This window comes from Leopardus geoffroyi, chromosome A1 (assembly GCF_018350155.1).
Source record: "Leopardus geoffroyi isolate Oge1 chromosome A1, O.geoffroyi_Oge1_pat1.0, whole genome shotgun sequence".
In the NCBI taxonomy this organism is placed as follows: Eukaryota; Metazoa; Chordata; class Mammalia; order Carnivora; family Felidae; genus Leopardus; species Leopardus geoffroyi.
The window spans coordinates 53,039,396-53,111,484 of record NC_059326.1 but is presented as its reverse complement, the minus strand read 5'-3'; the positions used below and the strand labels follow the sequence as shown (position 1 = coordinate 53,111,484).

The window sequence follows — 72,089 nt, the reverse complement described above, 5'->3', positions numbered from 1 at the left end:
CACTGTCTTTGGGGGTCATTAGACCAGGAGTTGGCAACATACAGCTGGGGTCAAATGTGGCCCTTCATCTGCTCTTTAAACAAAGCCCCCTTGGAACATAGTCATGCCTATTCATTTGTGTCTAATGTGTGCCTGCCTTATGCTACAATGGTAGAGTTGAATAGTTGTAACAGATACCATACAACCTACAAAGCCTTAAATATTTACCATCTGGCCTTTATAGAAAAAGTTTGTCAGTTTATGGAGTAGACTCTACTCAGTGACCTAATGTGCAGAGTGTTTAGGTTCTTATGTCTGCTTTTTATCCTTCTCCTTACTCTCCTTGTTAGCAAGAAGTTGTCTCTTCATTGCTATCAGGGTTCCTACATAGAACAACTTACCTGTTGACTTAAGCTACTATGGAGATTTTATATATATATATATATATATATATATATATATATATATATATGAAGCAAATTAACCATCTTAGACACAGCTTTGACTTTTGTGGCATCTACTTGGCCATGTAGAAATTGTATCTTTATTTCCATACTTTCAAACATATTGGCCACTCCTCATCTCTCTTACCTCCTCGTCTACTGGCTTCCACTTCAAACCTCATGCCCTTATTGAGCCAGGTACTTACAGCTGCACATGCACCTTGCGTATGTATGACCTCCTGCATCAACCATGATTTTCTGTCTTAGAATACCTTATTCCTGTTTCTTGTCCTTGTTAATGCTATTTCACCGTCTTACCTCTGGAAGGTGTTCCCTGACCTCTCACCCCCACCCTAGCTCCCAAGGACACCAGGGCCGTGTGAAATCACCCTCCTCAGGACTTTCTGAACACATGTGATTATCTCAACTGCAGTGGTTTTCATTATGTCTTGCCATTATCTGTACACATTTCTACCTGCCAAAGAAAGTATGGGCTTCTAAAAGAGGACTTACCTGGGGTGTTTCCTGACACACAGTAGAGAATCAATAAATACTTATTGAACTGCTTGAGTCACTACGATAAGAGTATATCCTTTTTATAAATAAATCACAGATTATAGAAAAATCATTAGGTATTGAAAACATTCACTCAAGCAATTTTTTAAAGATATTTTGCAACTTAAAAATCTGTTTAATGTAGTCAACTAAAATATCAGACTAAATGTTACCTACAGCATATTAATATAAAACTACCATATTTTCTCCTCTACTAAAACAGGTCAAATATTAATTTGGTAAAAAGATCTGTAACATGGGAATCTTTTATTCTTTTGGTATGTAATATGTATGTCTAAATTTCATCAACCTGTGAGAATAAAGTAGGGGCATATTTAAATGAGGTCACATTTCCATTAATACAGAAATTATAATGACTTTGGGTCCCCACTTCCCAAAACAGATACTCAAAACATTTCCACATTTCCCCATGTCTCACACTTTCCTCTGAAAACAGTTTTTTCTTCAGTCTTGGGCCCACAGGTACAGGTTGCCTGATATTACTTATCCTCTCCCACCCTCCCGTCCCTATTCTCTTCCTTCCCCACCCCTCCCATCCTACCTCTGTCCCTCCCAGACTCTGAGAACAGGCACAGGGAAACTCAATCCATACTAAGAAAACAAACATTTCTCTGAAGGGAATATAACTTGCAAAGATCCAACACTGTCTCTACTAGAGGCAACTTTCTATTACCACCCAGAGCAGGTTAGCTCTTTGTAGACACTAGTCTCAAATATCTCCATTTCAGAAGAGCTTCTATGCTTTATGTTGAAAATTGAAAAGACTATTTGGATGATTCTCCCAGAACTCAAGGAATAGTCTGCTCCCAAAACAGTGTCAAAGAGTATTAAATATTGCTTTTAAATGATAATTTTCCCAGCTACCTTATTTAAGTTTTTAAACATTTTCAGGAGTCAGTTTTAGCAATGGCACCCCAATTCCACGTGGGGAAGAGTGAAACATTGTGCAACATGTATATTCCCAGGGGTCTGTCTTCTGTTGTATCGTGAATATTCCCTGGACTATTATCAGGAAACATTAGTGGAGGAATATGAACTAATCCCTCGGTAATTTTGACAAAAACTCACTTTGAATTAAACCTTTAATAAACCCATTTACTTCTTCGCATGGAGAAGAAATTTCATATACATGGGAAATTAAAACTTCAAGTACTGTGAAAACGTGCACTGCAATAACAAATTGAAAACAAGAAGTTGTAAGATAGGTTCATTTTCAATGACCAGAGCCCTGAATGCTTTCTGCAGGGAGAGGCAGCTTCTCAGAGTAGATTTTAGGATTCTCTCCAAATAAGTAGATTTCTCCTCCCTAAATCCCTACATATGGTTGAGGATCAAACTCAGTGCTCTGAGGAGGCTTATGATCTGAATACCACCATTTTCTGATAATAAATAATTCCTTATTTAGATCGGAAATATAATAGAACAAAAAGGTTAGAACTGCTGAGCTCTGTAATCGGACACAAAAGAAAACCTCATTCTTCAAATTGTTGCTCACCAGTCTTTTAGATGCAGCTTGGAAGATTTTGTTTGCAAAAAGCTGTTGAGAGGTTATAAGGTCATCCCTAGCTACAAAGCTCCTTAGGGTTTTCAAAGTACTTAACCATTCCCTGAAAGTGCCCTTTCCTTGGGAGTGTTCAAAGCTTCCCTAGAAGATTCTTCAATATTTCTTTTTCTACCATCATTGTTTAGAAGAAATGGATTAGGTGAGTGTCTTTAAACCACATTTTGAATGGACTATGAAGTTAAATGGCCTTAAACAGACACATATAGGCAATTTATAGTGAAAACAGGATGAAAAATTTTAGCTATCATGATTGGGGGGGGATGTCGTTGGGGTGGCAGTATATTATGTCAGCTAAAAAGCAAACATGTCTTCTTGTGAGAGCTGGATTTCAAGGGTTTTATTCTGCATTTTCCACCTATGGCTTGACTCCTGGCCATAGGCCAACCCTACATTTTTGAAGTGTTGCTCTTTAATTCATGGTAGCTTTTATGTTTTAACAGCTACATACACAGAGGAGAGGTTTAAAGCAGTATCAGGACTAGTCAGGCCAAAAGATCCACTGCTATCAAGTAACTTATTAGCAAATACTTACTAAGCACAAACTATGTTCAAGGCAGTTGAGCGTTTTGTGGTCTTATTTCTCCAAATCAAAGTCTAATTTTGTACTTTCCAAGGATTGGTCAAAGAAAGACACATCTCAGATTTGTAGACTTAGAAGCAAATTGGGCCAATTTGATCAGCTCATTTTTTAAGGGTTGAATCAGATCAGCAATTGGTGTGTTTATACTTACAGCTGTAGAGGGTTACAAGCAATGCCACTTCCGTGACATACCTTTGTTCCTCAAATTAGTGCTGTCACATACAATTTAAGGTCCTAGATATCAGAAGTTAAAAGAAAAAATAAAATTGACGAAAGCAGATTTTAAGTGAATCTCTATCTGTAATTTTAGCAATCGGAGAGAAGAAGAAAGAAGTGCTTTTACCTTCCCAGGAAGTCTGGACACAGTTTTATGAACACTTACCTAATTATTTTCAACTTTTCCATCCTTTGGAGCAGATCTTACACTACATGAATAAGTTATGGATGATGCACATGTGTACTCGTGCACACACACTCACACACACGCTTACTTGCTCTGACCACTGGCTGTGGAGACGGGAGAGGGCAGGAAGACAGAGGTCTAGTTGTAGTCTTATCAAACAAGAAATCATCTGTTCTGTCATTTTGTTCGTGAGAAATCTGAAGTGTGCAAAAACAGTTAAGTTATCCAGGGGCAGAACTGAGACCAGACACAGGTATCCTGACTCCCAGTTGACTTTTATTTTTCTCTGTTACTTTTCATTCAAACCAGTTCACACCAAAAGTTGAAGGCAAAACAAAGCAAAGCAAGAATCTATTTCTAACTTTCTCGAATTTGGGATCAACACTTCTAATGGTGCCAGAAATGTCACCATTGAAAATCAGCTCCTGTGGTGAAGACAGGCTCCTGTTATATGCAAATACTGGTAGAAAGTGTCACAGATTATTGGGAGTTAGCTCGTCATTGCAGTGTAGGGCTTCAGTGTGAGAGCTCTGGTCAGAATGTGGTTCACATTCTGGTTCGACTGTTCACCAGCTATTCCAGTATTTCAAAACACACACATCCTGATGACCCTTTGAGAAAAAACCAAGAAGACCCAGATTTGTTCTCCTGTGTTTGAAAATTCTTGGGGGCACCTGGGTGGCTCATTTAAGTGCCCAACTTTTGGTTTTGGCTTAGGTCATGATTTCACAGTTCATGGGTTCAAGCCCCATCTTGGGCTCCACGCTGATAGTGTGGAACCTGCTCAGGATTCTCTCTCTTTCCCTTTCTCTGCCCCTACACCTCTCTCTCTCCCTCTCTCTCAAAATAAATAAATAAATAAATAAACTTTAAAAAAAGGTTAAAATTTAAAAAAAGGAAAATACCTCCACATAAGCAAAATGTATGGCAGCAAGACCCTTTGTTGTTGTTGTTGTTGTAGATGAAGAAAAAAAACCCACAATTTGATCCCCCTTTCCTTCCCACTAGTGACTTTTAGTTATAACTGTATATGTAAAAATTCAGTATTCCTGTTGGTGGAGCTATAGTCAATAGTCTGTCCATTTTTCAATAATCTGTGCCATGTTTCAAGTATGACAAACAGAAACACTATGAAGTGAACCCCAATTTTGCTGGGGTTTATGGAGATGGATCTTACCATGTTGTCCATAACCTAAATAATAGCAACAATAATAAATTAAGTGCCACAAAATCACATGGAGAATATCCACACAGCACAAATTTTACGTGTAATGAAATACCTCCATATTTTTCTTCTTGAAGCCTTTGTTCATTTTTTTTATTCAATACTGTAGTAAGACATACAAGGGCACTTTGAAATATGCTTGAGTTTGTAGCACTCTCTTTCTCTCTCTCAAAACAAACAAACAAACAAACCCCAAACTGTCAGCACCAAATTTGTGAGTTATTGCTTAGAAATCTTGTAAACTTCCTTTCTTGCATGAAACTTTCTCGTGGGAAAAGACAGACGTATAGTAGTTAAATTTGAATCCGAAAGCAACTTTCATAATCTTTTCCTTCTCTTTTATTTTATCTTTGCCACATGGGAGGCAGTGCAGGAACGTGGGGAGCAGGGCTGGTGGGTGTGCTATCTCCTGGCCTCCTAGCTGACTCCCCCCAGGTAGTGAAGAAGATTGTGAAGGAATGGAAACTGTAGGGAGTGGAAAATGGGATGAGAAGTTTGACTTCTGATTAATTAAAAGAGAGAAAATAAAGGGCAGAATATGACTGAGAATCATTAAAATCGGGTAAAAACGTAGTGTAAAAGAATATTTATATTAAAATACATTTTCATGATTTAAAAATAACAATGCTCATCTTAAAATTATTTGTAAAGTACAAAAAAGTGTGAAGGAGAAAATAAAAATCACTGGCAATGTCCCAGTGAGATAAGCACTGTTGACATTTTGTGGTATTTTCTTTCCATCTTTTTTCTTCACTTTTATATACAAAATACATGTGTGTGTCCTTTACTGAAATAAAGTTAGGGTCTTTATATGGTTTTGTGTCTTGCTTTTTTCAGTTCAGTGGTCATGAGCATTTTCCCTATGTCATTAAACATTTCTGGAAAAGATGATTTTTATTTTCTGTGTATATTCTGTTCTGTGGAATTCTATAATTCAACACTTTTCTGCACATATAACTTATCAGTTAAAGGGAGTCTTCCATTTGGAATACCTCTATTAATAAGTGGCATCCAATGCACAAAGTTACTTCACTGAAGTGTTGGTTTTCTGTAGCAGGACTCACGGGGTCCCTATAAAGCCATTCGGAGGGGGAATCGTGGTAGAGATGTGGGTCGCTCCACCAGCTGGGGATGAAAATAACTAAGCCTCCAGAATGGTGATTCAAACCTTCATTCTCTCTGATGGGAGTATAAGCCTTCTTTGCCCCATCTCCAACTTTGGAATCTTTCTTCAGAGCACTCTGGATTATCTATCTACCAGTTCTTGTTCTTTTTGAAACATGATGGGCTATCCCCTACGCCCACATCACAAGTTTACCGGTTTACTTTTTTACCTCATTCACACAAATTCCCCACATCCTACCTCACTCTAGGTGGTTCCCCAAATCCCTAAAATAGTAGGGAATTTTCCTAGAATGAAGATTTTTTAACTTGTCTTGCCACCACACAAAAGCAGGTTCCTCTTGATATTCACAGTGTAAATGTTCACCATATTTAGATATTTTTCTAATGTGTCTTCATTTGTGTGCATCTTAATGTTCTGCCTTAGTTGCATCAGCAAACACAGGGCCTACATACCATACAATAAGTAGATTCGTGTTAGAATTAAAATGCTGGTCTGCACTGGTGTGTGTGCCTGCATAGGAAAAGCTCCCTTTTCATCCCTTTCTTCCTTTTTTTAAATCACATATCCTCCACAGTTATATTTTCAATTGTTATATTTGGACTCCAAGTCATTATATGAAGTCTTCTCCGTGTTAGAACTAAGCAGGGGTGAGGCTGGAGCTAAGGTTAGGCATTAACCTGGAGGCCAAGTGTGGAATAAAATGGAAATGCCTTCCTTGATCCAGTAGACATTTTAGGATACTCAGTGCTCCACTGTACAAGGAGTATTTGTCTGGTCCGTCTAACCATATGACCAAATTACTTTTGATTGATGTTGGTTCAAGTGCCGGATGTATTTATTGAATCCTCTTAATGGACATGTTATTATATACTATGCTTGGTTGCTAGCAAGAAGGGATTGGGAGATAAGTTCTAAGATATGGTCATTATCCTTAAGGGGTTCACAAAATAGAATCATGTAAGATTTACGTGGGAGAATAGTAGGTGTAACATTTGTTAATGAATATCCCTAATATACAGAGAATTCCTGTATATTAAATAAAAAATGGGTAGAAACTATGAAAGGCAATTCTTACAAGGAGAAAAGCAAACAGACAATGAAGAGACCTCCTTCACCGGCAGTCAGATAAATGCAAAACAAAAGTGTGAGATACCATTTTTTGCTCTAACCCTGATCCCAACCCTTTTGTCTTGGCGAATATTAAAAAGGTTGATAATATCCAGTGTTGTCAAGAGTGTGGGGAAGTAGACATTCAAGTATGTGAATGGTAGGAGAATGACTCACTAAATCTTTTGGAAAAATAAACTGGTGGTATCTTCAGTAATCCAGTATGAGAAATAAGCTTTAACTCTACAGTTATACTCTGGGAATCTACAAAGAAATAACAACACAAATACAAAATGACATGGATAAATTTATTTATTGTAATATTGGTTATCATTTTGGAATAAATGGCAATAAGGGAAATGACTAAATAAATTGTGGCACACCAACAAGACGGAATTTTACCCAACTAGTAGAAAACATGAGTGGAATCTGTAGATATGGTTGGGTAAAAAAAAGTTATAGAATAAAGTGTATAATAAATAGAAAAATATGTTCACATATTTTAGTGTACATGCTTATGTGTTCTATAGGAACACTGGAACAGGTGTCAGTGCAGCATGATGGAGGAAGAATGGATGGCACTTGCTATCAATCCTTGCTGGAGGGCAAAAATTTCAGCAATGAGAAGTTTCTGAAATTTTTATTGTGCATAAAGTTGTGCTAGGCACTGGGGAAAATACAGATATATGAGATGTAGTTACTGACCTCCAAATAGAATTTAAACCTAGTTAGGATGAAAACAATTACAAATACAGCAACATGAACAGGACAGAAGAGTATATAATTACATGCTAGGTTATATGGTGTGGGCTGCAGGTGCAATGGAAATTTTGAAAGGTTGATCTGGAGGAATGGAGGTGGGGCAGAGGTAGGGGAGAGTTTAAGGTGAATTAGGTTGTGTCTAGAGAGAGTTTACTGCTTGCATTGTGGGGTTTTTTTCCCTCTTTTTTTCCTCTGCTTTCTTCATTATAGACTTTCACTGCTGTGCATCTGACCTGATTATTTGCCCTTGACTTGATTGTTATTAATACTTGCTTAGTATTTTGGGCCCTGAATAACTTGGACCCCAGTTAATTCTCAAGGGTGCCTTTGAAACTTTCTCCCAGATTATCCCTCAGAATAAGCATTAGATGGCCTTTAGTCAACCACTCAAGCTCAATCAATCTCCATCTTTATTGACATGGGTAAACACAACAAGCACCATAACATTTAGTCTTCATGGCTCATCTCTGGTTGGAAATTCAGGTCAGGACCCTATAGGGCTTGTTTAATTCCTGCCTCCTTGGCTGCTAAAATGAGCAAAGGTGAAACATGCTGGTCAAATTTCGCCATTTTCCTTCCAGTTTGTTATGAATACACAGACCCAGCCTCAATTAAGTATTTTGCTCTGTAGTGGGAGGGGGTCATTTTGTGAGTGAATTTGAATGTCTGCATAGATCAGCATTATTGTTAATCACATCTGCACTTACGTATATTTATATGCACACTCACAAGTGCAAAGATGCACTTCCAAACTTAATTAAAAATAGAAAGCAACCTAAAGTGTGCTAGTATTTCCCCTGACTTCAGCATGATCTACCACTTTGACAAAATTTCATAAATCTCCTGCAATAGAAAATTCTACCGCACAGAACCATTTTATGCAGCAATATAGGTACTTAAAATATTCAACAACTTTCATCATGTTTTGCCTCTTGGTACATGGGATTTTTATGTATTTAATAGTTACATATGTTATATATTTTAAACAGTATTTTTTACTAATAGTCCCCCACAGTACATTTTTCTGAAACTCTAACATCTGTGTTTTGTTCTTGGAGCTCATGATAATAATCTTAAATTGAGCACATCCAACCACAGAGGACGGATTAGTTGGCTATTTTTTTTAAGGTATCTGGATCCAGTGATGTAAGCGTCAAAACTTATCAAGTCTTGGTGACAGAAATGCCTCCCCCCTCACGTTTTGAAGAGCAATTCCGGATCTGGCGTCTGAGCAGCTCCTGCTGTTGCCAGGCCTGTAGCAGGTACACAGAAATTCGGAGGAGAGGAACCGTGGGGAATGTTCATTTGTTATTTATTTATAAACTTGCCGTGCCACATCATGTAAAATTAACACCTTTAATGGGCTCCTCCCTCAGTTGCTTGAAGGACGGGCTTTCACCAGCCAAGGCCACCCACCGGTTTCCGGGCAGTGTTGTTGTGTGTTTGCTTTGGGCTGCTAGCTTTGTGGAATCTACCTGCTGAAGTCATCCTTGTGCTAAACAGGTCACCAAAGGTCTGTCCCATTAGACAGAACATTCAGGAAGCGAAGTCTTTGGGGCTTTTGTGGTTGAAGAGACGAGTGATTACTTTGGAGCGTAAATTCCTTTCTCTATCTGCTTAATGAAGAGATTTACTCCAACATTCATTTATTATAAATTGTGGGGGGGGGGGGGGATGGCTTCTCCCATGTGCCAGCATCCAGAGGGTCCCTTTCCTATAAGAGTTCATAAATAATCAACGTTTACAATGAAAAGGTTTTGTAAGTGTTATCTTTTCCTGTCACAAAAATTCCCTCATGCTTCTAAGGGAGGACCAATATAATTTGCAGGCAATGATTCTGGAAATGAAATGGCTTTATGTATAGAGAGTAGATGTGTTTGGGGATTTTGAAGAAATATCTCACTTTTCACCCACCTACCTCACTGCTCCTGCTTCAGTGCCTAAAATTTCAATCTAATTTTATAGCATCATTCAAATACAAATGATGTCTATGAAGGGGAAACACATTAAGTCATTCAACAAGCATTTGTCAGCTTACTATGTGCTGAGTATTGCATTTGATAGATATACAGGCTCCTGAAGAATTCATGATCTAATGGAAGAAAGAAACAGGGGTGATAGATAATTAGAAGCCAATTTCAAGAATTATAGTTGAGGTGGGTACTGAGTACTAGGGAAATTCAGAGGAAGGAGGAATTAGCATTGCCTGAAGAAATCAGGAAAGCTTTCACAAAGGAAGTGATATTTGAGCTTGAAGAATGGATACGCATTTACCAAGATGAAAAGAAAAAGTAATCCTAGGTAATTTTCAAGGGGACGACGTGGGCACAGATACAACAGTGACTTGTATTTGAAGACCTGCCAGGTGCCAGTTGCCGTGTAAAGTACCAGACGCTGTGTGGCATGCTTTAGATAGATCATCTAGCCCAGTTCTAACACAGAAGACATATTATCACTGTGAAAAAACAGAGGAGGTTAAAGAGCTTGCCCAATTTTGGGATTCAAACAGGTCGATCTATTCCCGAGCTCATGCCCTTCCTTTGACCTTGCAGTGTTCATGGCTGCCTTTCTGCACAGCCATAAGGGAATGTGAACTGTTGGAGAAAGCTGAGATCCAATATGGCTGTGAGGTGAGTGGCAAAGGGCTCAGGCAAGTCAGGTTACGGCCAGATTGTGACGAGCCTTGAATGCTGTAAGAAGTCTGAACTTTATCTTATATCCTGTAGACAATGGGAAATCAGCCATGGAGGTTTGAAGTGGTGTGTGTGTGTGTGTGTGTGTGTGTGTGTGTGTGTGTGTGTATGGCGACCATGTGACTGATGAGCACAGAGGATGATAGTGGGTGGGTGGGATGAGGAGGGCGATCCCTTCTGTGAGGTATAATAACATAGGCCTAAGCGCAGGACTTCCATTAGCTGCAATATAGAAAAGTTGACCACCGTAGTATGGAAGGGTATTTAGAGTTTGGAAGTGCACAAACCTGTGACGTACTAGCTGTGGGACCTCAGGCAAATCATGTAACCTCCCTTCACATAGTCTGAAAGCATGGACTGCATTCAGTCTCTTCATATATAAAAAGAGGTTCATAGTCTCTTCCTCACCACATTGTTGTGAAGACTAAATGGCATAATCCAGGCAACACATTTGTCCAGTGCTTATCCGCAAATTCCTGATTATTGACGTCTCGTACTCTATAAACACCCTCCAAGCAGAGTTACTTTATCAGACTATCTGATGAGTTATCCAGGAAGGTCCTGAGTAACTGGGGTTTGGACACTCACTGAAGTGTGCAGTGGGGTGGCAGGTGGACGGAGGGTAGAGAGAAGCAAGAACAATCTAGAGCAATTTCCCAGAGTGGAAGTAGGGCCTGGATTCTATAGAATGATCCCCAGAGTGGGGTGAGAAAGAGAAAAACAAAGGAATATGGAGGGCAGGGAGTCCTTCCCAAAGTGCCACTTGACATAAGCTTAGTACACAGGTGAATATTTACCTTCTCCTATTGCTACATTTATTCAATGGCAATAATTAAATCTGCCCTTTCCCCCTCCATTTGCTGTCAAGTTTTTCAAGTGGGTCTATTTAAAGATAAATATTAAATAAATAACAGTGCAGGGAGATGTAGATATAGCAAAAATTATGAATATGGCCTGAAGTTGGGGACATGTGGCACTAATGAATGTAGCCTTCTCCAGGGCAGGGATCTACTTTTTCACCAAACTGTGTGCCCTGCTGGTGCCATGGGAGCACTTTGATTGAGTTTTAGCATCAAGCCTTGTGTGCTACTGGCATCTTAGAGATCATCTCTTGCCCTCTCTGCCCTGAAATAGAGGCATTTCCACTAACAATGTGAATTCTAAATTCTTAATATGTACTTGCTGAATTTACATTGAATTCATGAAGGAAGCGTGTAATGCTCTGTGTCATATTCAGCAGGGAATTATAATAAATGATCAGGAGCACAGGTTTAGAGTCAGACAGACATGAGTTCAAGTCCCTATTCTACCATTAATAGCCCCTTAATCGTGGACACTTCATGTGACCACTCTGAGACTCAGATTCCTCATCTGTAAAGTAGGTATCTGATAATAATAGCACTGAGCTCATAAGGTGTTACGAACATGAGATGATACAAATGATGAAAGGCACTTTGCATAAGGCTCGTCAGAAATATTTAATAAACATTTATTATCGCATTAATATCTTGCTAGCTATGATCGGGGAAACTTAGTGGTTCTGTAGGTATAGTGCAGTTTGTGTCTGTTTTGGGAGAATGTGCATGGTTCATCTGTTGCTTTGCACAAGTCCTGCCACATAAATGTTTGAGGAATAAATGGATGAATAAGTCTTGGAAGAAGGGAGCTGATTTGGGGCAATTAGACATTTTGTCATATATGTTTTAATAAGCTTTATCGGAAAGATAGCTTATGCTTGCCAAGGTAAAAGTCAATGGCTAGCCTCTTTTTAAAGGGTGGAACTTTCGGGGCACCTGGGTGGCTCAGTTGGTTAAGCATCCGACTTCAGCTCAGGTCATGATCTCATGGTTCGTGAGTTCGAGCTCCGCGTCGGGCTCTGTGCTGACAGCTCGGGGCCTGGAGCCTGCTTCCGATTCTGTCTCTGTCTCTCTGCCCCTTCCCTACTTGCTCTCTGTCTCTCTCTCAAATATAAAACATAAAAAAATTATTAAAAAAATAAAAAAAAATAAAGGATGGAACTTTGTCCACATGCACATCAGCCAATGTCACCTGTGTTTTTTGCATTTCCAGGGATATGTGATGTGAAACCAGGCCAGGGGCAAGGCTCCTCATAAGGAAAAAGCACTTGGAGCAGTGCAGGACTTGGCAATGACATTGAAGCTCACACTGTGTTATAATCCCAGAATTGGACACATGGAATTATTTTACTCACCTAGGAAATACAATAATTCCCTCTAAATATGCTGCCTTAAGAATAGCCTTGCTCATAAAATTTGAAGTGATTTGTAAACTTTTTTTAATGTTTATTTATTTTTGAGAGAGAGAGACAGAGTGCAAATATGGGAGGGGCAGAGAGAGACAGAGACGCAGAATCCGAAGGCAGCCCTGGGCTCCTGGATCTGGGCCCCAGGCTCCAGCCTCCAGGCTCTGGCGTGTCAGTCAGCACAGAGCCCGAATCAGTGGGGGAGGCTTGAACTCAGGAGCTGTGATATCATGACCCAATCCGAAGTCAGATGCTCAACTGACTGAGCCACCCAGGCCCCCCATAATTTGAAGTGATTTTTTACCAAGATGGCCTAATGTTCTGTTCAGCTTGACTACAATTCAGATAGGCTTCTTTCTGATTTTAGGTCCTCATCCTCCCTTTCCTTAGCACATTTGCTTTAGAAAACTTTCAGTTGTTTATATGTGGAATCTAAAAACAACAGAACAAATGAATAAACAAACCAAAAGTAGAATCAGACCTATAAATACAGAGAACAAACAGATGGTTGCCAGTGAGGAGGCGGCCGAGGGATGGGCAAAAGGGAGGCAGAGGAGTGGGAGATACAGGTTTCCAGTTATGGAATGAATAAGTCAGGGGAATAAAAGGTACAGTGTAGGAAATACTCAGTGGTATTGTAATGTGTCGCATAGTGGTGACAGATGGTAGCTGCACTTGTGGAGAGCATCTCATAATGCACAGATTTGTGGAATCACTGTATTGTTCACCTGTTACTAACGTAACATTGTGTGTCCACTATGCTCAAAGAAAAAAAAAGTATTACCAAAAACTTGTAAATTCTTTCTATGTCCCTTTGAGATGTAAATCTTCTACAACCCAGAAAAGTTTCTCAAGGACTGAGGCCTAGCCCTCTGAAATGTAATCATCGAAGGAGATAGCACCCCTGTTTCCCAGTCTCTGTAGGAAGATAGATGCATCCCTTCAACAAGGGCCGATTAGCAAATACAGATAGCCTAACCACATTGACCAAGCTCCCCACTAAAAGTTCTCCAGTACTTTTCCATTAGTCCACCTTGGGGTTAAAAGTATCTTCCTTTATCTTCAATCTTTTATTTGAATAGAGTTGAGTTCAATCTCTTTTCCCTATTGCAATAGTATTGGCCTCTATTGCAATAGTATCGAATAAAGTTATCCTTGCCATTTATAACAAATGTCTGGTACAATTTTTCTTTTACAGTTCTCTGAGTTAAAAAGGGGGAGGTGAAGACTCACTCTGTGAATTTACTGGCTATCACTAAGTGGGCATTATACCTATTGCAATTAGATAGGTGTCCTAATGACCAAAGCTACTGCTGAAGTTCATGATCAACTGTGAATAGAATGTGGATTGCTTGGCTTTAACATGCACTGAAGATGGTGGTGTTAGGGCTCAGGCTGAAGCCCAAGCACCATGACTTAATTTCCCCAAGTGAGGGCTTGACGGATATGTTGATTTTTTAAAAAGCATTCTGCTCTAAGAGAGTTAAGTAATTGAGACTCAGAAGGTCTGAGGTGGAACTGAAGGCAGGAAATGGTGGGTAATTTCACCATGTTGAGCTCAGAGAATTCTGGAAATTAGTCAGATCATTGATTTAAACAATTTGTTTTTATCATTTTTTCAGATCCGACTTCTGGCTGAAATAACAAGTTCTTTTTATTGAGTTATAATTAACGTATTAGTTTTAGGAGCACAGCATAATGATTTGGTACATGTATACATTGAGAGATGCTTACCACGTTAAGTTTAGTTAACATCCAGCACCTGACATAGTTACAACTTTTTTTTAGCAACTTTCAAATATACAATACAGTATTATTAACTATAGTCACCATAGTATACATTATATCCCCAGGATTTATTTATCTTAACAGTGGAAGTTTGTACCTTTTGACCACCTTCACCCATTTCAGCCACCTTTACCCCCTGGATGTCTGACAGCCACTAATCTGTTCCCTGAAATAGCTTAAATTTTGAAGGTCACATCACTCCTTTCCCTAGAACCTCTGATTATTTTCCTCTGGCTTAAGGATATCATACAGCCTTCTTAAAATGGTATCATGGTCTTGTCTTGATCTCTCCATTCTTACGTCTTACTGCCCCCTTTCTCATGTCTCGTGATTCAACCATTTTGACCTGTTTCAAATTCTCTGGACAGACCATGTCTCTGCCCCCAAGACTGCATTTGCTATAATCTCTGTCATAAAGGCCCCTCCACCTCTCTTCACCTGGCTAATCTAGCTCATCCTCTTGGAAACCTCCCCTTACCTCATTGAACAGGGATAGGGGCTGCTTCTTGGTACCCTCAGACTGTCCTGTTTATATCTCTGTGACATGAGGCCTATAAAACATATAATTATTGCCTTTTTATTCATCTCTATGCTCTACTAAGGCAGGGACTCTGCCTTGCACATTCTCTGTATCCTCAGGAGACTTGCCTGACCCAGGAGAAATATAGACAATGTTTTCCGGGGTCACTGTCAAGAACTCAGGCTGAGTTTACAAACTGAAGAGAAAGACGGGTCTGCATTTAGTGCTAGCACATAATATACAAAGGTAATATCCAATGCGAGCAGCAGAAACAATAAGAGTAACAATCTCCACAGGGCTTCTTGACTTTAGTTAGGTTTCAGGAAGTCTCCTCTTACTCCAATAAATCCGAAAAGTACTAGTGTCAAAGTTTTCGAGGTCCAGGTGAGGGGCAGATTTTTGGTTGACCATGGGGATTCGTAGAGCACCTCGAAAATGACCCTAGAGGAATAGTCTGGGACCAGGCAGGTTAGTCAGTGTGATGGGTACGTGATGAAGAGGCCCGTTTTATCAGAGCAGGGAGATCTATTTTTAGACCTTGGTGCTTTACATGGCTAGTCTCTGAGCCAATCTGGGCCTTCATGCCCATGCAGGCCATGCCTGCTGGCCTGGGTCCTAGTGAGGGAGTTCAGCTGCCTGCTGCACACTTTCCTTTGCTCTTCTGTTTCCTTGCCTGTCAAAACCAGCACCCCTACTTCTATAGCACTTGGCCATCCAACTGCTGATCTTCAGTCATTACACTGAAGAAAAGCTGCTCTGTACACCGCGGGTTGGCCATTCCTGTGAGAAAGAACATCCCAACCTGAGGCGCCGTGGTCAGTTCTCTGCTGTGGTGTTCAGTCCTGCGGGTCTGGTCGAAATGCTTCATGGCCCTGGGCAAGGCGAGCAAGGGAATGCTTTGTGACAGCTCGGAAGTGATGCTTGGACTGGCCCTTGCAGTATTTCACCTTGTTATGGCACTTTCTCAGTTAAGGCTCATGACGGCTCTTTGGTGTCTTCAATGTGATGACTGGTAGTTAAGAGAAAGGTGAATGAGTCAGCACTTCTATAAAATAAGATTTCACCTGTGAATACTGAGTTAAAAAGAAAAGAAAAAGGATTGATGCCCTAAGTTTTAAATGTTATTTTGGATCAAACTCTAACTGCGCTTGATGAAAATGCACCTGAGGAGTGCACACCTGTCCGCATCTGTACTAGAGTAGACAGTAATCCCAACTAGAGCTGTTGAGGATTAGGGACCTTGATGGGCTGTCAGTCTCCTCAGTCAAGGCCTGATGCTTAAATGGAGAAAATGTACAGGGTGCTTGGTATGATGTGGCGATCGCCTGCTTCTGCAGCCATACTGGTCAGTGTTCCCTCCTTTAACTGGTCTGCTTAGCTGTTAAGTCCCCCTCTATGTCCTGTCCCCAGGGCTCCCTCCTATATGCTCCCACAGGACCCTGTGAGTGTCTCTAGCCCAGCACAGAGGACACCACATGGTAATTGTATATTTACAGCCCTCTCTTTTCACAGGATTGTGAAATCCCTTGACAGCAGGGGTTGTATCTCATTAATCTTGGAAACTTCCAAACCTAGCACAATCCCTGTTTCAAGATTAGCACTGAGCGAATCCATTTTTAAAAGATTAATGAATAGGAGATATTATTATTTTTAGTTCAACAGTAGATCTACATATATTAAGGCTTTAATAATATTTTCGATATCTAAAGATCAAATATTCACAAATTAAAATACAATTTTCATCATAAAAAGTTTTTAAAAAGCACAAAGCTTTCGTAAAACAGAAAAGAAAGAAAATATTCCTATTCCCAGTTTTCTTTTTCTTTTAGCAGTATTTTAAACACTTTACCAGAAGAACTTCAGGACATTTTGTCAATTTTTTTTTCTAAATTTGTTTTCCTAAAAATTCCCACTGGGACTGGAAATGCATTAAATGTAGAATAGATTTGGGGAGAACTGTTATGTATGTGATTTTTTTAGTTTTCCCATTAGACATATGATTTCTCACACCAGTTATACAAGCTTTTTTTTTTCTTTTAAGATGTTTGGGAGTTTTCTTCACTGAGATTATTTTCAAGGTATATTGTTTTCCATAGTTTTGAATTCATATTAAAAATATAGTGTTGGCAAGGAGAAAAGGGAACCCCTGTGCATTATTGGTGGTAACTTAAATTGGTGCAGTCACTATGGAAAACAGTATGAAGATTCCTCAAAAAATTAAAAATAGAACTACCATATGATCCAGCAATTTCACTTTTGGGTATTTACTCAGAAGAATTTAAGTTGGGCTTTTGAAGAGATACCTCTATTCCCATGTTCACTGCAGCATTATTCACAGTAGGCAAGATATGGAAATGACCTCAATGTCTATTGATAGATGAATGGATAAAGAAAATGTGTTATATATGTACAATGAATTATTATTTGGCATTAGAAAAAGAAGGAAATTCTGCCATATGTAATAACATGGATGAACCTTGAGGACATTATGTTAAGTGAAATATGCCAGTAACAGGACTAATACTGTGTGATTCCACATATATGTGATTCCACATACATGAAGTCAAATTCATAGAAGCAGAGGGCAGAATAATTATTTCCATGGACTGGGGAAGGGAGAAATGGGGAATTTCTATTCAATGGTTGTACAGTTTCATTTATGCAAGATGAACAAATTCTAGCAATCTGCTATACAACATTGTGGCTATGATTAACAATACTTTAATGTACACTTAAAAATTTAAGAACACAAATCTCATACTCAACAGTGAACCAACCAACCAACCAAAAAGAAAGCCAAGATTAGGGGAGTTACTGGAATGTACTTAGTACTTGTCTTATTCTGAATAACTTCCTAACATACAAGTGAGTCTATAATATGCAAAATTTTTCTAGGTTCAGTTTTCACATCTGTAAAACAAACATACAAATAAGTGAGCAAACAAACAAAAAGGATAGTAAGACTAAATACTAAAAACAAAAACAAAACCCCTCGCCTCAAAGTTCAGCACTGTAGGGTCACCTGGGTGGCTCAGTTGGTTAAGTATCCAACTTTGGTTCAGGTCATGATCTCATGGTTTGTGGGTTCGAGCCCCACGTCTGGCTCTGTGCTGAGAGCTCAGATTCTGGAGACTGCTTCAGATTCTGTGTCTCCCTCTCTCTGCCACTCCAACATACACACTCGCTCTCTCTCTCTCAAAAATAAATAAAAATTAAAAAAAAAAAAGTCCAGCACTGTGTCCCCAGCAAGCCAGTATTGAAGTACAAAGTCTTGCACTTCCCCACCTCCTCCCCAATCTCCAGTGTACTTGTGTAAGGGTCAGAACTCCATACAAGAATGGAAAAACTGAGAATCCACACCACATTGGGCTCCTGTTCCTCCTTCACTATTCTGTTTAGTAGAAATTGGAGACCAATATCAGTTGGCAAGTTTCTTTTATCTTGCTTCTGTCTTATTGTCCTAGGGAGAAAAGAAGGGATCTGCAATTGAAAGGAGGTCTTAGGCAGAAAGAATAATTGATCCTTGCCTCTTACTTACAGGGCTGTGAAACAATAATGTTTAATGGATAAAGAGTGAGAAGAATATTGGTATCTCAACTTTGGTCGTCTACTCGTGTTTTTTCCCTAAAGCCTTCCATGGTGTATAGATCTTATTTTTTTTTTTAAAGACTCAATTCACTTCAGTAAACAGATTCAATTTCTCCTACAAGTGCAGGCATTGCTGTGAAATCTCATTTTCTTAAAGACCATAAGTAGTAACTCATACATGTTTTAATGATTAAACTGCTGACCCTCACCTAAATTGTCAGTCTGCAGAAACATGAACAAATAAATAAGTTTTAAGTCACTTAAATTTTGTTATGGTTTGTTATGCAGCAATAGCTAGCTGATACATTCTCCTTATTTTCTTAAAAAAAATTTTTTTTTAATATTTATTTATTTCTTTTTGAGAGACAGAGAGAGACAGAGAGAGACAGAGCAGACAAGTGGAGGAGGGGCAGAGAGAGAGAGAGGGAGACACAGAATCCGAAGCAGGCTCCAGGATCTGAGCTGTCAGCACAGAGCCTGACACAGGGTTGAACTCACAAACCGTGAGATCATGACCTGAGCCGAAGTCAGATGCTCAACCGACAGAGCCACCCAGGTGCCCCTCAGTCTCCTAATTTTCAATAAGCACCCATAGTCCATGAGAAGAAGATAGTACATAAAAAATGTGGTCATTTAATAAATTTTTGTTGGATAAGTGAATTATATGTGTTAAATAAGTGAATGAATGTATGAATGCAAGAAACAATACAGTCATACTTTTTTCTTAGCCAAATTTCAGGTTTTCAAAAGTCCATTTTGGTGCCTTGAGTGTTGGTTTTCTCTCCATTGCTCCGTCACTTGGCATACACCTTTCTAATAGCAGCAATTGCACTGCATTGCCCTTATGTGTGTGTGTTTCATTAGATTACAGGCAACTTGAGGGCCAGGGCTATTTACTAGTCATCTCTGTATCCCTGGTGCTCATTTACTCAATGTACTCAAAAGGTGAGTCTTTTGGTTTTAAAAGTGTATATGAGGTTTTGGCCTCTGGAAACTGGGTGGCAGCACTATTGATATCAGTGATTTTAAGCCATGGCTGAAAACTAAAATAATTTGAAAAGCTTTAACCTCATCAGAGTCCAGCCTCACTTCGGGACCTTTTACAATCTGTAGGAAGTAGTACTAAGCAATGCTAATGTGCAGCCAGCGTTGAGAACTTCTGAGTCCAAACGTCCTCAAAGTTTATTAGTATTCCAGTACTGGGAAATGACCTTCTCCTGCAACAAGAGGAACCTATTAAGAAATAATTCAGAATTACTAAATATTCTAATTTTCAAAGTTAAAACGGGTGATAATTGAAGTGCTACATATTATGCTATATTAGGAACACGTGAATTGTGTACATAAAAGGGTAATTCACATCAAAATCTTATTATTTTAATTTTTCCTTTATTTTTTTTCACCAACGCTCTAACATATTCCTTGAAGTTTTTTTTTCACGTTTTGATAAACACCAATTCCATTTTTCCATTTTATATTCAGCTAAGAGTTTTAAAATATTTTAATGTTTACGCTTTGGTTTGATTTGGAACATTTTGAAATGGCTCATTTAAAAAAGTTTTTGTTCAACAATAGCTCATCTAGAACAAGTCGCTCAAGATTACCTCCTGCATGAATATTTATATCTTAAGGTCTCAATTTGACAACATTAAGCTCTGTATTCTTATTTCTTAAACAACCAAAACATATTTATAGATTGATTTTAATGCAATTTTTTTCCCCATTTGAATACACTATGATTAAAAGTTCACAGCCTTGGTTACATTATATAATTTGAGAAATAACCAACAATGTCCCTAGTGATTAAATATTCAAGTTTGCAATTATTTTGTAACTTTTGTTCTGCTCTTCGCTCACTCTAAAAATTATCATAAAATTTTGAAAGATGTCCTCAGTGTAGAATATGTCCATAAAATATTAAATATTCAATTTTCCTCTATCATGGCTTGAAAAATTCATAATTACATGATGATCCACATAATAACTCATTCTGAAAAGTCATATATGGCACTCCCTCTGTGACTGAGTTAATAATTTACTGCTGTGTGGGATTTTCACTCTGCACTGTTAGTCTTGGGAACATTTATTAAGCAAATGTTCATTTGCAAAGATCAGGATGTGAATGAAGAGGGTAAGAATTTAATGAGGAGTGACAGACAGGTGAACTGATTCCATATAGAACTTTAGTACAAGGGAAAGCAGAGAGCTTTATCTTTCGTTGCCTCGATAGACACCTGAAATGAAATATAGAAGACAGAAGGCAGGAGAAAAAAAATGATGCTCTCCTGCAGGGGCCAACAAGGGGATAAATCAAGGAAAGCGAGGAATCCAACTCAGGCCATTTGAAATGATGCCATCGAATGTGACGCTTTGAGCTTACATAGCATAGGGGATGCCGACTTTTTGTTTTAAAGTCACCAAATGCTGCCAAAGAGAATATTTCATCTCTTCTCTGTTTTCCTTTGCTATTGCAAATTTTCGTTGACAATAGCTTGAGTGACCAAAGCATGCAATTGAATAAGCTGGCAGAGTAAGAAGCTTCTCGAGGACTGGTTATCTTAGGGCTTAGAATTGCTTACAGACTTTGGGAAAACCATGCTACTTAAATAACGGCCCACAATTTTTATGTAATACCTAGTAATAAACCTTATAAATGAATAATCCATATTTTCTTAATTGGGTCAGTTCTGCAGAGATGTAAGCCACATCAATGAAACAAGCAGTTGGTGTTTGATTTATTGAATAATCATATCATGTGGTAACTGTGACTTCACCTTTCCATGTTGTCTTGGACGGATCTTAGAATATTCATGGAAGTGATGGGTCACCAGGACAGGTCATCAAATGGGACTAAGAAGGAAAAGGAGTATAGAACCCATGCATAGGTAACTTCTGTGCCATTTTCATTTCTTTTTGGAATATGGTGAGGGTTAAGTAAATACATTAACAAATAAAACTAAAATAAATTTATAATAAAAAATAAGAGGCCATAATACAAACTAATGATTTAAATATATTGAAGATTTATCCATTTAGCTGATTGGAGATAGATTTAATTGGTTCCCCCCCGCCCCCCCTTAAAAGCAAAGGCTACATTTGATATATTTGGCCATGTTGAACTTTGCCTGAGCCAGGTGGTCCTGAAAAATAGCAGAAGTTAAGATACACACGAATATGAGTAGGCCCCAGTTCAAGTCCTGACTTTGCCATTGAGTGGCTGTGTGACATTAGACACATCACAACTCTGAGTCTGTATCCTCAAATGTGAAGAACATGCATTATAGAGTAGATAGTCTTTTCAAAATTCTTATACCTCTAAAATACCATAGTTAGAGAATGATGCTGGCATTTTCATATAGACCGATAACATCCATTCTAAAATACTTTTTCCTCTGTGCCATCCCGATAATTGTTTTCAGAGGCAGATCTTGATATGGTCTAATCATAGATCTTGATATATCTAATGTTTTATTTTAATTCTTTTTATCCATAGGAAGAGGCTATGGATTCTTGAATTTAAGCATTTATTCTAAGGGTAAGCCGGAAATATATGTGCTAAAATATACCCTTGTACTTCCATCTTATTACCTGGAGATGTTTGCTATTTTGACCAATAATAAATACAGGATTTCCCTCCTGGGCAGTTTCCTGGGGCTTCAAATTTATGTAAGACCTTAGGTGCAATGCCCGAGCATTATCATTTCAAATACGCTACGCAGGTACTTTAAAGGGACTTGTCTTCAATATTTTCCTCTTTGTGGAGATATGAATAGAAGCTGGCCTTAATTAGCAATCAGTGAGAAACCAGTGAAATATATATTTTTTTAAGATGCAAAGGAAGGTTTGGCGTCTGGTTTTAACTCAGGTCCAGCTTTTTAAGGAAATTTCTTCCCACTTTATAAACAGAGAACCATAATTTTTGCAATGGTATGTTTTAGAGGCATTTTGAATAGGACGGGGAGCCTGTGTTCTCTTTTACATGCCATCGGAGGTTTAAATATATCAATTGCTACATTTTGTGTGTTTTTGTGTAAGGGAAATATATTTAATAATGTTTATTTAGAACTCAAAATTAGTCTAGTCTTTTTAATCTCCTGGCTTTGTCCTCATCCTTGATCTCAATCTTCACTTTCGAATACTATGAAATCTAAATTCCAGCTGTCCTTGCTGAACCTCAAACTGTACCAATGGTCAATTTACTCTTGTTTGCTACAACAAAGTCACACCCCAGGAAAGGCTCAATTTTTGAGACTGATAGGGACCGGAAAAGGATTTATCACCAAGTTCTTTGAATAACAATGAGTCAATTTCCTCATCAAAAATATTAGTTACCAAGGTCTAAATGGGGTCACTTTCAAATGCCAGGAAGAAATACAGTACTCAATGGTCTACCCTAAGTAATTCTTGTAACTATAAATTTCAAGATGAAGCAGGCAGAATTTTAATCCTAGCACTGAAAAAACTCGAACTTATTTCATCTCTCCTTAAGAATAATGGGCAAAACAATATCAACAGTAACAGTGGATATTGGAGAAATAGTCTCTCAGTCACCAAATACAATGAGTTTATCATTAATATGTGTTCCTGCATGGTAACACCAAAAGCATGCATACATGTATATAAAATGTATAGCCTCATATATTCATCATTAAATGTTGGCAACAATACAAAGTATAAGATTTTGTAACTGCCAAGAAAATATTTTGTAAGATATGTAAACTGGAGGCTCCACCGAGTTGCTCAAAAATTATTTGGTTAAAGGGTAAATACACCTTGTACATCATAATGAAAGTCTTATAGGTAGGGGTGGAGATTAACACTTCAGGCTGTCTACAGAATATTAATAAAATTCAATATATTTTCTAAAAGGTATAATTTATATTTTGTGGAAATGAGACCCTTTTCTAATAAAATTCTTCTGTCCTTCATTCTGTTCATATAATTTTGCTATAAATCATCCTGTAGGAATTTTCCCCCTAAATATTCATCTCAGGGAGAACCTATTTAAATAAGCCCTCTTAGCAAGATCTTTCAGAATTAAAATTATACCACAAGCGATACTTCATCCAATATGTTTCCTCCTATAAAATTTTCTTATTCCTGAAATAATATTTTTGTTGAATTACATTATGTTAAAACTGTTGATTTGAGGTGACTTCAACAGTAAAGAAACGCTGTGTTAAAAGACCAACAAATTATCTCAGCCTTTTTAATTGCACCGTCTCTGAGTCTCTATCACTGCAGCTCCTTTCTGCTCCCCATCTACATATATAGTGAGAAAAACCTAAGGGCATTATTCTCAGCTTCACCACAAAGAAAGAATAAGAAAGAAGAAAAATTGCTGCTGGATATACTAGGTTTCCTTGGTTTCTGGTAAACTAGAACATTATGCTCTTTCATAGTCATCTGAAGCTAATTTTACTCTACTGTCTGGTAGTCATTAGAATAAATTCTCCTCTTTTATTCCTGATAGGAATATAATAAGTAATTTGATTTCTGAGGATGTGAGGTATAATATGAAGAGTAGATGGTCATGTCAGTCATTCACAAACACACACACATTCGTGCACACACAATACATTAATGTCAGGTCCTATGCAAAGTCTCATACTTGGGGGTGTCCCTTGAGGGTATTACAGGAAGGCTCCAGGGATCAGACAACCTGCAGGGCTCAGAGAAGGGTTTTGATGGGGTAATTAGCAAGTTTCTTGCTTCTATAAAGTATCAGGTGCTTGACAAGTGAATATTCACATGCTTTACTTCATCTATTCCTTTTATCGGCTCAACGAGGTAGGTGGAACAGTTTTTGTCACCTGCATTTTCCATATGGAAACTGAGGTTTAGTTAGGTTAAGTGACTTCCCAAGATTACGCCGCTCACGGTATTATTTTTGGATGCAGAGCGCAGGATTCCACTATTGTGTTTCTGTCAACTCACCTTTGAATCCTCCTGGGCTCTCCAGGGGCCCTCGTATCATCTCAACCCTAAGCATCAAGCAGGAGATGAAATGGGGCTCCGGTTAAATGTTTGCATTCATTGTTTGTTGTTGGATATATATGAGAAGCAGTAGCGGGCACAGCGTCCACAGTCCTTGCAAACATTGGGCACCTCGATAAACGCTCTGTGTGGGACAAGTGGCATCACAGGCTATAGTATAAATATGTTTAGGAACAGAGCTCACTGTCCTTATAAGCTGTGACTTGCAAACCCATTTAGCTTCTTAGAGAAGAGGGGGAGCTGAAGAGTAGCTGCAGGCCTTCAGTACAATCCATACTTATTTATTAAGTGCCATACTAATTACAAAAATAGTATTTACTGGAGGTGTACTATGAGCTGGATTCTGTTCTAAATATTTGTATACGAATCAACTCAATACACACAGAAGTGCTATTGCTATTATTACTATTACTGATTATATCTATTATTATCTTCCCTACTTAAGAGGTAAGGAAAATAAAGCACAGAGAGGTTAATTATTTGCTCAAAGTTATACAACGAGGTGATGGAAACAAGATCTGAACCCAGCCAGAACTTGGGCTATGCTGTGCTGCCTCTCTGTATCTTAGAAGCTACGCTCAGCAATGAAGATAGAAAAATCACCAAGGTTTTGTTTCCTAGTGAATCCAGAATCTATATGGGAGAGACAGACATGAAGTGCTTTCCATGTGACAGTTGCCACAGGAGGGGTTCAGGCAAGGTTCAGCTCATACCCAAAATCTAGTGCTCCATTTCTGAGTGCTCTCAGGCATGTGGTCCTGGGAATAGGGAGGTTCCCAGAGAACTACTACTGAGAAAGTAGGCAGGGGCCAGGTCAGAAGAGCTTTGTAGAAGTGTAGTTTGGACTTCATCACAGAGACCATCGGGAACCACAGAAGGGTTTTAAGTAGGGGAGTCATATGAAATTTTTGTTTTAGTAAGAGACCCTAGAATCATTAGAAAGGATGGATTCAAGGTAGTGGTAGAGATGTGCAGCAGTCAGACTAATGATTGCAACGTGCTATGAGAAATGATGGGGCATCCTAAACCAGGGAAATGGAGGTGAGAATCGAATGGAGAGAGAGCTCTACACCTAAATGCTTGCTGTTCCCAGGCTTAATCTTACTAATATCATCGGTTTCTTTTACTATTTCCTTTCCTTTAGTATTTTGCCCAGGTTATTTATCTGCCTTGGAAGAGAATGTTACAGAAAGGCAGGACATCAATTTGGATACATTCTGCTCTAGATAACAAAAATCCAAATGAAAATGGCTTATCTCAACATAAAAGTTTTGAGCTAGGGTACTTCCCAGTTTGGTTAATTTAGGAGCTCAATGACAATAGCAAGGAATCATTTTATCCCATTTACCTGTGCTACGTTTCTCAGTATCACCTGTATGCCCTATGGCTAGGTGTCCTCATGGTCTCAAAATGGCTGCCACAGTCCCAGGAATCAAAATCAGCAGACAGATTAGGGAGGAGTTCAACTTCCCCTGACACATATAACTGCCTAATAGAAAACAAAGGTTCTTGCGGCAAGGAAGAAAGAAGGAGGCACTAGAGAGACAACTAACAGTGCTCTCCCAGAATACAAAGAGAAAAAACATAATATTCATCTTGTTGCATTAAAAGAATAGGATTATGCAGCAAGGATCAGCCTCGTGTGTCAAGTCATCTGAACAAATTATCTGAATTTCTTTCTCTGCTCTTTAAGTGTGTCATTAGATAGGTTTAGCAAGTCTGATCATAGTTTCACGTAAATGAGGTTCGGACTGGAAAAGGAAGTAGGGGAAAATTGTCTGGTCGTTTTTGGCCCCAGGAGATTATGCCCTGATTTCCCTTCTTGGGTTGGTTTGGGGAAGCAACAGCAGTGTTGTCGTGTGTGAGGAGGTCACACTGGCGTTAAATAGCTGACGAGAAGCAGTGAGCAAGTGATGCCCGTGTTGCACTGCCCGTTTGGGATTCTGGAAGGAGTCGGCAGAGAGCCCTGTGGAGGGAGAGGGAGTGGTCAGACAGAACGAAGATCTAGCTAGCTCTTTTGCGGCTTTCTCCGTTGCTTTTCTGCAGTTCCGTGCATTGTAGAAGTTGAGTCGACACATAGCCTGTCTTGGGGACAGCACTACAGAGGTCTCTGCGTGAGACAAGACACTGGATAGTAGACAAGGTGGAGACCCAGAGTTTCCAGGAGCCAAAGGAATAAATCACATGTTCATGAGCTGCAGGATTCCCAGCCAACAGGTTGGGATTCAAGACATAGCAGAGATGTGTAGGTGCCAGCCAAGGACTAGCTAGCCTCCACCCTCCTCTAATGTCATGAAGCCACATTCCCCTTCCCTTTTATTTATGGAGGCTGCATTTGGTAGAGAAGAGTATCTGACAGTCTGAACCGAGATGAAGTGTCTATAAACCCTGCAACCCTGCCACGTGGTTTACGGCACGGAGCAGATCCCTGGGACAGTTAGGCTTTTCATAAACCTGGTTTTTCTTCTTCCCTAAAGTCTTGGTTCCTCTAATATAGTATGGCATCCGAAATACAAACATGTTTACAACAAATCTGCTTGGGAAAAGGAGGAGAAAAACATTTAACAAACCCGTAGGATGCCTGCTCTTTTCTATAAGAATATTTTGTTTATTCCTATTTGTAAGAAGAAATATTTATTACTAATGGAGCGCATTTACTAAAGGAAACATTTGTGTTAAGAAAGTCTTTGCTAGGAAGGATTTACTGAGATAAGGTTTAATTCTTTAATTGCCATTAATTTGTATCTAATTAAAATAGGGACTAAAAACTACCGTGAGTATAAGTGAAGGAAATCAAGGTGGTGAAAGATCTGGAAACCCTGGGGGGTTCCACCGTAGAATATTAGGCAGTAGCAAAAAGAAAAAAAACTGACAACAATAATAAAACTGCCTGCTATGTGTGTGTTGATAAAATCAGCAAATCAACATAAATTTGCTTTATAATTCTAAAGTGTTATGGAGAGCTAAGCTCTTTCTATCTTATCTTACTATAGGTAGCTCCAGGGCACGTGGCCAACCCAATGGGTCAAACTGTAAGGGAGCAGGCTGCATCATCATACATAAAATTGTGGGCTTCCTAACAGTGGAATGTGCTACTCTGAGAACAGAAGCTGAAAGTATTCAAGGAGGGGACGGATCTGTCTTGCAGGGTGAAACTAGGTGTGTGTGTCATGACTGTTTAAAGCCCCCAAGTCTCTCCTGCTCCAAGAAACCATTTCTTAACTTTCTCAGTAAAGAATTTGTTCAGTGTGGGTCTTTTCTGTCTGAAATTAAAGATGCTAAACGATTTACTCCAGGGCGTGTATCTGGTAATTGGTGGGTTTTATGCCTGTGAGGACAGCTGGATGGAGTTGCCTGCCGTTCAGGGTATGGGCCTTGGGCCAGTGGCTGCAGCCCCACCTGGAGCCACACGGGAAGGGCGGAACCCTGACCCGAGTCGGAGATTCCAGGGCCAAGCCCTGTGCGCGTGGAAGTGGGAGAAGCAGCGAGCGAGCGGCTTAGGGGACTCCCACAACCGAACTCCCGGACGATGAGAGCTCAGACCTGGGGGACGTGAGCAGCTTCAGTTCAGACTCCTGCCCACAGTCCTATCAGGACGAGTCACCCAAACCTCAGAGTGAAGCCAGTGGGTTGATTTGCAGTTAAAATGAGTGGTGCCCATGGTAAGGAGAAATAATACAAATGAAAGATAAGAGATTTATTTTATTATTATTTTATTATTTTTTTATTTATTATTTTGTTATTAAAGATAAAAGATTAATTTTTCCTATTGAAAGTAAGGGAGGAGATTTCCCTCCTCCCCTTTTTTCTCAGAGCATTTTCCTTAGAAAACTTGTAATTGGACATACTTTCTCATCTGTTTAAAATATATGAGAATCCTTTTTGAAACCTGGGTAGGACTTTTGTCAGCTTTCTGAACAGGGAATGTCTTTCTTAAGGACTAAGGAGTCCTCTATTTAAAATGTAAGCATCAAGGAAGACAGCACCCCTAACCCCCAGCGTCTGTGCGTAATGTCCACAGTCGCCTTGTTCCAAGTTCCAAAACTACTTCCTGTCAGAGATACGAGAAGTTTCTTTTTTCTCTAGATAAAGCCACTTAGCCAACACGGATGGTCACCCCAACTACCAGGTGAAGTTAGGATGAACTACTTGTGACAAGCGGCCACTGTCAAGTCCTCTGACTTGAGGGACTAGTTACTATTTATTTTGAGAACATGTATGTAATGGGTTGTGTCTGCTTGGCCACATAAGGGGCTCAGTTTGTTTTCTGTTTCTGCAGTCTTTCAGCGGATTGCCTGTGATGCTCATCACATTGTGACTTAATGCTTATTCAGTAATAAAAGTGTTTTTTTTTCTTTCCTACCTTTGTGGAAAGATTTTCTGTGTTGGAAAAAAATTTTTGTCTTTTAGTTACATTTTCCCAACACCATTCTGATAAATTATTAAGTATCTTACCTATTCATCCTGTATTTCTATACTGCCATAATCTCTCACTCCTTCTCTTCCTCCCTTCCTTCTCTGTCTTCTCCGTCCTTCCACCCCCTTCCCTCCCCAACTGTTATTCATCTTTTCTTATTGTCTTCTTCTTTTTCTTTCCCAATTGGCATGTAAGCCTATTCTTCCCCAGTTTAATTATTCTGTATAGATGGGATAGTACCTTTATGAGAGGATATGTATCAGATTTTTTTTTTTTTTTTGAAGTGACAAGGTAGACTCAAACAATTAAAACATTGGTTTTAATCCAAAATATGCTTTTCTTTGCAGGGAGAAAGTTTGAGGACTGGGTCCCCTGAGGTTTAACCTTGAGAATTCAGAAGAAAGGTAGTTACCTGATATCACAAAAGAAGATATTTATTTGAGGAAACTGGTAACCATAAAAAGTAGGAACTTCTAATTTGGAGAGTCGTTAGGTTGGAAATTTTAAAATTCCCTTAGTGTGGTTTAGTATAGTACAGTATGATGGTATATTATTATAGTATAGTATAGTAGATTACATTATATTATAATCAGTCCTATACATGTGTGTGCATCTATCTATCTATCTATCTATCTATCTATCATCAGAAGCTATTTTATTTGTCCTTTTTGGAATGGCAAAAACGTTCATTTGAATCCTGTGACAAATTCCATGTGCTAGCAAACAAGGGAAATGCAAATTATTGCCATTGTTCATTTCTAAGATATTATTCTTTGGTTATAAGCCTACCCAAAGAGCATATTAGCAAAACAGTCTATTCAAAAGTACACATTAAATGAAAACACAGAACCTCTATAACGATTTAAGCAAGTGATATTATGATTCTGTTTTACTGATACTATGTAGGAATTGGTGCCTACTGTGATTCCCTAAATCTTTGGTGGGAGGAAGATCCTGGGAGGAACTATTTAGCTTAGCCTAAAAATCTGCACATCATTTATGTCCCTGAACTTTTTAATAAGCTATAGCAGCAGTATTTCCTGATTGAATACTCTCCCTTGTCAGTATCAATAAATACTTAACCTTTTGAAGCCAAAATGTGCAACTGAAGTAAACAATGAAATATCTCTAAATTCTCTCAGAAGGTTTAGACCCTGACACTGTTTGCACAATACCGTGACTTAATTTCTGAAGGTTACCTTTGTCACCCCTGATATTTTGACCCTGTCCTTGCCAGAGAGCCGTGAAGCAACTTCTAGCTTACAAATAAATACAAATAGAATCTCACATTTTGCATAACCACAGATAGAATTCCACGTTGGACAGCACTATTTAGTACTGTCTTAGGTCTACCAAAGATTCTATTTTTACCACAAATTCAAAGCTATCCGGTGTTACTTTTCTTAATTAAGCTGGGCTGCTCTCACAATTCAAAAAGCTTCATTTTTTTTTCCTGCTTAAATTAAACTCCCTGTGCAATGCAGTGACCAAAACAAATAATCTATGACCTACAAACAAGACACTTGCGTTCCCTGAAGAATTACGTTCTTGTTTCCTCTAGGTTATACATCTTTGAACCTCTCTTTGCTGTAACGACCTTCTGGTGCTCATTAGCATGCTGATTACCATTAACACAGCTATAATGCAGCAATTTTCTTGGTGTATGTCGAGGAGAAATGCTCATCTGAATGCAGTCAGGGGACAAAATTAACTGCATAAATCTACAGCGCAAACTGGATCTCGTCCAACTTTGCATGCGTCGTCTTTTCTCTCCTGGCTGTGACATCATCAACCAGATTCCCACTGATGGCTTAATAAGTATCTCAGGGCTTCATATTTAATTTCCTTTCATCTCCGTATATTACATTTCAACTTAATTTCAAGAGTGCCTGACCACCTTATTACCATGTCTCATAATATATATTTACCTTAATCTTTTAGCTATGCCTCTTAATGGCTCTTTATGAGATTCATATCTACTTTACTTTTTATATCTTTTTTTAACATTCATATCTTTTTAAAAATATAGGCTAATATGGTAGGATTTCAGTACACACACACACACACACACATTGACACATTTATGGAACTCAACAAGATTGAGGTATGTAAGCAATTTGTATTTTAGGAGGGAAGCATAAGTATTACTCTTGTGCAAGATAGAAGTATATGAATAGTCATCAAAGGTAGTGAACTTTTAAAGGAGAGAACAAAAGATGTATGAGATCTGGGGGTTTTTTCTTGCCACTTTCACATTCACCCAATGGTTCGTTAACAACACTGGTCACCAAGTGTGAATTGAGGATTTCTAACTCTCAGTTTGCAGGTTATGAAGCTGACAGGAAAGCTCATGTGACCCTTAGAAATTTTTTTCTGGATTGTTCTTCAAGGGCCGTATCTTAAATATTATAACCATTGAACAAATGGCATGAAGAAGATTATGATATTGTGTTTCCTTAATGGTTACACGACTAGCATGATAACAAATGTGTCAGATCAAAATCACTATTAAAATAAAGTAAGATTTGATGCGATTACAAAAGAAATCAGTGTGATTTATCACTCTAAACAGGGAAGAGAAAGTTATACGTTTTACAATCAAGAATGGTGTAAAGTTCAAAATAATATTCTTTACAAACCATAAACTGTGGCAATTTTTATCTTTAAAACACGAGATAAATTCTACTGTGTGCTTTTCCAGTTTAAGAAAGCAGACTGAGAACCATTCGTTTGCTGCCTTGGGGTGATTAAACTCACGATGAGTATCCTCCTTGTAGTTTCCCTAGGACTTCCCAGCATGGAGGGAACCGATGAAAGCGTAGGGCAAGGAGAAATAGACTGGTGCCACTTCTCATAATGCACTCCGATCCACTCTTTATCAGCGATATGAACAAAGTGTTGTGGGCGCTCACGGAAGGGGAGATTAATTCTGACCTTCCCTGGAGGAATAGAGTTGAGGGACATGACTCAGGGAGTGTGGGATGGTGTTGAGGAAAAAGGAAATATTTGAATTGAGTTTTGAAGATGGGGTAGAATTTCATTATGCTACAAATGGTAGGGAGAAGAGAGCCTTCTCCTCTCACCGTGACTGTTACAACGATAGGAGTAGAGTTGCTGAATGTCAAAGTAGGAAAGGACTTTAAGGATCCATTCTCTGCTGCTCACCCCCCACAACTTACAGGTGAGGGTTAGCACTACCACTCCCTGCTTGTGAGATAGGGAATAGGCCAGTATGTGTGTAAATATATCACTAATGCAATGGATGATAACAAACTTTCTAATATTCCCAGTTTTCATTTCATATACAAATAAAAAATGGTAGGGGTGCCTGGGTGGCTCAGTCAGTTAAGCCTCCGACTTTGGCTCAGGTCATGATCTCCCAGTTCGTGGGTTCAAGCCCCACGTCGGGCTCTGTGCTGACAGCCCAGAGCCTGGTGCCTGCTTCCATTTCTGTGTTTTCCTCTTTCTCTGCTCCTCCCCTGCTCACTCTGTATCTCTCTCAAAAATAAATAAACATTTAAAAAAATTAAAAAAAAAAAAACCAGGAACCTCGGGGCACCTATGTGGCTCAGTCAGTTAAGTGTCTGACTCATGATATCAGTTCAAGTCATGAGTTCGAGACCCATGTTGGCTATGCTGGCACCGTAGAGCCTGCTTGGGATTCTCTGTCTCTGTCTCTCTTGGCCCTCCCCCCCCCCCAAAATAAATAAATAAACTTAAACACCCAGGAACCTCAAAAGATAAATGTAGCTTCCCAGCATTTCTGACTGATTCCCAAGTCACCTCTCATCTTCTTTAGCAAAATAGTTCAACAAATGCCCACAGTATCCTGTATGCAATCCAGAACACCCCAGTAAATTCTTTGCCACCAAGATAGTGGTACAGATTTGCTCTGTGGTAATCAGAAATACTGTGCCTCAAACTAAAACTCTGTGAATGGGTATATGTCTAGATTGTGAAATTTCAGCAGTCAATGCTTATCTTTCTACGTATAACCATTCAATTATTCAGTCATTCATTCAACATCCAACATCCGTCCATTGGATTTCTGTCTACTATATTCCAGTCACTCTGCTTGGTATTGGAGTTATAAAAGCATGCCACAAACAGTTCACATTGAGAGGCACTGTAGAATTACAGGAAAAAATAAGTCAGGATTTAAATGCTGGCTCTGATATTCAACAGCATATTTGTCTGCTTGGGTTGCCATAACAAAAGCTATAGACTGGGTGCCTTAAACAACAGAAATTTACATTTTCACAGTTCTGGAGGCTGGAGGTCTGGGATCAGAGATTGAAGTGCTGATGTGTTTGGTCCTGGTGACAGCTCTCTTCCTGCCTCACAGACGGCTGCCTTCTTTCGGTGATCTCACATAAAGGAGCCAGAGCAAGCTCTCTGGTGTCTCTTCTAAAAAGGGCACTAATCCCATCGTGAGGACCCCACCCTCATGACCTCACTTAAACCTAATCACCTCCCAAAGGCCCCATCTTCAAATACCACCACACTAGGGGGTAGGGCTTTGACATACAGATTTGGCGGTTGGGGGAAACAATTCAGTCCATATCAGCAGCTGTGCCACTTTGATCAAAGTCCATAACCTTTCTGAGAGCCTACCTGCTCCATTAGACAGTAAAGATAATACCTCACGCATTTTAGATGACTTGATAATAGCATAAGGCAGTGTACGGGAAAGCCCCTATTATAGACGGAACCTGATGATCAGTAGGGACTGAATACATATTAGCTTCATTGCTCTTTTCTCCCTTCTCCTGTCCTGCTAAAGACTCCTGATGGTTGGAGTAGATTAGAAGAAAAAAAAATGGGGCCAAGAGAAATAAAATGGCAAGTCAATATCACAATGCTTTCTGATTCATTCCATATTAGCAATATGATAAAAAGTAATGTAGCTGCTCATGGAAGAGAGAAATAATTCTGTTTCTGCTCTCTGGAGATAGTGAAGGACACAAGAGAGGGCTGTGAAGTACGTAGTATCCAGAAGAGAGGAGAAGTTTGGATTAGGTCTCGGATGGAGTAGAATTACCCTAGGGTAAGAAGGCGGGAAAGACATTCCAGCCTGAGCAAAGGCATGAGTGCAGGACCACACACGGTTCGGGCAGGGAATTTGGTGTGACAGGGCCGCCAGCGCCTATCTAAGGAATTGTGGCACGCTTTGAGGGGACTTGCTCTTTTCCTTCAAAAGATCCTCTATCATTTCATCTTCTCATGTCGCCAGTATATCATCTACAGGCAAGAAAAACCTATTCCATATATCACTGAGTACAAATTGGGAAACCCACAGCATCCTGGGTTTGGAGTTGCAGATATAAATGGCTTCACAGGGACTTCCAAATGCAAGGAGGCCCTTGAAGCAAGTCTTAGCCTCCTGTGAGGCTCCACTGAGCCTCTGAGCAGCTGCTAGTATACGTCCTTGAAAGGATGTCTTATTAAGGAAAATCCTTTTGCATACAGTCCCAAATGCTGAAACTTTCCTTTTCCAGATTAAAAAAAAAAAAAAAAAGAAAAAAATCCTTCATTTCACAAATAAGGACCAAAGTTAATAGAGTCTCTTACATTAACACTCAGGATATCAGATTTTTCTTCTTAAAATAAAACAAAATAGAACCCTCCCTCCTTTTTTTTTTTTTTTTTAACCATAATGGAAGTGCATTTCACTTTAAAAACTCCAGACTAAAGATGAACAAAGAACAAAATAAGTCATCTGCGTTCCTATTACCTAAACATGGTTAATGTTTAAATTCTAAAGAGAATACACTCTTTAATCTTTATTTTATGCAGATAATATTTTACTTTTCTAGGTCTCTTATAATCTGTTTTTATCAGGTTTTATTGGAAATTAAGTGTTTCTCCAATATAATTGTGATGGTTACTTAGTATGTAAGGTTGAGCTATAATTTGATTTAACCAATTTCATCTTCTTGTTCATTTAGCTTGCTTTTTAAAAAAAAATTCTGTGATATATTCCGATAGTTTTGAATGTTGCGTTAACACTCTTTAAAGATAGAGTCCTGGAATACTTCAATTTACAGGTATATACATTTTAATTTTTTTTTTCAACGTTTATTTATTTTTGGGACAGAGAGAGACAGAGCATGAATGGGGGAGGGGCAGAGAGAGAGGGAGACACAGAATCGGAAACAGGCTCCAGGCTCTGAGCTGTCAGCCCAGAGCCCGACGCGGGGCTCGAACTCACGGACCGCGAGATCGTGACCTGGCTGAAGTCGGACGCTTAACCGACTGCGCCACCCAGGCGCCCCGGTATATACATTTTAAAGGCAGTTGATAAGTGATAACCACAAAGGATGTACCAATATAAAATTTTACCAAACTCTTTATGAGAATTTCTAGGTCCCTATATTTTTGCTAATGCTGGACAGTAGTATTTATTACTTACCTATTTGATATCTTTCTTTTTAAGAGTAAGGTTTAATAGGGAGGGATTACTTGAAATAGGGCGAGACAGGTAAAGGGGATTAAGAGTACACTTACCATGATGAGAGCTGAGTAACGTACAGAATTGTTGAGTCACTATATTGTATATCTGACACTAACATAGCACTATATGTTAATTACACTGGAATTAAAGTTCAAAAATTAACAAATTAAATATATTTTTTAAATTTAAAAATAGGGAGGATTACTTGAGCTTTAGAAAAGGGAGAACTGGGTAGAACGGAAGTCAAGAGAAAGATTTTGAGAGTCCCAGGAGACATTTGCCTAGTTTCTGTTTTTGCCTGGAGTTGGCCCTGAGTTGCAAGATGTGTGCTCTGCACTTAATCCAAAAAGTCATGATATACTTTAAATATTTAGAGTTCTCAAGCAACAAAACAAAACCCCCCAAACTTTGGAAACTTTCTCCATTGTTCTATTTCTCTGCAAATATACCCTTTCTTTCTCATCGTGGTTGCCTCTCCTATTGAAGCAATTAAGGACAAGTAACAGTGCTCGGGCTTTGGCATCTCTGCAAGGGGTGTCGGGACCCTCTGCAGAGACCGCTATGAAGGGGGCCACAGAGATGCCTCCTCTGCAAGCGGTATTGCCTGTTGGGGTTGGCAATGTTAAGTTTTTGTTTATTTGATGACTCAAAGAAACTGGAGTTTTCACGGGGAAGATTATTGACATGGTCATGAAAACAAAAGCAGGAAAAGAATCCTGTTTTAAAAGCAATGTTTTCAGGAAGTATCACCTTACTCACTCATGGGTTACTAAGTCATAAACCTGGAGCTGAGGATACAGAAAAGGTTTCTGGCTTGAGGTTGCCCTAAGTTGTAAATAGTTAAGAGGACTGTGTATGGCCTAGTGCAGTATGGGGAAAGGACTGGTTACAGGTAGCATAAGGTAGTTAGGGTGCTGGCTGGAGACAGAGACCTGAGTTAAAGTCCACTTCCATTGCCCACTAGCTGTGTAACTTTGGCAACTGGTATCGTCTTCCTGTATCTCAGTATCTTATCTATAAAATAGGGATAATAAAAGCCTCCACAAAGGGTGTGGAGGTCAAATGACACGCCTGTACAGTACTTAGCAAATGTCTAGATCATAATAAGTGGGGCGCCTGGGTGGCTCAGTTGGTTGAGTGTCAACTCTTGATTTCAGCTCAGATCATGATCCCAGGGTTGTGGGATAGAGACCCAGGGTTTGGGTCCATGCTCTCTCTCTCTCTCTTTCTCTGCCTCTTCCCCCTCCTCTTTCTTCTCTAAGATAAAAATTTTAAAAAGGTAGGTGGTCACCAAATAGTAGATAGTTGTAGCTAAGAGTCTGATAGCCTAACACACATGCTAACGATGTGTGAAATGAAGAGGCTACATTGTGTTTGCTCTTACTTTATAATTTTTAAATGTCCACAAGTAAGGAGAACAAGGAGAGCAGTAGATGCACACAAAACTCGTAAGTCTTCACACCGAGAAAAAGATACAACGCAAGTCATTGTTCTGCTAGCACACTGAGGTTTTTTTTAGCCCATTGCAACCAGAAAATTGATCTTGGCTGGGGCAGAACATACCAGCAGTATTTTTTTTTTTTAAGGACAGGTCTCAGTTCCTATAGGCTCCTTGGATTGAGATGAGAGACAGCTGATCTCTTTTTCTAGGGAACAGGTAGAGTGATATCAACCAAACAATAAATTTACAAATAGGCTTTATCTATTGGTATCTTGGGAAAGTGAGAATTCTGGCCAAATGACAAATCAGATCCTAGAAAATGAATCCAGACAAAAAGACTATTTAAGAGGAGACTGGAGACAACTGACGAGCAATTCAATGATATTTATCTCTAGATTAATGAGTCAAAGTTGTTGAAGATGGTGTTATAAATGGCTAGACACCAAAGTGTCTTGATTATCCTTTTTATTCTCCCCCAGTGTCTAACAAACTTCATACATATAGGTGCTCAAGAGCTACTCATTTCTAATTAATTCAAATGCATTAGGTTTTATTTTGTTACCATGCCTTTAATGCGATATGCTAATACTTCAGTATAGAAAGAGTGGAGTATTATGTATGTACCAACCAGTTTAATGTTTAATTCCAGGAATGGGGAGTTGCTTTGATCAATAATCCATTCTCCAAAGACGGTGGCTAACATTTTATCAGGTGGGCCACACTCGGGAGACGGCTACCTTAAAGTGTGTAGAAAATGACCCATATTCCAACTGACACTTGGGGTGGTATTAATTAACATAGTGAATGTCAAGAATGAGTTGCTCTAAGTGAAATTAATGGCTTGTTATTTACTATGTTTAACGTCAGAAATGGGTTCTCACCATGAAGTAGGAAAAACATGCAAAATGGCTAAAATATTTACAAGATATCCTTCCCCTGCTCTGTTCCTCTTGCATGAACATGGATTAAGAATCCAACAAAAGGGGCGCCTGGGTGGCTCAGTCGGTTAAGAGCCCGACTTCAGCTCAGGTCATGATCTCTCAGTGTGTCGGTTCGAGCCCCACATCGGGCTCTGTGATGACAGCTCGGAGCCTGGAGCCTGCTTCGGATTCTGTGTCTCCCTCTCTCTCTGCCATTCTGCTGCTCTCTCTCTTTCTCAAATATAAATAAACATTAAAAAGTTTTAAAAAAGAAAAAAAAACAATGACTGTAGCCAAGATCTTCAGGTACAAGATATGATTCCCCAAGTGGCCCTGAGGTGCTGGGTTAGGACTGCTGCTCACCTGATACCAACCATAAGAGTAATGGGCACCTGCTTCAAGAACACGGTCACACCTCATGATTGCCTGAAGGCATACCGAGGTCACAGAACAGATTGCCTGAGGTACACTGAGGCTTACTTGCTAATCAATGCTTATTTAACATATGTCTGTATGTGCAGCAGAATTGGGCTTGGGGTGGGTTTCCTCAGTAAAGCTATGTGTGCTGGTGCAGCCATGGAATCCTCACCCACCTCAGATTTCTTTGAGGGCTCCTATTGCCTACCAAAAGCATCTAAGAGCTATGCATGACCAAACCAGTTTAAGTAAAATTCACAGTGCTCTTGCTTGCTTTGTCCAGTGGTCTTTTTATTACTTCCTCTGATTTTTGGAGGAGATTTTACTTTTCAGGAATGTTTAGAGCAGATCATACAAATCACTCCACTATTCCCAATCAACATGGCTATTAGATTTAATGTTTCAAAAATTCTGATATTGTACTCTCTTTCTTTCCTCTGAGTATACTGGGCCCAGTGACATTTGCTTATAATGGATGTGGAATTTATTGCCTTCAATTTTCCCCAAAGGAAATGTTGGTGGAGGGGGAGAAATGGCTTTCCCTCTCTGTACAAATGCTATGGTGCAGAGATAGAACTTGTTATGTGGTCCGACGTGGGAGGAAGGCCAAGGAAGGGACAGAGGGATGAGCATAGTGTTGGTCATGGGAGAATCTGGAGGGGATAAGATGTAAACTTTCTTCTAATAATAATAATTTTTTTATGGAGATGATTTACTGAAGGCTCAGCATGCGTAAGGCAATGTGCTAAACTTCCAGCACAGATTCTGATACAGTTATTTAAAATCTCTATGAGGTGGTTATTACTATCATCCTCATTTTACAGAAGAGACAACAGACTGAGATGTTAAGAAACCTGTTCATAAGTGATGGTGACATAAATCACACCCAGGTCTTTCAGTTTCTAAAACTTGTAACTCTGCTACTTAGTTGACTGAAAACACTCCTCCAGCTCTCCAGATTTTCCATTTTTCTATGCATTCAAGAATAGAGATTTCTACTTACTTTGAGACAATTCTATACACTTTTACACATACATTTTTATTTATTTTATATTCTTCCAGTAATTTAATTACTGAATCCTATACTTGCTTCTGCTGATATTTGCAAAGTTTCGGTGACCTGGGAAAGGAAAGGAAGCAAGTTTCCCATTTTGGCGGGGGGGGGGGGGGGGGGGGGGGGGGGGCGGGTACCGTCATTATAACACCTTAACACAATTTTGAGTATTTGGGATGAGCTCCTACTTGGAGAAATGGTAAGAGCAGGTTATGTAGATCATTCTTCCATCCCCAAAGTGGATGAAAGTATTTCCTTTTCTTTCTTTTTTTCAAAAGGAAAATGGGAAGTTCATGCCTATGATAAAAATACAGGCATCACTCGCTTTTCAAAACTTCCCTTTATACAACTTTGCTTTTTGAAAAAAACTTCCTTAGTACCTGTGTTCGCTAATCATGAGAAACCTAAAGAGGATTTTTGCTTTTTTTTTTTACAAAAAAAGACACAAAAACAAAAAAAAAATTAAAAAGCATTCAGTGTTTGTTTTCCAGCGAGCTGTCATCGAGGCAGTGCCCTCCCCAGGCAGCAGAAAGCAGACCTGCTGAGCTCCTTCCTTGGGAACTACACTCTGTATCTCAGCATCTCAGAATCAAGAGCTCTGAGCTGTGTCTGTGAGCATCTGTGCTTTTTCTCAATTTATTATGTGGATCTGCTAGCAAGATGTGTCTTAAGGTATCAGGAAAGTCTAAGAGAGGTTATTTTTGGGGTATGAGGATGCTCAAAAACTTTTCTGAATAAAGGCAATTGCTTCTTTGCTTTATGACATTTTGGCTTACCAAAGGTTTCATAGGAACGCTTTACTTTCAGATACTGGGGGGAAACCTATATGAGAAAACACAGACAAGCATAAAGAAAAAGAAACAATAATAATACTATCACTCAGATAACACCATGATTAAATTTCTGAAGTATATACCTTTTGGATTGTTTTCCCCAATACATATATGGTAGCAAAATAGAATCACATTATACAACCTGTCTCTTATTAACATTTAATAAACATCTTTCCAGGTCACTAAATCTCAACATGTGAAATATATAGTATTAATTTAAGAATTATAATGGGTTTCAACATCATTATCTCCCCCCTCCCCCAACGGGAACTCTTAAAATCTTTTTACTCTAACTGTACTGGGAGGATATGTGTGGCATTGTTACCCAAGAGAAAATAAAAGCTGTTTATCAAATGCATCTGTACTATTCTCCCAATTTCAACAGGAACCACAGTATTTTCAACAAAAATATTGATACAACTTGAAAATCGACTTCTCCGTGATCATCCTAGACAGCATAACTGAGGCTATTTGATGCTGCTATTGTGTAAATTTTGTTACATTTTATTCTGGGAATGGGGTCAATATGGTCGTAGATCGAAGCCTGGGCACTTTGGCAGCAGTGAAATCAATGCTGTTCTGCATTTCCTTTATCAATATGCTCTGAAGGATCACACTTAGACCCAACTCTGCATTCATGTTGGTCAACATTTCTCCAAAAAGTGGCTATTAACTCTTTGATATCTGATAGGAATAACCAGCAGCATGTCCCTCCTTCAAAGAGAGAATTATAAACTATCAACAAAAAAATTATTATTTTATTTCTTAGATCTCTAGGATACTCTATCCTTTTTCCCCTGTTTGTGAACCTGATGGTTATGATTGTAAATCTTAAGAAATCAATATGCAAATATATTACACTACAGTCTTTCAAACGACACTACTGATGATACTCAAATAAGGCAGGTAATTTACAAGTAAAAAAAATCAGAAACTAACCTCAAATCAAACAAGAATACCAAAAAGAATTCAAGGTTTTTATTCACCAACTTAAAAGGAAGGCGACGGCACTTAGTTGATCTTGCTTTTTGCTTGTGTTCAGTCTCTCAGGCCCTCCTCAATTTTCTGAACCAAGAGCCACTAGAGGGAAATAGGAAGTTGAAACATATTAATATGTCAAAGTGTGGAAGGTGAGTCTCAGCATTCCCATGTGGATGTGTTTTGATTTCATGTCGATTTGCTTATTTTCTCTCTTACGTGGAGCTTCAGAGGCTAAACCTGAAAGTGCAGAGATCCTGACTGAAATGCTAAATTACTCCTTCAGTGGCTATGATTTAACATAGTCGAGTACTCCAGCCTTTAAAGTATCCATGGTGGAGGACAGTTTATTTATCTGTTTGTTTTTAATTCTCAAACTATCACAGACTGACATTTTGCTAAAATACAAAATCATGTTCTTGGTTGTCATGGTGATGCCAAATTGTTATAAAAGTTTTTATGCTTTTATTCTCAATTTCTGTACATGTAACAAACAGTACCTGTAACAGTACTGGTCTAGTGGATTGAGCATTAGTGTGAAAGTTTAGAGACTGGTACTAATCTCTCCTTGGAGGCCAAAAAGAAGTTCAAATGACCCAGTTAGATTATCTAACTTTGCTAGGACTTTGTTGTTTTCAGGCCTTAAGATTTTCAGGATTGTTTTAGGATCATAAGAGATGTTAGTTTGCTCTCTATATATTTTTTATTTCAGGGGCTAAATGGTTTTGATTAAAAATGTTTCAAGCTCTGTACATAACCTGATGGGAGAATTTGTTTCCAGCTCATTTGATAACTGGGGGGCAACTGCCGTGTATCTGTTTTCAACATTTCCTATAGAAATTCATTTCTTAACTGAGCTGCTGAGAAGAGTCATTAATAAAACTAAGAATACACACATACTCATGCACACAACACACACACACACACACACACACACACACACACACATACACACAAATAATATAGTCATCATAAATGTGTATGACCATTGGAGAGGATTGGAGTAAGAAACCTGAATGGACATGAGATTGATTTTGTCTTCTTTTAAATTCTTGTAGCTTTTTCAAAGAAAGGTGAATTTTCTCACAGAGGAAATGACTTGAGGATCCTAATTATGCAGATCTATTTGTCTTCCCTATTCTGAGGCATGGACCATTGGGAAGGAGAGGTATGGTTTAGGTGAAATGGGATTATTATAGCTTGCAGTGGGATGTTTTATCAAATTTGGGGAAACCTCTCGAGCATCCAAAAACTTTTTGAACCCATTTCTAAGACAAGGTTATAAATCCGTGAAGTGTTTATTAATATGTTGCTCCTGGGATGTTAGACTTCCGTGTACCATCACATTTCCTCTTCCCAACTTTCATGGCACCCTGTAAACAGGCAGGAAGTTTGCCTATGCTGAGTCAGAAGTAAAAAGGTGAGGAGACCCCATCCAAAGGCATCAGCAGCCAAACAGATGTGGTAAGAATGATGTTTCTGATGTTACAAGCACCTGCCTACTGACTCCCAGAGTCAGGAAAACTGTACCCAGAGAGTTCCTCTGGAAATGAGTCAAGTGATCCATGATGGGAGAAGCTGATTTACTCATCTAAATTTAGGCAGGAGGCACTGAAACTACCCCCACTCATCAAGGTTTATGCAAGGCCATTATAATATTTTCACATTATCTCTCCCTTTATTAATTCATCCAGCAGTCTATTTGCTTTTTTTGGCCCAATGTAGCCCATTGAGCAGACATCTTAATTGAGCTGTTCATAATGACGCCCAGATCTTTTTCGAAAAAGGTGCCAGCTAATTCAGAGCCCATCAGACCCATTAGTGTGTGGGAACTTTAAACTGTCTTTTTCAATATGCATTACTTTGCAATGAACTATTTGGGAGTGCATTGGCCATGCATAAACCAATCAATTTCTCTTTTCCTTTCTTTGGGAGTACCACAGAATGACCCAGTGTTTCAGTGAGCCTTAAAAGTAATGTTGTGATCTCACAGTTAAACCAACTGGCCAAATTTCAAATCTTCTTTCTTCTAGGATTTCCATTTTTGAAGTTTGTTTGACTATGAAAACCGTAAGGTTTTTATTTCAAGCCAAAGCTATATTTGAAGTCTTTTTCCTTTTTTACCTTAAAAATATCTACCTGAAAAAAAGCCTCAGAAGATTTCTATCAATCTCCAAAGAATGAAGGATGTTAGAATGAATACAAATCCCATGTAGAGGAGATATATTTTAATATTCAACCAGGATAATGGATTCCATAATAGAAACCACATCAAATATTCTGTATATATTTGAATATAGCAAAGCACTCTTTTGTTTAAAATGTATGATTTGAAATTTATTGAGATGAATTGGAATTAAAAAAAATTTCAGGGGCTCCTGGGTGGATTAGTTGGTTAAGCACCTGACTTCAGCTCAGGTCATGATCTCGTAGTCTGTGAGTTCAAGCCCCACATCCGGCTCTGTGCTGACAGCTCAGAGCCTGGGGCCTGCTTTGGATTCTGTGTCTCCCTTTGTCTCTACTCCTCCCCCCACTCATGCTCTATCTCTTTTTGTCTCTCAAAAAGAAATAAACGTTAATTTTTTTTTTAATTCTTCACCAATAATCTTGAGAATTTAAGACCAGAAGCAATCTTTAGGGTCCATCCTGCCAAGAAATGTAATTAACTTAAGTTTTCTAAGGAGATGGGCATCTAAAACATTATAGAAGAGGGAGAATTATGTTCTGTGATATGATGACTCTTTTTGCTCCAATCTGTATCTTTACTAATATGAAGTGAAAACCAATCATAAAATTTGGTTCTCTGGAATGTGGAATATTTAGATTAATTATAAGGTGAACCTACCAATTAAGCCTATTATTGTTTTAACCTTGGCTTGAGAATATTTTAAAGCTACATAGAAAATAATTCAAGAGTTTTCAAAATCATAATGTGGTTATCATAGAGATAAAGTTTTACTCTATGTGGAGAAATGGAATTTGGCTGTGACTCTGTTGACCCTCATACTACCACCCACCAACCCCTATGTCTCAATGCCAGCTGGGTTTTGTGCTTTCCCTCATTTTCACAAAATTATATATAATAAGGAAATGAAATACTGATTAGGGGATGCTGTTGAATTAGTTAATTCTGATTGACCTAGGACCTCAATATAATATGGTAGTAGCAATTATATACATCACTATCCATAATGATATAAAACAGCAAATTGTATTTTGAGAGTAACTTTTTCCAGGCGATAGATCAAGTTCAATAGAAATCACTTGATTCTTTATAAAAGTAATTTAGACTTGAAAGTGGCAAAAGAAAGCCACTAATATTGCATGTGCCAATGACATATAATGCCGGAAGTCCAAATGTAATTCATCAAATTCAGACACTCCTCTATAATCTCCAGGGACTTGTGATTGCCGAAGGTAATCAAGAGAAGAGTTGCTTATTGGCAAAAATTTCTCTTGGAGGATAAAAGCCAGATGTCATGCTCAATTGGCTATTTAATAAAAGAGTTTGGTGGGGTGCCTGGGTGGCTCAGTTGGTTAAGCATCTGACTCTTAATTTTGGCTCAGGGCATGATCTCATGGTTTGTGAGTCGAGGCCTGAGTTGGGCTCTGCTCTGATAGCGTGGAGTCTGCTTGGGATTCTCTTGCTCCCTCTCTCTGACCCTCCCCCATTCATGTGCTCATACTCTCTCTCAAAGTAAATAAATAAACTTAAAAACTTAAAAAATAAATAAATGACTTTAGTGATAATGATATCAGTTTTACACGTTGTCACCATTTTTAAAGTCAAATTTGGTGTACAACTTATGCACTCACATTTTCTGATGTTATCAATTACCTACAGATCCCTGGATCCTCTCAAACTCCCTAGCGAATGACCGACATTCACTGGCATCAGTGTTATTGCAAAAGAACTAGAAACAAAGACAAAGATATATAATGACTTTTCAATGATTAATTTATTTAAATAAATATCTATGATATAATCTACATAATATCGATGCATTGAGAACTCACAAAATTATATGTGAAAGGGAAAAACACTTTTTTGTGATGACATATTGGTACAATTTTACCCAACTTAAAATTGTAGAATTAAAAAATAGAGTAGGTGGAGAATTTTTTTTCTCTTCTACTTTCTTTTCTTTATATTGTATCTATAGGAGATGTTGGATATTAGCTGATCCTGTTATAGGAATCATTTCACAATATATGTAAATCAAACCATCACGCTGTATGCCTTAAATGTATGTTGTGGTATAGGTCAATTATTTTTCAATAAAACTGGGGGGAAATTCCTTCTGATCACTTTAGAAATCAATAATGACCTCGTAACGGTAATAACTCTTTTGAGTGTCTGACAAAAAAAGCAGCATATTTTCTGGAAAAGGAATAGTTATAGGAAATTTAATATTCATGATGATGAATGGGAGAAAACTGAAAAGCTGCTTATTGTAATTACTGTAGCAGCACAAGAGATGGCTGGACGATCAGAGCAATGGAAAGAGCAGTCTTGATGCAAATGCTGTGTAAAAAAGGAAAGGCACTTTCGTAAAGGACACCCAAAGTTTGGGTTGTAAAAACCAATGGGAACAGTCAACAAAAGAACTAAGTCCATTAATGCATGGTGCAGAAAGGCCTCCAGCCATACAGGAATGCAAAGAGTAGCATCATATTTGCACAAGGACATCGATTCTTTGGAGGTGTGTATACTCCTAAAGGCAGTCTTTTTTTGTATCATAAAAAAGAAGCCCAAAGCAGCACATAGCCATAGTTTTGAATTGAGTCTGGGATTGATTCTTTACCATTGTCTTTGAAATCAACCTGCTAAATGACTGAGTGCATACAAATGATCACAAGAAATCTTGTAGTCTCGATCTTTACAGATATTCAACCAACTTGATGCCTCTTACTGTGTTATGTAGAGTAATGGAGGAGCATTGAATTGACTTAAACAAAGTGCCCCTCAGACAGAACAAGACCATCATGACAAATTATTTATTGGAAAAAAAGTGCTGGAAAGAAGAGGCCTATCTTGGGCTTGAGTCCCGATAGGTGGTAAACAGATGGTTTATGAGACTGTGCCATTTGTGCCATTTTATAAATACTCAAATAAAAATGTCTTAGGAATGTTTTAAAAGAAGTAGAATCTTAGAATCCATCATTTCAATCATGAACACACATAGGTGTTCAACACTTTTACGACAAACCAGAAATATAGGCAGACTATTTTAATGTTTCATGTTCTTAGCAGTCAAGTCATTTGGGGAATAAAAAAAATTAACATCTCATTAATGACTCTTGCAAAAATGTGAGTTATTAATAAATTTTTATTGGGGAAAAAAAAGCATCAATGCAAAGAACAGTCATGCTATAGAAAATGTCTGATGCCTGTTCAGGGTTAGGCATCTTCAGTCCAAGAATCTTTTTTTTTTTTAAGTTTATTTATATTTGAGAGAGAGAGAGAGAGAGAATGTGTGACTGGGACAGGGGCAGAGGGAGTCAGAGATAGGATCTGAAGCAGACTCCTGGCTATAAGCTGTCAGCCTAGAGCCTGATGGGGAGCTTGAACTCACAAGCTGTGAGATCATGACCTGAGCCAATGTCGGAAGCTTAACTGACTGAGCCACCCAGGTGCCTCTTCAGTCTAAGGATCTTAATCGTTAAGAATATCTGAGTTGTCCCTGGAGTATGCCCTCACTCACCTAGCTCAGCACAAATGTCTATGGAACAAACTACAACAACATGTATTTCATTCATATACAGAGCAGAAAGAAAGTAGCTGGCATAAGCCAATAAAATCAAAATCATAGAAAGGAAAAATAAGGATTAAGGAGAGTAAGTTTGATGCATGGTAAAGTAAGAAAGATTAAGAACTAAAGGAATGTCATAAGGAAAAAAATCTTCAAATTTAAAAAGGCATATTTTAATCTCCACAATATAGTTAGGATGTGCTTATTAGGAAAGAAGGCAAAACGGATCAGTGTAATGGGGGAAATATTTCAATATTGTCCTATGTGTGAGTGTGTATGTATGTGTGCACACATGTATTTAAATATTTTTAATCAACTTGATCGAGTATAATTTACATGTAAGAAAATGCACGTATGTTAAGTAAAGAGTTCAATGAGTTTTGAAAATATATATCCCTATGTCATCCCCATACAGTCCAGATATAGAACTTTTTTTTTTACCTTAGGACTTGTTCCCTCCTTACAGGCAGCATCTGGAGAAAACTGCTTTGAGAAAAGGAACAAGAAAGCATAAACTCTTCAGATAGAGTTTTGTAAGTTTTAATAGAAGCTATTGGTTGAGGAAGGAATTTTAGGCTCAAAAGCTTGAGCATTGGAATATGAGAGCAGAAGTTTCGTTTAGCCAAACAATAGATTTGGGAAGAATGCTGGATGAGTTTTCTGTAAGTTCATGTTACTCTTGCTAAAAATTTCTTTTGTCTGTGGAGATGGAGGCAAGTCAGAAAAGCAAAGATTTAGCCTGTTTGCTTCCATCTTGTGGAGCACTAGGGTGGTGGAAAGAGCGATGTGGTGGTTTTCAGCACACCGGGTTAGTTTCTCCAATCTCTAGCAGTGCTGAGTGAGGGAATCCAAATGCTTCTCTGACTCCAAAAGAGGAACGAGTGCCTGAGAGAAGGACTGTGGACTGGAAGCAGAGAACGCAAGGGGCGCTGGAGGCTGATGGGAACTCGGGCATCAGCAGGGGGTGCTGAAACAAGGGTGATGTCAGCTGAAAACCAGGAGTCTGTCTCCTACTTCTTTCCCTGTAGCCCAGCTGTGATGTTTCCCAGAACATAAATGGAGCCTGGGGAAATCTTGAAATGTCAGAAAACACCAATTTAGCGGTGTTTGACCAAAATTAAGTACTCTGTTACCTGGGGGAATGAGGTTCAAAGCAGAGATTAGACTGAGTTTTAGAAAGTAACAATCTCTTTTTATGGACGTCTACCTTCTGAAAAATTTGTATCTACTACATGAGCAGAATAAATAAATCCAATACCATATTGGAAACTAAAATTAGTAATGAATGGATATAGCTCAACTATATTGAGTAACTGCATCTGCATGGCACTTGAGAGTTGACAAGTGGTTTCATGTACTTAATCTCATTTGGTCCACTCAATAGCCTGCAAAGTAAGCAAGCCAAAGACCCTTCCTTTACGTGAAAATAGAGACAGCTATAAAATATCATCCCTGGAATATTCATTGATTCAATTTATCCAAGAAATCACTGAAATGCCACAACTTACAACCTACTTTACTTGCCATCTTCCCCGGAGTGCATTTCCAAGAGGCCGTGAGGGGTATGGGACAGGGTCATAAGAACATGATCAGGAGTGACAATGACCCTTGGTAGGCCCACAGAGTGACTGTGCTCACAAACAGAAGTAGGCGCGGAGGGTGAGAAGGGTATCAGAGTGAGTTCTTGAAAACTGTTATGTTCACATTGCAGAAAGGAAAGAGAGCTCAAGTTAGTGCCATCCTAATCCCTGCTGGCGGTAATTAAGGTAGTGTGGAGAAGGAGGAATGGCTGACAGATGTAATAACCTTACTTATCTGACTCAAGAGCCTACAGAGGTGTCAGTAGCCCTGGCGGTGAGGAAGAGCCTGGGCCAGGTAAGAAAAGAGTTTGGAGAAATGAAACCAGTTCTAGAGACTGATTCTTGCAAATGGGGTGGCATTCTTGAGCCTGGTCCGGAGTTGGGTTAAGTCCAGACGTGAATACCTGGACAAGGCACGTGCCATCAAGGAGCAGCTGGTACCAAAGGCTGCCAGGTGGCTGCTGTGTCCGCTCAGCATCAGCTCAGTTCCTGGCCGGGATACGAGATTCATCCATGCAGCTCAGGGAATAGAACAGAGTTCCAGTTCCAGCTGCAACTGGAGGATTGGAGGGAAATTAAGGCAGAAATCCAGTCTGCAGTCTAGGCCAAGGGTGAGGGAAGCAGGGAAGGAATAACAGAGATGAGGTTTAGGTCAGCAGGACCCCTACCTTGCCATTGTGGGCTGAAGACTGGCGCTGACCTTCTGATCAGATCAGGATGACTGTGGAACTCAAGGGACTCTATCCTGCAGATGGAGGTCATTGGCAATGCCAGCAGAAGGGTCTAGAGAAGACAGGATTGAACATGATGGCACGGGTACAGCTAGAATTTGAGCTAGTCTGCCAAGGAAAGCCCAGCCTAACAGGATATACTAGTCATCCATCGGACATACTGCTGAGACATGAGAGCTAATTACAAAACAATGCTTTGACTGGTAAGCTATTCATTAAAAAACTAAAATAATTTTAACCAGCCAACTGGTTTTGATAGTAATTTGTAACTTTAGCAAAAGTTCAGCATATAAAACTTTTTTCCAGATACATAGCAGGAAATGTACAATTTTCTAAGCTAGACTCAGGAATGACATAAACAGCAAAATCATTTCTGCTTACTTCTATCATATATAGAAGAAAGTGATCTGTTGGAGTGTTGATCTGACCAGCCTTGTCTCATAGAGAACTAGCCAGGTGAGTCCCATGATTTTGATTTCTCTACTAAGACCTTATATCGTGTAGTCAATTTTAGTAGGGCTCTAAGAGAAGCATCCAGGAGCACCTCTTTTCTTTTCTTTTCTTTTCTTTTCTTTTCTTTTCTTTTCTTTTCTTTTCTTTTCTTTTCTTCTTTCTTTTCTTTTCTTTCTTTCCTTTCCTTTCCTTTCCTTTCCTTTCCTTTCCTTTCCTTTCCTTTCTTTCCTTTTCTTTTTTCTTTTCTCTTCTCTTCCCTGTTCTTTTCTCTTTTCTTTCTTTTCCTTCCCTCTTCTTACTCTTTAATTGAGGGTTTTCACTATCCATGTGTGCAACAAAAAATATTAATTTTGGAGAAATGGGAGGAAGATATTACACACTTATAATACCTACAGCATATATCAGTCACTAAACAGCTTTAGGAACACCCAATGCCCCAGATGATGGATCTTTAATTTCACTTATTCCACTTTTTAGAGCTTTTTTGAACCAGATATTCTTTAAAATGCCTTTGTTCCCTCCCATGTAGCAGAGATAATAAAGATAATAAGAGAAGAATGAACACCCGTGGGATGTGTGCTGTGTGCTAGATACCCCTTGAGGTGCCTTACAAGGATTATCTTCTTCTGTCTTCACAGCAGGTGAAGGTTAAAGCAGGTACTGTTATTGCCCCCATTTTACTGGAATCTAGAGAAACATGTATCCATTGAATTTTAGATTTGAAAGACAAACATATTAATAAACATGTAGCCCTGTTTTCCCATTAGCTCTCAGGCCACACGAGTGGTTCACATGAGTAAGACACAGAAGCCCAGTTCAGTTAAGTCAGTTGCCCAAGGGAATATTTCTGTTATATGACAGACCGGGGATAAATGTACGTTACTTCACGTTCATTTATGTTCCAACCACACCATAGATTCTCTTAGTTATAGTTAAAAAAGAAAAGTAGTACTTAAGAAATACAAATACATTTTAAGAATGAAGTCAGTTATGACCACCAGGATTAAGTAAATAAAAATCTGTTGAAGCTGCAATATATGCATGTGTATGTGGGTTTTGTGTGTGTGTGTGTGCACGCGCATGTGTGTGTGTATGCACATCCATATGTATGTATATATGCCTTTAACAAAACCTCAGCAAAGAAAATAGAAGAATGCATAGAGATCCCAAATCCTTGCAAGCTTGCCAGACTTCCTGAGGACCAAGTTTGTGTCAATGGTTTGGAGCCACTTTGATCTCAGCTCCTACAGAAGATCCGAAGAAGGTACTTATTAAAATTTCATAGGTCATAATTAATGATCCCACTCATAAAATTGCTTCTAATAACTCTGGCTCCAGATAGACAGTTTACCTGCAGGGAAAATTTTCTTTGCAGCAACACACGGAAGATCATAAATTGGCCTGGCTCAGTAATTTAGTGGGTCTTAGAGAGCTCAAACCTCCCTCTTTCTAAATCGATGATTTCAAACTAAGTTTACTGCCACCAGAAATTGAAAGCTTGTTATATACCTGCTTTCTAAATCTACTACCGGGGCCCGAGGTCTTGAAAATTCAAGGAAACTTTCAATTTCCACCTCCTGTTGCTGTTTTCCCACGTCTACACCCTCCTGCCTGTGCGTCCGGAGTCTAGGCTATAAGATATACAAGGTGAGCGGGAGAGAAATCTGCTGTGCAGGAAAAACTGCACCCTTTTTGGACAGAGAGGACCTTCCTTCCACCCACTGTGTTGTCGTCTGTAGTTCTCCAGCTCTTTCTTTTCACCCACCTCTACTATTCCACCTCAAAAAGCCCCCACTCTTCCCCAACAACAGTTCTTTAGTTGCCAACGTGCCGTTGAGCTAAGAAAAGCATTTCATCACCATGCTGGCTTCCTCCCACCTCTGAGTGTTCTTTGGTCTCTTCTCTACGGTTGGAGGAAAACGACGTACATAGATAACGTGTTGGTTTGACTATGCTCTTCAAACACCTATCAACTTTAATATGTGATCTTGGAATGCATAGAGGTAATTCTATTCTGGATTAAAAAAAAAGTCACATTTTAAATTTAAAAAGTAAGGCTCACTTGTCCATTTGACCTTTCTGATTGTCTGCACCACTTCTCTTACATTAGGGATTGTTGACTGAACCTAATATTTTATCTGAAATAGTTTTAAATCCTTCATAGAAAAGTTTTTTCATGGCAGTGCAATAAAATCCATTAGTTGGCAAAAAAAAGGGACTCATTAAATTTTCTTTAAATAATAGACCAGTGGGGTCCCTGGGGGGCTCAGTCAGTTAAGCATTTGACTTCAGCTCAGGTCATGATCTCGCGGTTTGTGAGTTCGAGCTCCATGTAGGCCTGGAGCCTGCTTCGGATTTTGTGTCTTCCTCTCTCTCTGTCCCTCCCATGCTCATGCTCTGTCTCTGTCTATAAATAATAAATAAACGTTAAAAATAAATAAATAATATACCAGTGACACACCTTACCAAAAATGTTGACTTGCTTTCCCAAACCTCATGGAAATAGGCTAAAGGGAGAGAGGGGGAAGGATGCTAAGTACAAGAGTGATTCTTTTTTAGTTTATTTGTTTTGAGAGAGAGAAAGCATGAGCAGGGGAGGGGCAGAGAGAGAGGGACAGAGAGAGAATCCCAAGCAGGCTCTTCACTGTTAGCACAGAGTCTGACATGGGGCTTGAACCCATGAACTGTGAGATCATGACCTGAGCTGAAAGCAAGAGTTGGATGCTCAACTGACTGAGCCACCCAGGTAACCCAAGAATGAAAATATAATTCATACATGGTTATTTAAACTTAACCAGTGTTGTCAATAGTGTATTTTTGCTTTGCCTTGGGCTAGATGGAAATGGTAAAATTATCTCCAATCCAATCAGCTGGCACCTGCCTTTCGTGGGCGTGAATAATGCCATGCTTAAAACTTGATACGACAACCCATCTTGTGTGGACTTTGAACCATCACCACTTGGAAATTATATCTCAAGGAACCAGAATCAAATATGACACATCGACCTGATGTGGGAAAGGGTCAATAGCCCATTAGTGGTTCCCTAGAGAATGTGTGTTATAAGTGACCTTCTGTTTCTGCTGCCACTCTTACCCAACTGCATCAAAGCTGCTTGGGGAAGAGACAAACTAATCACTTGCATATACTAAATTTGCTGCAGGCAATTGTGTGATAAATTGTCCAATTTCACTAGGCAAGGTAGCTTGTAAAAAGAAAGAAAATTCAGTCTCACAGTGTATAAAGTCATTGCATGGTCAGGTCTTCAACTGTAATGCAGGACTAAATGTATCTACGTTTGTGGCAACCTCTCCAACTTGCTGGGGGTGTGGTGTATGGAAGGTATAACTATTATTATAATTTCTCCGTACTATTTAGAAAACAGCTGCCAGAAGAGTCTCCCTTGTCAGAAAGACTTGAATATTTTTTTTTAATTTTTTTTCAACGTTTATTTATTTTTGGGACAGAGAGAGACAGAGCATGAACGGGGGAGGGGCAGAGAGAGAGGGAGACACAGAATTGGAAACAGGCTCCAGGCTCTGAGCCATCAGCCCAGAGCCTGATGTGGGGCTCGAACTCACGGACCACGAGATCGTGACCTGGCTGAAGTCGGACGCTTAACCGACTGCGCCACCCAGGCGCCCCAAGACTTGAATATTTTTAACTAATATGTCATCTCATTGATTTGGGGGTTGCACTTTTATAATTGTGTTCTTTGAAGAAACTGAAGCATGGAGTATGAACCCTAAGATGAAGGTCAATTTGGGATACACTGTGTGACGAATCAACCTCACAGCTTCAGAAACATCTTTCATCACCAGCTTTAAAAATATGAATAGTAATTTGGGTGTTAAAAATGATGATATAATAAATTCTACTGGTTGATCTAAGGGTTAAGTAATTGAAGCAAATTCTAGTGGTGTTTCAGCTTACACAGGCAAACAAGACATAGACTTAAAAGCATATTTAAGTTTAATTTTGGTTGCTAATTTTGTGCCAGTGTTTCTAGGCAACAATGCTAGGGATATCAACTTCTGTTGGTCAATTCTGAATAGATAGGGAGCAGGCTATTAAGTGGGATTAGAACATGGAATCATCAGAGGTGCCTGGGTGGCTCAGTTGGTTAAGCATTGGACTTCGGCTCATGTCATGATCTCATGGTTCATGAGTTCAAGCCCTGTGTCGGGCTCTGTGCTGACAGCTTGGAACCTGGGGCCTACTTCAGATTCTGTGTCTTCCTCTCTCTCTGCCCCTCCCCAGCTCATGCTCTGTCTCTCAAAAATAAATAAACATTAAAAAAAAAAAAAAAGAAAATGGATTGATCATACTTCTTATCATCCCTGTTTGATCTTGGTCCTATTTCATCAACTGTTAGTTCTTTTCATGTCTGGAGTACCTCAGCTATTCTTTGCTGAATGGTATACCTCCCCAAACCAGTTATATAGCACATACACAGGTGCTACTCCAAAAAGGGATGTTAAGTTCATTGGGAACTGGGTTAAATGCAGTGAAATGGATCGTTTCTACAGGACTTCTCAGAGCTTTGATATACTAATGTGCATTGCAGCTAACCAAGAGGGATAGATAGTATGCAGCATTTATTAAAATTATATGTCCAAATATTTCTTTTGTCCCAGGTACATTTCATGGGAGTGGTGTTTCCATGGAGCATAACTTGGCCAAACATTTAATTTGTCCAATTTCAAATACACGCTGTCCTGAAAAATATCAGCCATACCTAGCACAGGGAACTGACTATAAAAATATAAATATAATTTGGATGGCAGCAGTACACAAAAGTAAAACTTTAGGGCGAACTGCCACCATGGGGTGGTTTTGGAAAAGTCCCAGACAAGTGTAGAGAAATTCAAGAGAGGGAAAAGGCATGCCTACCTCCCTTTGCCCTTCCCTCCCACAGATTGCTTGGTCGGCTTTCAGGGATAACATGATTTTAAGAAATGCCCCCACAACTGTGAAAATTGGGGGGAAGCATGACAGTCTTGTAACAAAGCAGTTCTCAGGAGTTGCGAGCTGCCATAGAGGGGAAACTCACCAGGGAAGCAATGTCATTGCGTGGGCATCCAGTTGAGAAGGCACTTTACCCTGCAGGAGAGAGCATTAGTAGCCCTGGAAAGACCTCTTCTCTCTGGGGAATGCTTAACAAGACTTCCTCTTGTTCTAGGACCAGATATATCCATGGCCAATCAGAATTCTCGTGAATATGGTTTATCTGGGTATAGAAAAAAATGCATATGAACTGTAGTTCCTTATAATTTTTAGGCTAACGTAAGTAACTTAAAAAGCTACATAATCAAAATGCTCAATAGAACAATAGAACCTATGTTGTTATTTACTTATCCATCTATTATTTTCCTTATTTTTTGAACTTTCTGTAACATTATCAGCCATCTTATAATTCTTGGCTCTTTTTGTCCGTGTTTTCTGTTTCTCACCTTCCCTTTATCTCCCTGCCCCTGCTTCGAGCCCTTAACACACAGCACTGGTGTGTTTGTAACAAAAGTCCCTAATATCTTCCCATTAACAAGAATATAAATAGATTCCCAACTAAAATAAAAAAGCACAACATTTTAAAGTGCAAGCTGATTCAAAGGGTAAGGGAAGAATTCATTGAGGCATTTTCTGCTTCTTCAGGGAATAAAGACCCCATATTCTAGGGCTTACAAGCACTTACTTGGAAAGAAATGTTTCAATGGTCAATTTCCTGAAAAATGAAGCTGATACGTATTCACAACAAAGAAACATACATAAAACAGTGTCTGCAAAAATTTCTTTCCCAAATTAAGTAAATTCCATTTCAGAACATGATCATATCGATGGGCAAGTAATTCTTCAAAGTTGTGCTTACTTGCATTGAAGTAGAAATGTCTATATTTCTGAATCTGATAACTAAATCAAATTATAGTGTTGTTTTATTTTTGCTTAGAAGCTGAACATAAACCTCTTTTCTCCAAAACTTTTTTTGTTTGCTGTTCAATACAGCGATGGATAAGTCCTTCAGTTGCAATGAGCCTTGAGAGAATGAGGTAGGAACTAGTTTTCGGTTTTATGGGTCAAGGAGTAGAACTTTTAGATCTTCTTTGGCCCCAGTTTGGGATTCTATCTATCAATATATACTGCCACTTCCAAATAGCTAATGCTTTTAAAGCCAAAAGCATTCTGTATATTCATCATTTCTCACCAAATATGAGAACTGCCAGAGAAATGCCTAGCTTTTAAAATTCCATAGCAGAATTAAATAAGCTCAAGCCTAAGCAGAAAATAAGAATACCGAAGCTAGAAGAAGAAAAATGAACATAGATTCGTTTGTTTCTGCTGACAAGCCTACTTCTAGTCTTCTCTCGAGGCTACAGTATTCCTACAAAGTTGTGTGCTTCCGGCCATTGCGCTGGAATCCCAGCTTTGATCCCTGGACTGTGACGGAGCCGAGCACATCTGCCCGGTCTGAACAATGGGAAAAATACCAGCTCTTCTCTCTGAACCCCTGAGGTGGTCCACAGGCTGTCATGAGGAGTACTCAGTAGGCCAAAGCCTCTTCTCCCTGCCATCACTCCTCGGCAGAGGGGAATAAGCCAAGTCTTGAGGACACTTGCCCCAGGTTGCAGAATCGACAGTAGCCTTGGGTCCTTGGCTAACGGCAGTGTTCAGGGTTCTTCCACGCTGCTGTGTCTCCAAACTCTGCAAGTGGGACTAACCTTGCTGCTTTGATGAATACAGTTTTAGCTGCCTCTGTCCAAAATAAGTCACCAAGCGTTCTTAAAGTGTTCTATGAAGAAATCAGACTGAAGCTGCTTAGGTGATGAAAAAGTGCCTCTCGCCTGGGTGGCTCAGTTGGTTAAATATCCGACTTCGGCTGGGGTCATGATCTTGCGGTCAGCGAGTTCGAGCCCCACTTAGGGCTTTGTGCTGAAGTTCAGAGCCTGGAGCCTGCTTCGGATTCTGTCTCCCTCTCTCTCTCTCTGCTCCACCCCTCTCTGTCTCCCAAGAATAAATAAATATTAAGAAAAAATTTTTAAGTGCCTCTTGTCTCGTAGCAATGGCACGATAGAGTGGCAACAGTGCCCAAGCCTTAAGAAAAAACCTGCACGGTGGGAAAGTTACAATGCATGGAGGAGTGGCTAAGGGTTGCAAAGGTCTCAGGAAGGTGCAACTATGTTTTGGCAACAACAGTTCATTTCGACTTCCTTAAGCAGTGCAGATTTTGACATCCAAGTCTTAAATTTCAGAGACTACTAAGCAAATTCCAGATGCCTGCTTGTTAAGCTTGAGAAATCAGTGTAAAGGAAAGAAACTAGTCAAGACTACAGAATTCCTTCCAAAGAATGAACTTTTTAGGTAAAATTAAAACATTCGTTAACAAGTTGGCAATTTTATACAATGTCTATTTGGTAGCATCCTGCTAATGCTCTCTGTGTCCAGAGCTCCTTAAAGGGAAAATGAGCAAGGTTTTATTAGATCCACTATATAAGTAGTTTCTATTGCCTTTTCACTTAGACAATTTTACTATTATCATTATTATTATGAGATGTTAACTTATTTTAACACAATTGCTTCCTACCATCCAGTGAGGAAGCTTTGGAGTCATGATCCTTTGGAGGATGAACAAGGTGAAACCTGATGAGCTCCGATGACTGTTCCTGAGAATCAAAATTGAGTCCTTGACCGAGCCGGGATAAACCACAGGTCCTTACTCACATGAAGTATTTATACTTTTTAAAGATTTTAAATAAAATTTTTCTTGCTTCTCTCCACAATATTCATTAGTTCTAATCATATTATGGTCCCAATGTAGCTATTTTAAAGTGAAATTAAAAGGCAGCCTAGCTTTGGAGGGTAAGAGTTATTGAAAGAGGTGTCTGGAGAGCCATTTAAAATTTTCAAGTGAAAAAAAAAAGAGTGTATGTGTGAGAGCTGTTCTTTTCCTGTTAAAAATTAAGAAATCAAATATAGAAATAGTCTAATTTACATTAATGATCTGCAATCCATGAAACAATTTTTAACCATTTTAAAGTGAAAGGCTGGTGATTATGTGGGTGAGTGGATGGCGATAATAACCATAAATCTTTGAAAGCTGTGGATGTGCTAGGTAATAGTATATAAAAATGAGGTTGGCTAGGCTCCTGGCCTGAGAACTTACATAAGGAAGGCCTAAGCAATCATTCTGAGCCCTTAAGAGGGTGGAACTTATATTTCTACTTGTCCTTACCCTTGAAGGGTTGGTCTTTTCCTTCCTTCCATCCCCAAAACCCCTGTGCACTTTGTGTTAAAATATAGTTAGGTCCCTGAATGAGCACTGGCCTTCTGAACCTCCCTCCCAGGGAGAGCAGGGCCAAAGGTGGTTCAGGCAATGGGGACGCTGGATGTGTATGATCAAACCCGTGGGAGCTGCTGATAACCTGGGTGAACTCCAACAGAGAATTTGCCCTTCGTGTTGCAGGGGACTGGGAGTTTCTTTCTCGCCGGCTGAGCCACAAAAGTATGGTGGACACTGGCCACTAAACTTCCGTTCTCCTTCCTGCTGGGCCTAGTCTCTTGTAGAGACATAAACAGTATTGCTGCTGGGGGCATAGGGACTGAGAATAGAGGCTGGAGGAATGGGAGATGGTGGGGGGAGAGGGAGATGTGTCTGAACCAACCAGTGGACAGAACAACCCCAGATCGTACACAGAGGGAAGACCAAGGTCCCCCAAATGATTTTGCTGAGAAGAAGCAGAGCCAGTCATGAAATATGCAAATCTCCCAGGGAAAAAAATGTCTTGAATCACAGACCTGGTTGAAAATGGAGTCTATTTGCCCTGTTCCCCAGTTCCAGATCCCATATCATCACTGGCAAAGAATACCTCATGGCAATCCACACAGAAAGCATGATCAGAAGCCAACTGATTTTAGACGTACTCAGTGATACGTTCAAATATGCCCCGAACAAGCTCTCCAGGATTGCCCCTTCTATTGCCGGATTTAGAACTCGGAAGTTCAGTGGAAAGTATGCTTCATCGTGTTTCTTACCAATTTTAATATCTCAATATAACCACAAGTCTATTAAGATAAATAGTTAATGGTCACTATGTGAGAATGCCATACTTTAAGAGATGTCTGTGGCATGGATTGGGTTTTGCAGGATGGCTCAATACTATAGAAAGACTTTCAACTTTCAACACTTATTTTTAAAGATAAGAATGAATTTTTTACAAAGTCTGCAGAGGATTGGCTCTAGCCAGGCCATTATGTGTTATACATATTAGAGAAGGGGGCATGGCATGTACTCAGAGAGTTTTAGAGGAAATTAGAATGCTACAAATGATCCCCTTTCTTGAACCCTGAAAAATTCCACTTTGATTTAGCACTGGTGAAATTGTTAATAGAAACTTCTTTGCACATTGTATATAAACAGCACAGCCTGGCCTGTATCAACTTTATGCTCCAATAAACAAGACAATAATGACAAATTATCAAAGCAGGCCTCAGATGTGACCCTCAATTGGGAGAGCAGCAATTTAATGAAGACAAAAGCTAGGTGAAAGCTGCTAATATCATTTACTGATAAACAGATTTTCTCGAGAGGCTCCTAGCTGAATCCCCCGAGGACCCATAAACCTGCATAATTCCATTTAAAATATTGTGCAATTCACTAAATTAGTCTTTGAACATCCTTACTATCCAATTACGAAGCCCCAGCATGGACAGAATAATGAAATTTTTCAAACTGTGGAATGCATGTGGTCTTAACAAACTTATGACAAACACCAAAATTAGCTTTCAATTTTGAGGCCAATGTAGCTCCCTTTAATACCTCAAGTCAGAGCGGCAACAATAAAACACTATTGCGGGGCTAAGCAGAACAGAAGAAAAATAAATCTTGACTTACTCAGAATTCTGAACACGGTCTACCTTCAGGAAAAAAAAAAAATCATAAGAAGTTGAATGATGTTTTGCATTTGCAAGCTATTTGGTCGCTTAAAATCTAGTAAAAGCTTTACTGAATAAAGGGTACAAAATACCTCCTGGACAGTTCTATCTTCCAGGCAGGCAGAAAAGGCGAGAGTTTGAGGAAGTGAAATTTATTTCTGTTCAAGCATTGCAAGCTGCATTATTAAAGTCATTTGTCATGGTTTGAATATTTCTGCCTGATTCACCATTAAATTGGCCTTCTAATTACCAACTTTGTCATGAAAAGTGGTCTGGCTGTTTCATTCACCAGAAAACTTCAATTCTTTACTCATCACTTGCTTCATGTGTATAAAAAGAAAGAAAGAAAAAAAAAAAAAGAAAATAGCACACCGTATATTTTTATCCTTAAATCTTAGAAGAAATGATGTCAACACAATTATGCTTAAATTATCAGACAGCTTATACATTTTGAAGACACCGATAAGTATTTAGAAAGTGACTTATCATTGCATCTTTATTAAGAAACTTGCCAGCATTCACCTATTATCTGGCTCACGTTGTCATGGCTTCAGGAACAACAGGTACCAGCTAGAATCATGGTGTGCCAGGTAAGATATTTCTCATGTTTTCTATCTTCTTGGCTTCTTGGGTGCTGTACTTAACTGGATCCATAGAAAAAGACCTGGACTCCATCCACGGCTTCTCTAAGCAGCCTAGTGAACTCTTTGGCCAGCTGTTCCTGGTCTCCTGTTCATACTTCCAGGTGAAAAAGAAAAGGGAGTTGTGGGTGACAGTCACATAGGTGAGTATCTTCCCTTCTATATTCATTTCTGTTGAGTAGGATAATGGTGCACTATGCACTCATATTTTAAGCTACATAGTATAGCTTTCTCCAATGTTTTGGGGGAAAGAAGACCTAACTTACCAACATTGTTAAGACAACTCTGACAAAGACTTAGTAATGAATGCAACAATATTTGGGAAACATCCCTATAACGAAACATAAAACGGTATTTGATCCGAAGCACACCGAATTGTGAGGTGTTGGACATTTTATAGGTGAGGAAACTAAGGCATAGAGGGATTGTGTAACTGTCCCCAAAGCCACACAGCTAGTCAGAGCTCTGGCCCTTCTAAAGCCCGAGAATTTAACCATCTCTAGGTGTGTGTGGGTAGCACTTAGCACAATGCCCCGTGTTCGGCATTCTGTGAACTAGTTAATTTTTATGTTCAGATCATCTTAAAAAAATGTATATACACTTTAGACATTTTCATTTTTAGGCTCAAAATAAAGAGATCCATATTGGTTTTTGAATGTTTGTTCATTTATTTTGAGAGAGAGAAAGTGCTGGCACAAGCAGGGGAGGGACAGGAGGGGAAGAAAGAAAACCCCAAGCAGGCTCCAATCAGCACAGAGCCCGACGAGGGGTTCAATGTTATGACCAGGAGATCACAACCTGAGCCGACATCAAAAGTCAGACGTTTAACTGACTGAGCCACCCAGGCACCCGGGATCCATATTTCAACTATAAAGACAACTGATGGTGAATCAAAGAAACTGAGATTATGTCAATGGAATCCATACACTAGCATCTCATGGTCATCCTTACAGATGCCTTTTATGATGAAAGCAACCTTTGTTAAGCATTTTCTATTGACCTATATGAGTAGCAAAAATGAGTAAAACATCTGAATGAAATTTATGAGTGTTGGAACCTTATTTATATATATATATATATATATATATATATATATATATATATATTCTGCTTTTGTTTAGTTACTAACTTTACCTGGAGGAAAGTTGCATTTGTCAATGAAAGGTTTGCTCATAATTATTTCATAGCTTCAGATAATCATGTATATTTTCTGATCTATTTCTCAGATTGTATATAAATTAATCCACTGGTTTCATCATGGTTTTTGACATTGAACCAAAATGGAGAAATTTTGGTTAAAAGTCTTCAATGTCATGAAATATGAATAGAGATATCCACCCTTAGAAATAGATAGCTAGGACACCTTTAAGAATAAAAGGAGTGCTATTAATAATTATGCCAAAACAATTGGACTTAACCAAGACTGTTCCGAACAAATCAGGACTTTTTTTACCCTAGTATTATGAGTGTTTATATTCTGGATCTCCTGTCTTGATTCATTTCTTACTTTTTCTGGATTATAACTTGCAGTAGTCTCCTAAAAACAGCTGATGGTAGGTAAAATTTTTGGATTCCTGGTCTCTAAATATAAATTTATTCTATTCTCAGAGCCAATTAAGAATATTCAGAATGTAAAATTTGGGGTTTAAAGTCATTTGCCTTAGAGTTTTGGAAGCGATTTTTCCACTTCTAGTTTTCAAGGTTGTTTTTGAGAAATCTGATGCCATTCTGTTTCTGTGTTTTTTATATGTGACCTATTGTTTTGTCTTTTGTCTTTTTCTTAATCTATTTGTCCTATTTTCCTTTCCTTCTTTATTTCTTGAACTATTTAAGATTTCTTGTTTATCCTTAATGTTGTCAAGATTCATGCTGACGTGACTTGGTTTATTTTGTTGTTGTTGTCATTGTTTTGTTTTGTTTTTTCATTTATTGGGCTGAGTACTTACAATATTCTTATAACCTGAGGATAAATGCCCTCAGTTCTGAATGCTTTTCTTATGTTATTTTTTAGATAATTTTCTTTCCTCCATTCTCTCTATTCTCTGTAGACCTGTTCTTAATAAAAGGTTATATCTTCTCGATTGACTAATTTCTTTTTTATTCTACCATTTTCCATTTCTTTGTCTTTTTGACATATATTCTGGAGAATTTTCTTTATCAGCCTTTCTATTACATTTTTATTTTGGCTTCTCTATTCTTCATTTATTAAAATTTTTTTTTACATTTATTTATTTTTGAGAGACAGAGTGAGAAAGAGCATAAGCAGGGGAGGGGCAGAGAGAGAAGGAGAGACAGAATCGGAAGCAGGCTCCAGGCTCTAAGCAAGTGTCCAGCACAGAGCCCAACGCAGGGCTCGAACCACAAACTGTGAGATCATGACTTGAGCCTAAGTCGGTCACTTAACTGACTGACCAACCCAGGTGCCCCTCTATTCTTCATTTATAAGAGCTCTTTCTTGTTCTTTGTTCTTTTTCAAAACACCCAGTTCTTGTTTTATGAACACAATATCTTTTCTTGACTCTCTAAGGATATTACTATTATTTTTAACTTTCTTCTATAACCTGAATTGTCCATCAGCTCTGGATTCCTTTGTATGATTATTTTTTATCCTCATTCTCATATTGGAGGCTTTACTAAGATGCCTGATGATCCCTTATTGTCTGTCAACGTTTATGAATGAAGCATTAAGAGCAAATCAGAGGCTCTACATGTGTGGATGGGACTTTTCCACTGAAAGATTTCACTGCAGACTCATCAGGAAGCAAAGTCACCTTTTTTATCAAAAGCTCTCTTTAAAGTCAGTTCAATTTCCCCAAAGAAGAGTCCTTCCATTTTTCTTTTTTTCTGATTGGTGGTAAGGACTCTTCTAACCTACTTCTCTTAATCAAATCACTCTGTTTTCAGCCCCACATCTTGAGCCTAACCCCTTTTGAGCCTATTGTACCTGAATTATGGAGACTTTTTGCTCAGTTTCTCTCAAAAAATAAAACTCTAGTGTTCTTGGGAAATTTAATGACTGTACACAGACCTTTAGCCCAATCATATCTTCTTGGCTTTGTACCCATCAGATACCTGATGTCTCCAAGTGCAGAACCTCTCACGTGTGCTCCTGTGTTGGGGCTACACCTCTGCTGGTATTTATGTTCTAATTTCCTCCAGTCTGTTAGTCCCATTATTACCCATCCATCTCCTTTCAAAAATCTGATGAAAATTCTTTTCACATTTTTACAATTTCAGTCTAAGTGGAGCCCCCATACGCACTAAGAATCAGCTCCTGGTCTGATTACTAAATTCAGCTGGTAATGAGATGGATATCTGCTGATGCCCCAGTTTCCACAATTGTTTCAGATGCTACTGAAAATCCCAAATCAGGCGAAAATCCAGATCAGAGATCTGAAGCCAGAGAATACTTCTAGCTTCACAAGATCCCTGCTGAAGTATCAAAGCAGGCAGCCTTCAGCAATTTGGGGGTTGCTGATCTTGAATCAGAGAAGGAATTGGAAAAGAAGTGGTGAGTTTGCAGGGGAAAAAATTAAGTAAAACAGAGACCTGCAGTGTTAGCAGCTGACATTAAAAAGAAAGAAAATTAAATGATGAGCTTGTAGCTTTAATATCACTGCTCTATCCAGCCCTCTGAATCTTTTTATCATACCTAAAGAATTGTTCATTCATCTTTCAGGAATACATTAGAGCAGGAGAGTTTTCCCATAGGCAAAAGCATTATACATATTTGCAAATGTCTTACATAATGATGCGAATACTATGCATAGGGATGTTTTGATGAAAGGTAGAAACAATGCAGCAATTTCCAGTCTGTTTCATTAGCTCTCATATGCCTAAGTAAAGGGAGTTTTCTTTGTTGTTTATGCTTTTTCAAACGTTAAAAAGGCTGGTATTTAGAATTCATGGTATTGGGTGTAAATAGGAAAGCCGACTGTTATCTGATGGAGAATGTTTCTTAATACAGATATCATGTCACACTCCTATTTCTGGTTATTATTTCTAATAACTTTATTTAAAATATGTGTTTATTCAGGAAATAAAAGCCATTTTTACTGGGATTCAAAAGTACTTTCAATACATGATCGAGAGAAAATAAACCTGTAAATCCTAGCTGCAGGTCTAAAATCGTCTTTTTATTTAGCTTGTTATGGTCAACTCAGCTTTAAAATTTTATTTTTGCAGTAGAAGCTTAAACAGGATGACTTATATTTGGGCTTAGTTGTCAATGTAAAAAAATAAACAAAAACCCTAACAGTTTAGTGCCTGCTTTGCATTGACATAAGAATTCCCCTTTCATTATACCCCAGCTACTGGCAGCTTATTATGGCCATTGCTTAATTTGTGCTCTGTTTTTACAAATGACACTTGTACAGGCCTCTTGGGGCTGCGGAGAGAAGCCAGGCCCCTCTCTTTCCCTTGTGTCAATTCTTTTGTGAACCTTTATAATTAGCCACTTAACAAATGGAGGGAAATGAACCTTCAGCAGCAAAGTATATCCTGAAGTTAAGTCAACCATGTGACAGGCAAAACCGATACATGAAAATCTCCTTAACTCAATTGTTGAGTTGCCTCAAGGGTTAAGAGGCATTCTACCCATAATAGCCTAAAAGAGAAGCCTTAGAAGTGGTGTTTTTTTGATGGTTCACTATCCAAACGCCTGTTAGCCTTTCCAAGAAACAGCACACATTAGAAAAAGCACATATTTCAGGGCATGATGGCTATCCGCCCCCCCCAAATCTTTTGTTTTGCAGGAAAAAAATGTCAAAAGTCTGGCTTTGAAAGTAACAAGATCCCCAGGCTTGAAATTTACAGATTCAATGTAAAGGAAAAAAAAAAAGGGGGGGGGGGGAAGCTTACATCTTTGGGGCTGAAAGAATGTAAGTGTAGAAAATGACATCACATATATTAAGATATTAATGAATTTGTTTTCAGAATCTATAATAGGGACCCTAAGAGCAGGGTGCTATCATTACGAACTCTTTCCTTTTTATTACTAATTAGACTTCTAAATGTGAGTGTAAATGTACCTCAGAGAGTATGTATTAAAAGTTGCATATGCATAAGAGATCATTTCGAATTCATCTTCCAACAAAAACTTCAACTTTGATATTTTCTCATGTTCCCATTTATACGACATTAACATAGTCTTTTGTATTTAATTTCTAAATTCCATTGTGATCATTCTATCAAGGTATTTACTTTTGAGGACTGTCTGATAGCTTAATCCCAGTTCAATAGGGCAACAGTCAACTGTTGCCAACTTAATGTATCCTATTATTATCAGTGATTCTTTTCCATGTTAAACGTATATTGCCTCTAATGTATACAATGAAATTTATCTGGTTTAAAGGCATATCCAAATCAAAAAATATATGTGATACATTTTACACAGAGCTGGGGAGACATAAGAATGGAGGCTTACAATATTATAATATTAGAAGATAAAAAAATTTCAGATACTATAATATATTGATACCAGAATGCTTTCTATCTTAAGAGGAATAAAATGGAACATAGTAAATTTCTGTAGGGTCAGTGAGATAAAAGACAGTTTCACTTCAAGTGTGCTCAAAGTGTTATTGTAAATAAAAATTGTGGTTTTATTTTATTATATAGCCCAAATATATTCATTAAAGTTTTATAGCAACTTCTATTGGTTTCAAAGATGAGTAAGTTTGCTTTATAGGCTATTGAGTAGTGGTTGACATTTCTCAATTAAGGCCTCATCTATACAAGAGCTGTTAACTCATCTATGCTTACCTTTCTTTAAAGTTTTATTTAGGTATAATTAACCAATAAACATTGTATATATTTAAGGTGTACAACCTGGTGTTTTGACAAACATTTACATTGTGGAATGATTACCGCAATCAAGCTGATTAACATATCTATCACCTCACATAGCTACGATTTTCTTTTCTTGCTTTCTTTCCTTGTGTGTGTATGTGTAGAGAACTCTTAAGATCTATTCTTTAGCAAAATTCAAGTATACGATAGTTTTCTTTTAACTGTAATAACCATGCTGTATAGCAGATCTCCAGAACTTATTCATCTTGTGTACTTGAAACCTGTACTCTTTGATCAAAATCTCCCCATTTCTCCCTCCCCTCAGCCTCTGGCAACCATCACTGTACCCTCTGTTTGTATGACCTTGACTATTTTATATTCTAAAAGTAAGATCATGCAGTATTTGTCTTTCTAGGTCTGGCTTATTTCACTTAGGATGATGTCCTCCAATTTCAACCATGTTGTGGCAAATGACAGGATTTCCTGACTCTCTACAGCTAAACAATATTCCACTGTATGTATGTACCACATTTTATCTGTTCATCTGTCAATGGACATTTAATTTGTTTCCGTATCTTGGCTATTGTGAATAATCCTGCAATGAATGTACAACCTCAGTGGCAAAAATAAATAAATAAATTAATTAATTAATTAAATAAAATAAAATAAAATAAAATAAAAATAATCCGATTGAAGAATGGGCAAAGGACCTGAATGGACATTTCTCGAAAGAAGACATAAATGGCCAACAGGTATATATATGAAAAGGTGCTCAATGTCACTAATCATCAGGGAAATGCAAATCAAAACCACAATAAGAGATCATCTCACACCTTTTAGAATGGCTATCTTCAAACAAATGATAACAGCTCTATCTACGCCTAGCACAGCTGGGGCTCATGGTCCCAAGAAGCCTCTGAAGTGTGTAGCAGCTCTAAAGCATTGGACACTAGATAAACTGACCAGTGTGTTTGCCCCTTGTCTATCTACTGGTTCCATAAGCTGAAGGAAAGTCTCCCTCTCATCATTTTCCTAGGGAATAGACTTAAGTATGCCCTAACAGGAGATGAAGTGAAGAAGGTCTTTATGCAGCATTTTATTATTTATTATGACTGTTGGCAAATTCTGAACTGATAGAACCTACCCTGCTAATTTTATGGGCATCATCAGCATTGTCAAGACTGGGGAGAATTTCCATCTGATCCACGACACCAAGCATTGGTTTTGCCGTTCAAGTATAAATTGTGCAAAGGAGAAATACCTTTGTAGGGGGCAAAAGGAATCTGGTGACCCATGATGTTCATACCATCTGCTATCCTGATCCCCTCATCAAGGCGAATGAGACCACTCAGATTGATTTAGAGGAGGGAAAGATTGCTGAGTTCATCAAGTTTGACACTGGTAATCTGTGCCTGTGTATGATGACTGGAGGTGCTAACCTGGGAAGAATTGGTGTGATCACCAACAGAGAGACACCTTGCTTCTTTTGCTGTAGTTCACATGAAAGATGCCAATGGCAACTGCTTTGTCACTTGGCTGTCCAATGTTTCTGTTGTTGGCAAAGGCAATGAACCATTTATTTCCCTCCCCCCATGGAAGTGGTATCTACCTCACCATTGCTGGAGAGAGAGAGACGAGAGACTGGTGGCCAAACAGAGTGGCGGGTAAAATGGTCTTTCGGTGATGTGATTGGAAGTCTTTATATTTAATTAAAGATAAGACAGCATGGAAAAACAAAAAAGGGTCACAAATGTTGATGAGGATGTGAAGAAGAGGGAACCCCTGTGTGTTGGTGATGGGAAGGTAAATTGATGTAGCCATTATGCAACACAGTGTTGGGGGGGGGGTTCCTCAAAAAATTAAAAATGGAACTACCTTATGACCCAGCAATTCCATATTCTAGGCATATCCAAAGGAAATGAAATCAGATCTTGAAGAGATATCTGCATTCCTGTGCCTACCTTTTTGGATGAGGTAGTAATGAGAGCAAACCTTTATTCAGGCACTGTTCTCGGCACTTTTAATATATTAATATAATCCTCATTGCAAACCTACGAAATAGATACTGTTAACATCTCTACTCTGAAGTAAGGAAACCGACACCAGTGAGGATAAGGTCACATCGATAGGAAGTGGCAGAACTGGGCTGCCTGGCTCAAGTCTATGCCCTTGACCGCCAGGTCATAGCGATTTGTCTCCCTGATTTGCCAACCATCTGGCTCTATTGGCCAAACTTTTTTAGTATCATGTAACTAGCTCAGGAAAACCCTATAGCAGTTTTCCTTGGTTGGAAGTATTTTAACGTATCAGAAGTCTTATTTCCCAAATTGTTGGTGGACTTAGAGACCTATTATTCAAGGTTGAAGTCAGCTAGTATTAAAAGTGACCACATAATTTATTGTGTTGATGGGACATTTTAAAGAAGGAAGTTAGATGCTGTTAATAGTTACACACTTGGAAAGTTGACAGAATCTGGACTGTCCCAGGCAAACCTAAGCATATAGGTACCCTGGCAAAGTCCCTCGAAGCCTGGACGCTCAACTTTCCGTATGGAGCAGACAGGAAAACAGCTGGAAATCCTTGCCAATTCTCCGGATGCCCTTGGAAAATGAGAGCAAATAATATGTGCAAACGGAGTCACCTCACTGGCCTCCTACTTTGTACACTGGAATCCCATTTTAAAACCAAGAGTCCTAGGTAGGCCTACCTTTTAGGAATTATGCCTGGACTCTAGGTACCCTTAAAAGCAGTCTTAGCCTTCCAGATTAGCAATGGGAAAACAGCTAAGAGTTTTTGCAGGTGAGGGCCTCAGTAGGGGGTCGTGATCAGTCTGTTGCTGCTGCTATTTCCTCCTTCCTGCCACCATCACCCACCTCTCCCTGGTCATAGCTTTGGACAGTTGCCTTACTCAACTAATGTCGTCAGTTACCAGGTGATGATACAAAGCAGAATTTCTCTCAACTCACTGTAACTGCTTACAATTCAGCGCAATGCTTGATACCCTGTAGGTACTTAATCAAGATCGCTGAATGAATGACTGACTGAATGAATGTGCGAATGAATGAACATGGGGAAGACTGTTGCTTTCTTGGCTTTGTTAACAGCAATAATGCTCTGTACTGCTAATGGGATTACAGGTAGTGTTTTCACAGCCCTTCATGTTTTAGGGAATAGGTTATAAAATATTCTAACTGAAAGTCAAGTTGCCTATAAAAAGTAGAAAATCCACAATCTTTATGCCTGAGTGGCCTATTAGAATAGATTAATTCTGGTGGTATGGCTGCTAAGACACCTATAATTTGATGATAATTTTCCTCATGTTCAAAATGTTGTTCCAACTTTGACGGCTGGAATTAGGAGAAGTGCAATTCCATAAATATGTAAGACTGACTACAGGGTTTCCACCTTTAAACTTTTGTTGGTTCTTGCCTGCCTAGGATGTCCTTGGTCCCACTCCATTCCTCTCAGACCTGCCTTTTCTTGGAGTCTGGTCAAGTTTATCTTCTTCTGTGTTGCATTTGTCCACCATCATCCATAGTGGATTCTCTTCCACCTAAATCCTATAACACATTTTGTCTGTTCCATTGGGTAAAAGGCATAATATGTGTGACTCGAATTGGTAGGCACACATTTATCTCCACAAGTTATGTGAGGTTTTTTTACAGCGCAGATTGTGTGTCTTTTTCTTGTCCCTGCTTACTGATAGATACATGTGTTGCAGAATTAATTCTCACAATTGCTTTTATTGTAACAAACCATTAGGTAGCAAAGTTTTGAGGGGGGGAAGAATTTTACCCGTCACCTACTTCTAACTATTAGAAGCTATATGTATCTACCCAAAGAACCGAATAATTGTGAATGCTCAAATAGACTTAGATCAGTAACAACAATATTAATAAAAGACATGAGTACGTATGCGTTATAATTGTCTTATAAATAGTAGTATATGATTGCTTGGTTTATAGCACTTGGTTTATAGCACTTGGTTTATAGCTTGGTTTATAGCACTGGATTGATATAGTTTCTTTCTATTAATGACTAACCAGACATGTGCATAAGTAATATATATTTGCAACATTTATTATGTAAGTAGAAAAATGCAATTGTGCCTAGCAGTTCAAGGCAGTATATGTGTGGTTAATCAGAATGATGTAGACAATAGGTGATATAAGAGTCCAGGTAAGTGATCACTATGAATTTTTAAGTTCTTTCCTAGCACTAAAGCAATGCCTAAGGATGTAACAACTTTTTCCAAATACCCACTTAATGATAGAAGGATGAGGTATTTTATATTGATTATAGCACACTAAACACAGCCTTAGTGTTCTAAGCATTAAGCATCCCCCGTGTGAGTCCAACGTATACCAGGATGCAAATGAAAATAGCTTGTTGTTTTCTTTCCTTTGGTTCTTCAGTTCTAACTAAGAAAGAATAGATGATAAACTCAGGCACAAGGGTGCTTGTTACTTCACAAGGGCCCCATGTGGAGTTTTCCAGAGTTTCAGGTCAGTATTTTTTCCTTTGGTGTGTTACATAATGAATTTACAGTCTTTTTAAAAAATGTTTATTTTAAGAAAGAGAGAGAGAGAGAGAGGAAGAGAGTAGCATGGGGGAGGGACAGAGAGAGAGTATCCCAAGCAGACTCCACACTCAGCACAGAGACTGATGCAGGGCTTCAACTCATGGAACCTTGAGATCATGATCTGAGTCAACATCAAGAGTTGGATGCTTAACTAACGGAGCCACCCAGGTGCCCTGAATTTACATTCTTTTAATGGGTGAAGTACACAGAGGACTTTAGCCAGAGGATGAACTTCCATGTTTCCCCTTCTCGTGGTCCCCTGATAACCATCCCTAGTTGGTGAGAGCGAAACTTATAGTATGATGGTAGTGGATGTTCTCACAATCCTTCTGGTGCCACCTTCATATCCCTTGCCACATACAGGTACTCATAAATATTTGCTGCTGCTGCTGCTGCTGCTGCTGAAGAATTCGTATTGAAAAGAGAAGTGATTTGGTAAGGTGAGAGTGAAAGGTTTGTTTTCTCTGATTTTTCTGAATGATGCTGCAGGGAGCAGCAAGAAACATTCCTTCTGGGCATAGAGAAGTGGTCCCTTTTGAATTGGTAAACAGAGGATGTGGGTGTTCAGGTGTGCTGACCCATCAAGTTAATGCAAATGTATAACATATCCAGAATATTACCTGGTGATGGGAAAAAGATGATGCAGGGATATGTTACATCTCTCTCTCTCACTTTCTCTATCTCTTTAAAGTTTATTTTATTTTGAGAGAGAGAGAGAGAGAGAGAGAGCAGGGTGGGGGCAGAAGGAGAGAGAGAGAGAGAAAATCCCAAGTAGGCTCTGCTCTGTCAGCACAGAGCCCAACATGGGGCTCAATCCCACGAACCATGAGATCATGACCTGAGCTGAAACCAAGAATCAGACGCTTAAATGATTGAGCCACCCCGGTGCCCCACATCTCTTAAAAACATTATACCAATATAGCAATTTTATAAATTCTTTTGTCAATTTTACATATCATTTTTCCCAGTGACAACTGGGGATTTTAAGCATATTGTTCTTAACTACATGATCATGATGAATAGAAACAAATTAGACATTACTCCATGTAGCAGGCAGTATTGACCTATTCTAAAATGCATTATTGGACCAATTTTAAAACAGAAGAATCAAAGTAATTGATTGGTGGCTGTGGGAATGTTGCTTCCATCAATATTCAAGTGTATTTTGAACTCGGTTATGCAGTTAAGAGAACCTAACTGAAGTCACACAAGTGTGATTTTTGATGCAACAAAAACAAAAAGAAAATATTCTGAAGGGCAAATTTTAAAGCCATGACATTTCAATATTTCATCCAAATCAAAGTTAAAAGTTCTTCCTGACATTGGCATAAAATATTATTTTTTCATCTCTTTAAATAATTTGTAAGGTAGGTTACTCTTACTTTGAGAATAATGTGTTTTAGAAAATTTTCCAACATGAGTTTTGGAGAACAATAACAAATACCTAAAACCAATTACAGGATCACCCAAACTTTAAGTGATCATTTTGGCAGGCTTTCTAAGGATCAC

General features: G+C 38.8%; 1 long non-coding RNA gene and 1 pseudogene across 1 annotated transcript; one reads left to right on the top strand and one right to left on the bottom strand.

The window, feature by feature from the left end:
* Window positions 1-15,431: 15,431 nt before the first annotated feature.
* LOC123599038 lies at window positions 15,432-55,248 on the bottom strand. The gene is made up of 5 exons (XR_006712946.1): window positions 54,697-55,248; window positions 41,090-41,230; window positions 40,094-40,139; window positions 18,390-18,489; window positions 15,432-16,102 (listed from the first exon to the last, which is right to left on the bottom strand). It is a non-coding gene; the product is annotated as an uncharacterized LOC123599038 (long non-coding RNA).
* An 11,488-nt stretch (window positions 55,249-66,736) lies between these two features.
* LOC123609129 lies at window positions 66,737-67,666 on the top strand (annotated as a pseudogene).
* Window positions 67,667-72,089: the final 4,423 nt, after the last annotated feature.